General features: G+C 51.6%; 3 protein-coding genes across 3 annotated transcripts; all 3 read left to right on the top strand.

Moving 5' to 3' along the window:
• The first annotated feature begins 17,854 nt into the window (after positions 1 to 17,854).
• Positions 17,855 to 23,939, top strand: LOC124295148. Its single transcript, XM_046744033.1, has 3 exons — positions 17,855 to 18,134; positions 18,438 to 20,798; positions 21,118 to 23,939. The coding sequence occupies exons 1-3, from the start codon at positions 17,855 to 17,857 to the stop codon at positions 23,937 to 23,939; spliced, it is 5,463 nt and encodes a 1,820-aa protein (XP_046599989.1).
• Positions 23,940 to 31,677: 7,738 nt separating this feature from the next.
• Positions 31,678 to 37,919, top strand: LOC124295147. Its single transcript, XM_046744031.1, has 4 exons — positions 31,678 to 31,830; positions 32,234 to 33,775; positions 33,832 to 37,530; positions 37,746 to 37,919. The coding sequence occupies exons 1-4, from the start codon at positions 31,678 to 31,680 to the stop codon at positions 37,917 to 37,919; spliced, it is 5,568 nt and encodes a 1,855-aa protein (XP_046599987.1).
• A 15,136-nt stretch (positions 37,920 to 53,055) lies between these two features.
• LOC107226434 lies at positions 53,056 to 54,796 on the top strand. Its single transcript, XM_015667249.2, has 3 exons — positions 53,056 to 53,560; positions 53,609 to 53,822; positions 53,899 to 54,796. The coding sequence occupies exons 1-3, from the start codon at positions 53,056 to 53,058 to the stop codon at positions 54,794 to 54,796; spliced, it is 1,617 nt and encodes a 538-aa protein (XP_015522735.2).
• Positions 54,797 to 71,350: the final 16,554 nt, after the last annotated feature.

The following is a 71,350-nucleotide window of genomic DNA, read 5'->3' as shown; positions in this document are numbered from 1 at the left end:
GACGTGGGGTCATCCTGGCTGGAGACCTGAACTCCAAATCACGGGTATGGACTGACAGGACCGACCGGCGAGGCAGGAGGATCGAAGAGCTAATAGATGCGCTGGACATGGTGTGTCTGAACGTGAACGGAGAGCATACCTTCGAGCGAAGGGGATGGTCCGCAGTGTTAGACGTCACTATAGCAACTCCGGACATAGCAAGCCGAATATCAGGTTGGACAGTCCTAGAGGTAGAAACCCTTAGCGATCACGGGGCAATACGCTTCAGACTTCAGGGCAAGGAGGAAGTGACAGGGCAAAGGCCAGCAACACGGGAGGATGGCACCCGTAAATGGATCCTCAGAAAACTCAAGGAGGCCAAGCTGAAGCGGTGTGCGAACGAGGTGAAAACGCCACGCAAGGGAGACCCCGAGGACATGGCGGAGGAGCTTACAAGGTCCATACAAGGATTATGTGACAGGGTCATGCCAAGGCGGCGTCACGGTGGCGGAAGGAAGACCGTCTATTGGTGGAACGAGGAGATCGCGGCAGGCAGGCAAAGATGTATAAGAACAAGAAGGTCCCTGCAAAGGGAACGAAAGAGAAGGGCACGTATGGGGGAACAGGTCCCCGAAGATCAGGAGGACAAGCTCAGGGAGGAGAGACGGGCACTCCGCAAGCTCATAAGAGCGAGCAAAGGCAGAGCTTGGGATGACCTCATACGAACCATCGACGACGACGTATGGGGGAAGCCCTACAAAATCGTTACGGGAAAATTGAGCAACGCCAACGCGGGACCTTCGAGTATGGAGGAAGCGATGGAGGTATACGCCACGCTGTTTCCAGCGGGACCGACTCTGGCGCCGAGCGGCGAGGACGAAGGACGATACGAAGGCCAGCGAGAACCAGACACAGCCGACGGTGGACCTCTGGGGTATGCCGAAATAGACAGGGCAGTAAGAAGAACCAAGACGGGTAAGGCGCCGGGACCCGATGGCATCTACCCCGAAGTGGTAAAAAAGATTTACAGGGTGAACCCGGCTCCCCTGGGTGAAACGATAAACAGGTGTCTCGAGCGAAGATACTTTCCGAGGATCTGGAAAGAAGCAGAGCTGATCCTTATACCGAAGGGTACGAGCAAAACCGACGGCGAAGGAGGAGAAAAGAAAAAGCAGGGATACAGGCCGATCAGCCTCCTGAGTGTCCTGGGCAAAACGCTGGAGAGAGTGGTGGACGACAAAATAAAAGACCACCTGAAAAATAGAGGCTTCCTCAGCAGGAATCAATACGGCTTCCGCGAAGGCCTCTCGACGATCGACGCAGTGGACCGGGTGACGACGGCCATCAAACAAAAAACTGAGAGGAAAGGCTGGGTAGCTGGGGTATGCATAGACATTGAAAATGCGTTTGGGTCCATCCCCTGGCCGGAGATAATGGAGGCAGCGGCAACGGCTGAGCTCCCGAATGACGTAACAGGGATCCTCAGATCGTACTTACATGATAGACACATCCAGATTAGGGCTGGGGGGAAGAGCGTCAAGGCGCAATTGACAAGAGGCATCCCCCAAGGCTCGATACTGGGGCCAACCCTCTGGAACTTGGCATACAATAAAGTGCTATCAAAAACATATAAAACAGAAATGGAGATCACCTGTTATGCGGACGACACCTTGATCCTGGTAGAGGGACGGACAGGAAAGGAGACCGCAGAGAGGGCTTCCCGCGCAGCAGCCGAGGTCATTGAACAGATCGAAACGCTAGGACTTCAGATCGCGGTTGAAAAAACGGAGGTGGTCTTCTTCACGAAGAAAAGAGCTCCACCACCAGAAACAGTACAAATCAGAGGAAAGGAGATCCATGCTGCTAAGAGCATGAAATACCTAGGTATCATCCTAGACCGGAAACTAAATTACTCGGAGCACCTGGACATGGCGTCGGCCAAGGCCATAAGAATGATGAACAGTATCGGGAGGCTTATGCCCAATATCGGGGGACCGAAACAGGCGAGACGAAAGCTACTCGCACGTGTCGGCGAGTCCATTATAATGTACGGGGCTCAAATCTGGGGCGACGAGGCCAGAAAGGAGACGCGAGCCAGGAAGCTCAGGGTAGTCCAAAGGGCATGTGCACTGAGGGTTGCGTCGGCGTACCGAACGGCACCCAATGAGGCTCTTACCGTCATCGCAGGTATACAACCTCTGGAGATAACGGCGCAGAAATGAAGGCGGCAGTGGACCAAGGGAGGAGTAAGACGGGAGATAGAAACCAACCAAACCCCGAAGCAGTGAAAAGAGGCGAGGAGAAGAGAGGCGGAGGAGGCCTCGTCCTGGGCGAGACAGGAGTGGTGCACCAGGTGGAGGGACCACCGCAACACTAGTAACTGGGCCAGGAGACTTATCAAAGACCCGAATAAATGGTTGGACAGGACGCATGGGGAAATAAACTACCATCTAACGCAGATGCTCACCGGACATGGGACGTTTAACGAATACCTGCACAGATTCCGGAAACGGACAGCGGCAGGATGCGGCTACTGTACTGCGACCTCAGACAGCGTCGAGCACACGATATTTAGGTGCCAAAAATGGAACCCAGTGAGAGGTCAATCCTGGAAGAGGAGGACTGGGGAACCACTAAGCCCGGACAACATCGTCGAGGAGTTGCTCTCCAGCGAGAAAAGGTGGAAGGAGATTGCGGCAATAGTCTATGAAATCATTTCAACGAAAGATAAGGACGACAGAAACAACGGCTTCTGACAAAAGAAGACCATCCTGTAAGTCTTAAGATTCATACTCACTTATATCAGGCATCGTAGTTATTGACGCGTGTTATCATCGTCACTTACTTCCATCCCTATTTTAAACCGAACACTGATTTGTACACCAATACACCTTTCCCACCTATTTCACATACTGACTATTTATCTATCTATTTACTCTATTTATTTATTCTATTTATTCTATCTATCTATTCTGACTATACACTCTTAATTCATGTATTATTTTAAACTATATACTAATTTATCTATTTTACTTTTTACACACTGACTATTCGTCTACTCTATTTATCTATTTATTTATCTACATCTACACCTTGTCTACTGACAAGTTTTAAACATCGTAACGTCCTTCCATGTCTATTTTAAACTATATACTAATTTACCTATTTTACTTTTTACACACTGACTATCCTTTTACTCTATTTATCTATTTACTTATCTACATTTACACCTTGTCTATTGACAAGTTTTAAACATCGTAACGTCCTTCCATGTCTATTTTAAACTATATACTAATTTACCTACTTTACTTTTTACACACTGACTATCCTTCTACTCTATTTATCTATTTATTTATCTACATCTACACCTTGTCTATTGACAAGTTCTAAACATCGTAACGTCCTTCCATGTCTATTTCAAACTATATACTAATTTACCTATTTTTACTTTTTACACACTGACTATCCTTTTACTCTATTTATCTATTTATTTATCTACATTTACACCTTGTCTATTGACAAGTGTTAAACATCGTAACGTTCTTCCATGTCTATTTCAAACTATGTACTAATTTACCTATTTTACTTTTCACATACTGACTATCGATAATACTCTATTTATTTATTCTATTCATTCTATCTAATCTACTTCTTCCATTTATTCTATTTATTTATCCTGGTACATGGAAGTAAGACGGTTTCCTATCTCAAAACCGTGGAGAGTTGAGATAAGAGGGTGCTCAAATAGTGGGACCTTCGCCCACACAGAAGTCAAATAAGAATCATGAGAGCCTAACATCCCTTGGAAGGGGGCTACCCCGCGTCCCCACGGGGAGGGGCTCGCGACCAGGGGAGACTGCCATAGCCGGTCCGAAGCCCGGTTGAGAAAAGTAGACGGGCCTAACTGAGCCTAACTTTGTCCCCAGCTGGCTACCCCCGGTGGGCGAGATGAGGGCACCCGGGCTGGCCTTCTCAGGGGGGCACGCTACGGTGCCACACCGCGCCGACTGGATCGGGTGTAAGATGCAATGCCGAAAGGCGGTTCCTTGCCCCCGAGCTGAGGAACTCCAACTCGGCGGTAGATCTTCGGCACAAAAAAAAAAAAAAAAAAAAGGTTAGGTTAGGTTAGGTTAGGTTAGGTTAGGTTAGGTTAGGTTAGGTTAGGTTAGGTTCCCCCACGTCGGTTGTCACCTTGTCGTGGTGTGGGGGCTTGGCGGTCGCAATGAATCTAGAGGACCTAATGACCAGGGCCCCAAAGTCCCTGGGCAAAGGCGAGACTAGATGAGCGACTACCACCAAGCACAACCGGCCCAGCCTCTCAAGGTTGGGTGTGGGAATGGCGAGGAATGAATGGGAAGCGAATAAATGGGATGTGGTCGAGACCTCTGAGGATATTCCTCCGAGACTAGCCAAGGCCGGACTAGTAATCCGCCGACCAGGGCTGCAAAATATGTCTGTACCTTTCCTGCGGGCTTCTAGGAATCCGCAGGTTTGAAGTGGGAAAACCGCTATTTGCAGCTGGCTGGAGCCAATCGGAGGGTTGAATCTTGGGTTTCGGGCGCATGTATGGAGGATTACCTGGTCAGTATTTCCTCATACCCGAAGCTGGTAGGGTATTTCCGGCAAGGTCTTACCCGAATGGGGGCCTACCCTGTCTCGGATTGACTGACAGGGGAATCCCCCGGACGGAAGACCCTAAAGAGGTAAGGGGGGAGGGGGGATCGCATGGATAGGGCTGACCACCCGATAAGCTGAAAGCAGCTTCCGTGCGAGTATGGGGCTAGGGTTCTTTCCGGCGGGGATAGATGCTGCACCGCGGTGCAGCTGCCATGATGGCCGAACCGTCGTAAGACTAAATCAAAACTAATATGGATAACGCAAAAACAAACAAACAGGGAAAACAAAACGAAACGGAGTGCGAGGTATTCGAGGTGGACCCCTTCGCAAGAAGGACTAGTATCCACCGGACACCACCGCCCAAGCGGGTCACCAGCATGGTGGTCGAGATGAGGAAGCCGGCGCCGGTTCAGACGCCACTTGTCCTCATCGACGTGGAGGCGAGGAAGGGAGACATACAGGTGGACAAGACCGCGTCCAATGGCGCAATCCCGAGAGCCGCGAAGGGGGCGGCAAGGACGATGAGCTGCCCCGACGCGATGCGAAACCTGCAAGAGGCTAGCGGAAGGGAGCAATTGAAGACCCTGGTTGCCCTCATTGAGGGCATGAAGGCCTTCACCGCGGCACATAAGAACACCCATGTCGCCCTCAAAGAGGATGTGGCGAAGGCGGCCATCGTTGCAAGACAAGTGGAGCGAGCCTGGGCCAAAATGGAGGGGGAGTTGGCCGGGGACAAGGGAACACGGACGTCCGTGAACAAGGCTACCCAGACCGTGCGGGGCCAACTGCAACACGAGAAGACCGAGGCATCAATGCCGAAGCCGGCGGGAGCGGAGGGGAAGACCTTCAAAAGAAAAGAGATCTCTCCCTCTGCGGGAGCAGCGGAGAAACGGCTGTGCCCAGAGGAAAAGGGGCAGCAAGAGGGCTGGAACTTGGTGGTGAGGCGGGGCCGCCCCAAAGTGGCTGCCGCCACGGCACCACCAACAGCGCCAGCGAAGCTGGCAGCCGAGGCCCCCGCGAAAGAGGGGAAGCGGAGGCCCAGGAAGCCGGTCCGACCAGACGCGGTCCTCATCAAGACGGCGGGCGGGGCCAACTACGCGGAGGCCCTGAGGAGGGTCAGGAGCCAGGTGGACCCGGAAAAGATGGGGGTCCACATATCAGCCGTCAGGAGGACCAGGGAGGGCGACATGCTATTGGAGCTGAAGGGTCCCAATGGCGCGCAAGCCCTCAAGGCGGCGGTGATAGGGGTCCTAGGGGACCAGACCAAGGTGTCTACCCTGGAGCCATCCATGAGTATAGAAATCAGGGATCTGGACGAGGTCACGTCTGCGGAAGAGGTGAGACTGGCCCTCAGCACCGTCCTGAAGACGCCGCTGGAGGGCGTAATCAGGATGAGGGCCGGCTTCCGGGGCACGCAGGTAGCCCTCACAAAGGTTCCGGAGAGAACCGCCCGAAAGCTCCTGGCCCTGGGCAGGGTGAAGATAGGATGGACCGCCTGCCGGATCCGCGAGAGGATCGCGGTGGATAGGTGCCACAGATGCCAAGGGTACGGGCATCACGCGGCACAGTGCCTGGGAAAGGACAATTCCCAGGCCTGCAGGAAGTGTGGGGAGGCTGGTCACAAGGAGAAGGAGTGTCCGAAGACGGCCCCTAGGTGCATTTTATGCGCCAGTAATGGGGCAAGGGCGGACCACTTCTCCGGTAGTGGAAGATGCTCGGTCTTTAGGGACGAGCTGAATAAGGCCAAACTCCGGCATGGCAGGCGAAACATCGCGGGGGTCACCAACACCGCAGCAGCGAAGAGGGATAGTGTGGAGGCGGTGATGCTCTCCCCCACCACACTGGGAGTTTCGTTCGGGCGGAGGCTCGATTTTAGCGCCCCAACATGCCAGGAGTGAAGGGGAACACCAGCACGGGACCCGGGGGCAAGCCTGGGGTAGTGATACTCCAGGTAAACCTGAACCGGAGCCATGCGGCCCAGGACCTGCTGACCCAGACCGCCGCTGCACACGGTGCCGGGATACTGATAGTCTCGGAGCCCAGCGGCGCGGGAAAGCAGGGGAACTGGATGGTGGACCGGAGGGGGGACGCGGCGATACTAGCGACGAACAACCTCCATGGCACCCTCACGCTAGAGGGAAGAGGGGAGGGTTTCGTCTGGGCGAGAACGAGCGGCTTAAACATCTTCAGCTGCTATTTCTCGCCCAACGTCGCGCCCACCGACTTTGAGGCCCAGCTGCATAGCCTGGAGGCCAGCGTCCGGTCAGCGAGAGGCAAGATCATCGTGGCTGGGGACTTCAACGCGAAGTCCCCGAGCTGGGGGTCCTCGAAGCTGGACGCGAGGGGCCAAGCTGTCACCGAATTCCTGGCAAGGCTGGACCTCCTCCCGATCAACGTTGGCACTGAGCCAACCTGGTACCGGGAGAGCACGGGGTCAAGGTCAGTAATCGACATCACGACGGGGAGCCCGGAGGTATCAGCCGAAGTTAAGGGGTGGCGGGTCCTGGAGGACGAAACCCTCAGCGACCACCGCTACCTCTGTATGGACTGGGTACCAGGGAGGAGAGTCGAAAGAAAGGGGAAGTGGCCTGACGGGGGGTGGATGGCCAGGAAACTAAACAAAGAGGACATGGCAAGCTCCTTCCGCAAAAGCGACACGAGGGGGACTTCAGAGGACACCGACGCAGCCGGGTTGATGAGAAGGATCACCACAGCATGCAACGCGGCGATGCCCAAGACGAAACCACCCAGAGGCAGAACAGCGTTGCACTGGTGGTCCGAGGAGATTGCGCAATTGCGCAGGGACTGCCTCCGGAGCAGGAGGAAGGTACAGCGGGAGAGAGCAAGGGGTCAGGCAACGGATGCAAGCCTTGGGACCTACCAAGCAGCCAAAAAAAGGCTGCGAGCGGAGATCAAGGCAAGCAAGGAAAGGTGCTGGGAAGAACTGCTCCGCACGATAGAGGAGGACCCGTGGGGGCTTCCCTACAAATTGATCACGAAGAAGCTCGGAGGTACGAAGCAACCGGACGACCCCGAGGAGATCGAAAGAGTCCTGAACGAGCTTTTCCCTGTGCATAGGACCATCCCAGCACCAAGAGAAGCAGGAGAGACCGAGCCGCCGGCCCCCTTCACGGAGACGGAGCTCAAGGAAGCAGCTAAGAAACTAGCTGGTGGAAAGGCCCCAGGACCAGATGGAGTCCCAAACGAGGCCCTGGCAGTGGCGGTGGAAAGCGACCCAGAGGCGTTCCTGAAAGCCTTCAACGAATGCCTCCGGACGGGCCGCTTCCACGACGACTGGAAACGCCAGAGACTCGTCCTGCTGCCGAAGGGAGTCCCGGAGGAGGGAGGAACCCAAAAGTACAGGCCCATTAGCCTTATAGACACCACGGGGAAACTACTGGAGAGAATGGTGCACGCGAGACTGGCGGAAGCCGTAGAAGAAGCGGGCGGACTAGCCTGCCGACAGTACGGGTTCAGAAGGGGCAGGTCTACGATACAGGCCATACAAGACGTGGTGAGCATCGCCAGAGAGGCGAATGCGAGGAGAGGGCGACACGCTACCCCCTGCTTGCTGGCGCTTTTGGACGTCAAAAACGCCTTCAATGCGGTGGGGCATAGCGCAATACTTGAGGCAATGGAGAGGGAAACCAGCATGCCAAAGTACCTCCTGGGCATGGTCGCGAGCTACCTGGAAAACAGGCGGCTCATGTACCGCACCAGTGAGGGGGTGAAAACACGCCTGGTAACGGCGGGGGTCCCACAGGGATCGGTCCTTGGACCGCTCCTGTGGAACCTAGCCTATGACGACCTGCTCCGAATGGAGATGCCAGAGGGGGTGAGCACCATCGGGTTTGCGGATGACATCGCGCTCCTGGTGACGGCGAGGACGGCAGAGCTGCTTGAGGTAACGGCAGGCGAGGCCATCAACCGAGTGTGGGACTGGCTGCACGAGAAAGGGCTGGAGCTGGCCGAAAGAAAGACGGAAGTGGTGGTCCTGACTAGGAGGCATAAGCTCAGAGTCAACCCCATAATGGTCAAGGGGCACCAGGTGAGGCCCGCGAAGAGCGTGAAGTACTTGGGCGTGACAGTCGACGCGAAGTTGAACTTCGCGGAGCACGTGGCGACAGCCGCGGACAAGGCCATGAGGACGGCGACAGCTCTTGGCAGACTCATGCCAAACACCGGCGGCCCGGGCTACGCCAGGCGGAGGCTCTTGGCGGGAGTCGCGTACTCAGTAATGCTGTACGGGGCTCCTGTCTGGGCCGAAGCCTTGAAAGTGGCCAGAAATAGGAACAGAGTTGACGCGGTGGGAAGAGTCTGCGCACTGAGAGTGACCTCAGCGTACCGCACCGCATCTACAGCAGCGGTCATGGTGTTGGCAGGGCTGATCCCACTACACCTTATGGCGGAAGAGCGCAGGCGAATCGCCGCCGCAGAGACGGGAAGAGGCCTCCACAGCAAGGCAGCAAAGGCCAGGTTGCGACGTGAAGAGAGAGAGATGACCATCCGGAGATGGGACGAGGAGTGGACTAGCGGAGAGAAAGGGACTTGGACCAGGGAGGCCATACCATCCGTCGTGCCCTGGGTGGAGCGGAGGTTCGGCCAACTGAGCTTCCACCTCACCCAGGGGCTCACAGGGCACGGCTGTTTCGGTGAGTACCTTTGCCGAATAGGTAGGGAAGCGACGGCAAGGTGCCATCACTGTGATAGCCCCAAAGATGATGTGGACCACACCTGGTTCCGCTGCCCGGCATGGAGGGGTCGAAGGGACAGAATGAGGAGTGTTACCGGGGAGGTCGATGGCATCGCTGACCTCGTCAAGGTGATGCTGGAGGCCCCAAGAAAGTGGGAAGCAGCGGAACAATACATCAGTGGAGTTCTGCGCGACAAAGAAAAAGAGGAGAGGGAGAGACAGGGGCAGCAGCCACGAGAACTGCCCGACCGAACAACTCAAAGGCCCGCAATCAGGCCGGTAGGCAGGCTGAGGGGGGGAGCGACCGAGTGCGCGTGTGACATACCATACGCGCACTCGGTGTGTTTCCGTAGCGGCGGTTTGCTGCAGGACCAGAAGGCCCAGGACACCGGGCACCTAGCGGGAGGTGGCATCAACGCCACCTGGACAAGGGTGGAGGACCTAGCGGCCGAACACGCGGACAAATTGACCCGACGCGGGGAGCCCCGACCTCCAGCGAAGACGCTAGCAAGGGTGGGAGCGATGGTCCGGATGACCTACGGTGATGTAAATTACCTGGGTAACAACCGGGCCATCCTCTACCTCAAAAGGCGATATGGGGGGACCCAGCGGTTGGTCAACTCGACCAGCCCGCTGAAAATGCACCCCCCCTGGCGTGACGCGGTGGTGCTGGACGGAACAGTGTTCACCGCCAGCTGCCAGTGTGGCAGCCTGGCTGAACACAAGAGCATGTTCCCGCACTACCGCACCACCGTGGAGAACGGGGTAACCAAGTCGAACTGGAGGGTGGCGATGGAAGCTGCAAAAACCGACGTAGCTGTGAAAAGAGGACATCACATCCGCACCGCGCAAAACATGCTAGCGCGGTGCGGAAACAGTGAAGTGAAAGCTGACGGATGGAGGGGGTGTACAAGACAAGGTGCGCGAAGACACCCCCCCACGAACAGATGAGTTAGTGTAAGTGACTTAGATTGATAGGAATAAGCGAACAGCTGGTAAAGACAGCAGTGACCATAACTAGCTTAAGGACACCAGAAGGTGCGTTAGTGTAGTTTTCTAGGATAAGTGAAGAGTTGCCAACCAAACTATCAGGCAGTGACACGGGGAGCGACAGGCAGACCAAGAAGGCGATGCCGAGTCGCGAAAGAAAGGGAGGGGCCAGGAGAACAGGCCGGCCACAGGGACGAGGTGAAGTAATGCGAAAGCGGTTCCGCCTCGTCCTGGGTGATGAGCGGCGGAGGGGTTTTAGCCGGTAAAAATCCGGCACTATCCGACGACATCAATGAACAACCGGATGTCTTTCGAAGATTTCCCCTTCGCCGCTAAAAAAAAAAAAAAAAAAAAAAAAAAAAAAAAAAAAAAAAAAAAAAAGGTTAGGTTAGGTTAGGTTAGGTTATGTTAGGTTAGGTTAGGTTAGGTTCCCCTACGTCGGCTGTCACCTTGTCGTGGTGTAGGGGCTTGACGGCCGCGATGAATCTTGACGACCCGACGCCCTGGGGCTTCAAAACCCCGTGGCGGAAGTGATTCTAGACGAGCGTCCACTAAGAACAGTCGGCCCAGCCCCTCGGGGCTGGGTGTATGAATGATAGTGTGAATGGGTGATGTGTACATGGGATGCGGTCGGGGCCCCTGGGGCGATTTCTCAGAGACTAACCAAGGAAGGAGTAGTTGCCGACCGACCGGGGCTGCGGGTGAAGTCAGTACCTTTACCGGACCTCTGTGGCGTACTACGGGTAAACGTAAGGCCACGGAACCTCGGTTCCCTGGCGAAGGTCCCAGGAAACCACATGTCCAAAGTGGGAGAACCGCTCCTCGCAGCTGACTGGAGCCAATCTGGGAGTCAAACCTCGGATCCCGGGCGCATGTGTGGAGGATTACCCGGTCAGTATTTCCTCATACCCGACGTCCGGTAGGGCAAATCCGGCAACGTCTTACCGGGTCGGGGCCTACCCTGTTTCGGATTGACAGGGGAATCCCCGGCCTGGCGACGTTAAAGATGTAGGGACGGGGGGTTCGAGCGGATAGGGCAGACCACCCGACAAACCGACAGCGGCTTCCGTTCGAGGGGGTAGGATTTTTACCGGCGTGGATAGATGCCACACCGCGGTGTGGCTGCCATGATGGCCGAACCGTCGTTATATACTTATTTGTTACAGAATGGATATCTCAAATTTTGACCAACAAAACAAACCCAAGCAAGGAGGAGGAGGAGAGGACAGGGAGATACGGGGACGTCCCATCGTTAGGGGAATCAGTTGGCCCCCCCTTACAGCAAAGACGGGAGCGGACTCGGTGGTGGAGACACCTGCGGTCAAGGCCCCTGGGAAGGAGGGGAAAGGGGAGACCACGACAATGGCGCCCGCAGATAAGCAACCCCCGCAGCCGCCGTGCCAACAGGGGAGCAAGAGGAAGGGGAGCGAGCTCACCCCACCAGGAGTCGCGAGCTCCACGGACGACGAGGAGCTGACCATGCCGCGCAGGCCGGTAAGTACGCGGGGAGGCATACCGGGAGCCGTAGAAAGCGGGACCGGAGAGACGAAAGATGCGCCTTCGGCCAACGAGAGCGAAGAGGGCCAGCAACAACACCCAAAGAAGAGCACTGGTACACGTCCTAAGGACAAAAAGCGGCGCGTTGTCCTCAACAACAAGGGAGCCTACGCCGCAGGGGGCTCGGACACAGACGACTCGGCATCCGAGGAAGTTACACACAGTCAACGTCCGGGGATGGCAAAACCCCCCCCTACCGCCACGAAGGCCAGAGGAAAGGCCACCGGTACGGGGACGAGTTCCCCAGAAGACACGCCGATGGGCATAGGCCCCGCCGAATACAGACATATGACCGCGGCAGATCTGGGAGCCCAGATCAGAGACTGGATTGAGGAAATCGATGGCATCAGGGTAAGATGCAAATCTATGAACGGTAGGATGAGCGGGGAAATCAAAAGAAGAGTGGGCTGGGCGAAAAACGCCTTGCTCACCCTTACCGGCAAAGCGGAAATGGCAGCCGGTCCCGCAGAGCTCCTGGAGGAGAAGAGGAGGTTGGAAATCCAGGTCCGGGATGGAATGAGGGAGAGAGAGAAGCTACAGAGGAAGCTCGAGGAGTATCGGGTGACCCTAGGGAGAGCCCAGGCCGGGGCAAAAACCCCCGTCGTAGATACTTACGCGACGGTCACCAGGGGGACACCCCCAACAATGCTGTCGCTCGATATTCAGGCGGCAGCGGTAGGCACGGCAGTGGAAACCAGCGAGGGCCAGCCCACAGCGACGTCGACCGGCGCGTCGGATCTCGGACTCCGATTCACGGACTCCGAGCTATACCTGGTCCCGGATGAGGACAGGGCCAGGAGCGAAGAGCTGGCCAGGCAAGCAGCGGCCCTCAGACAAGTGCGAGAAGAGGTGAACCGGATCTCCCGCATGCTGAGCGGCACGAGAGACGGGGGAAGCCCAAACCTAAGCCTCACCGCGACTACCCCGGGTGTCGCAAGAGAAAGAGGTGCAGGCCTCGAGCCGCCCAGCAAAGCGTCCACGGTGCCTAACGCTGTCCGAGAAACCGCCAAGCCTGTGGAAGAAGCCCCAGGCGCGGCAGACTCCCCAATGGAGACAGGCGACGACACCTGGGTCGAGGTGCGACGGAAAGGCGCGACGGCGAAGGTAAGGAGGAAGAAGAAGGAGGAGCGTTTAACCGCAGGGACCCCCCCCGGAGGGGCAAACCATAGCGGGTCGGCAACGGAGGCCAGACTAAGGGTCCCACCGGCGACACAGGCGCAGACAGGGGCGAGCAAACCGCCCGGAGTCACTCGAAAGGCCCCGAGAACCGCGGCGGTTGCAATTAAGTGCAGAGGGGAGAGCTCCCGCTATGCAGAAATTCTGCAATTCGCCCGCAGCAAAATACAACTAGAGGAGTTGGACATAGGAGGGACCAGGGTTCGGCGAGCAGCCAACGGTGGGGTACTCATTGAGATACCCGGACCCGAAAATGCAAAGAAGGCGGACGCCCTGGCGGAGCGACTCTCCAACATAATCGGAGAGAAATATGGCGATGCGGTCCAGGTGACGCGACCGTCAACTAAGGGGGAGTTGAGAGTGCAAGGGCTGGACGATTCGGTTACAACAGAGGAGCTGGCCCGCACCCTAGCGGAGCAGGGAGGATGCGGCCCACAGGAGATACGTGTAGGCCCCCCTTGCAGAATGGCTGGCGGGCTCTTCAGCGCCTGGGTGCAGTGCCCCCTAAGAGCAGCCACAACCGTAGCGGCAAAGGGGAAATTTAAAATAGGCTGGACCATAGCCAGGGTCGAGCTACTGGAGGCGCGGCCCCGGCAATGTTATAGGTGCTGGGGCTTTGGCCACATAGGCACCTCGTGTCACGCACCGGCAGCGCGCGGGCGCGCGTGCTTCAGATGCGGCAGCGAGGGGCACCAGGCGAGGAGCTGCACATCCGCCCCGAAATGTGTAGTGTGCGATACCAAGGGGAGGAACAGCGCCCACAGGATGGGGTCGGGACGCTGCGCGTCGGTTAGCGAACGGGGTCGGGGGCCCGTAGCCAGGGACATAACAGATGGTCAGGTTCTTCTTACAGGGCAACCTGAATCATAGCCGGGGGGCTCAGGACCTACTGAGCCAATTCGCGCTGGAAGAGGGGGTGGATGTGTGTCTCATATCCGAGCCACACTCCATCCCGGGTGCAGACAGTTGGCTGGGCAGTGAGGACGGCCTTGCGGCCATATGTTGGAGGACGGAGGGCGATGCACCACGGTGCTCCCTACTGGAGAGGGGAAGGGGGTATGTAGCGGCTAGATGCGGAAATCTAGCAATTGTGTCTGTCTACATATCCCCCAACGTCCCCATGCAAGCCTTTGAGGCATTCATGGACGACCTGGACCGGGTGGTCCGGTCAGCAGGCGATGGCGGTAGGGGAGTACTGGTGGGCGGCGATTTTAACGCCCGCTCGCCGACATGGGACCCAACGGGGAGCAACCGCAGGGGGGAGCTTCTGGAGAGATGGGCGGCGTCGTGCGGAATAAGCCTGCACAATGATGGGTGCACGGCAACATGTGTCAGGGCACAGGGCTATTCGGTTGTCGACCTGACGTGGTCGACACCGAATCTGACGCCGATGGTACAGCAATGGCGGGTCCTTACGGAGACGGAGACGCTATCGGACCATCTCTACATAGTTTACGAGGTACGGGGCCCCCGGCGCATAAGATCTGTGGCCGGGGGGGGACACGCACGGTGGAACTGGCGTAAGTTTAAAATAGAATGCTTCCGGGAATCCCTAGAGACCTGTCTGGCATGGGGACCAACGGGAGAGGATCAGACCACATCGGCCGGCCTCGCTGCATGGGTGGAGAGAGCCATGACGCAGGCTTGCGACGCGGCTGCTCCCAGAGCCCGACCCAAGAGCTGCAGGAGGACCACGCACTGGTGGAACGAGGACCTGACTGAACAGCGCAGGCGCTGCGTGGCAGCAAGAAGACGTCTTACCAGAAACAGGAGAGCGGCCAGCGGCCCCCACCATGATGCAGAGGCCGAGTACCGCGCCAGCAAACGGAGGCTGCGGGATGGCATCAAGGCTGCGAAGGCCAAAGCCTGGGAAGACCTCGTGGGTTCCGTGGAAGCGGACCCATGGGGCCTACCATACAAACTAGTGCTGGGCAGGCTTCGCACCGCCACGAGGGGGCTGACGGAAACCCTCGACAGCCAAACCCTGGGGAGACTCCTTACGGCATTATTCCCAAGAGGAGAGGGCAGCGCACCGATAAGCCAGGAAGACCGGAGCTGGAACGAGGGCTGGGCGGTCACGATCGAAGAAGTTCAGTCCGCGTTTAAGAAGGGGAGCGGGCGAAGCACCGCCCCGGGACCAGACGGCGTCAGAGGAGCCGCGTGGGCGGGAGTCCCCGAGGGGATGACCACCCTGATTGCCAAGATGTTTACGGCGTGCCTACGGGAGGGGCACGTCCCGCGAACTTGGAAGAGGGCCCGCCTAGTGCTCATCCCCAAAGGAGGCACGTCCGGCGGACCTCTTCCTAAGGTCAGACCTATATGCCTTCTGGGCGAACTGGGGAAGGCGTTTGAAAGGGTACTGGTTTCTCGATTGGGGGACTGGATGGAGGAGAACCCCCGGGCCCGGCTGTCAGACGATCAGTACGGTTTCCGGAAAGGGCGGTCAACGATCGACGCGCTCATTAGGGTGCGGGAGTTTGTCGAGGGCGCCACAAGGATGGGAGGCTGCGCGGTGGCCGTATCTCTTGATATAGCCAACGCGTTCAACAGCCTCCCATGGCCAGTCATCACGAACGCGCTCGCGACAAAGGGAGTACCCGCGTATATACGGCATGTCATTAATAATTATCTTTGTCACAGGTACGTCGAGTACGTAACGGAGGGCGGGGGAGTGAGCAGCCTGGCGGTGACAGCCGGAGTTCCGCAGGGATCTGTTTTAGGTCCTCTGCTGTGGATTATGTCGTTCGACCAGGTCCTGCGGGTTGGAGCGGAGCCGGATACCGCGGTAGTATGTTACGCGGACGACACCCTGGTCCTGAGTGCCGCGGCGGATCCAGCTTCAGCGGTGGCGCTGGCCAACATAATGGTGGCGAGGGTGTGTCGAAGCATAACGGGCCTTGGGCTGAGAATATCTGCCGATAAGACGGAGGCGGTCCTCTTCGGCCGCGCTGGAAAGGGGATGGTGGGACACACCCCGGACGTAAGAGTGGGCTCGCAGAGGATCCCATTGGCGGGATCAATGAAGTACCTTGGGGTCTGGCTGGACTCCGGGCTTACGTTCCGGGTGCACTTCGCGGCCATGGAAGCAAAGGTCGGGGGCATCACGAGGGCCCTATCCCGACTAATGCCGAACCTGAGAGGGCCGTCGGAGGCGAAGCGGCGATTGTATGCAGGGACCCTGTTCGCGGTCATCTTGTACGGGGCCCCGGTATGGGGGGACGTGGCGGAAGGATCCAGGCCCATCCAACGAGCCATGGGGAAATTCCAGCGGAAAATCTGCACGAGAGTGGTCGCGGCATACCGGACGGCGTCCATGGTGTCCGTCACCCTGCTAGCCCGAACAACGCCGCTGCACTTGGTGGCTGGTGCCTACCGACGGGCATATGGCTGGATGCGGGAGGTGCGAGCGATTACGGGAGTTTACTCGGCTGAAGAAGCAAAGGTTGTAAGGGCGAGAGAGCTCCTCGCTGCCCGCGAATGTTGGAGGAGGTCCCTGGAGGGTCCCGACCTCCCCAGTGGAAGGTTAAGAGCGGCGATTGTAGGCAACTGGGATGAGTGGCACGGCAGGGGACACGGAAGGCTGACCTTTCGGCTGACCCAGGTGCTGACGGGCCACGGCTGTTTCGCCGACTTCCTGCACAGGATAGGAAGGGCGGAACGGCCGGACTGCCAGCACTGCGGGGGGGCCGCGGACACAGCGAGCCACACAGTGGAAACATGCCCAGCGTGGGCGGAGGATAGGGCGGCCCTGCGGGAGGCCGTTGGGGGGGACTTGACCCTGCCTGGATTAGTACGAGCGATGTCGAGCTCGAGAGAGGGATGGGCGGCAGTGGCCCGCTTCGCGGAGCGGGTGATCGCCGCGAAAGAGATGCAGGAGAGAGCGCGGCAGCAGCAGGCCTCGCAGCGCGGGGGAAATGAGACCCGTTAGAGTAGGATACGCGGGCCGAACGGTAGAACGGTAGCTCGGACAGGTGGGGACCCGAACGGGTTAGCGGGGTGGGGTGCCGGCCGAGCTCCGCTCCGTCCCTCAGGGCGGGCCGGGGGAGGCGCAGAGAGGCATAGGTGGTGACAGGTTCGCGGTGTAGGTCGCAGTAGGCCCTCGATTAGGGTTAGGGCTAGGGCCTCTCTGCCGAACGCCTTCTCTTCATCTTCGGCCCCAACCCCCTGGGACGGCGACTGGAGCGCGACGCCGTGCAGTCTTGCCCCGACCCCCGCGAGGGCAGTCTTGGCCCCTTAAGGGCGCAGAGAGTGGGAATCACCCTCGGCATTGGGCGGCTTCGACTCTCGAAGCGCCAGCCACAGAGCAGACAGGGGGAGGATCCCCACGAGGAAGTTAGTCGTCACTATAGCTAGCGCGAGGGGAGGGAAGGGGAAGCGCAAGCCCCGATAGGCTGGACACGCAGCCGCGTATAAGTGCCGGGGGGCTCCCTGAAGATATGCCTCGTGCGGTTCCGGGGAGTCCCCTACCCGCACCAGGGTGGCCGCTGGTTTTTTAGTGGGTGCGAGTCCCACACTACCCCGAGGATCCTTGCGCGGATCCTCGGGGTGTGCATAAGGCATTTTTCCAGCGATAACAAAAAAAAAAAAAAAAAAAAAAAAAAAAAAAAAAAAAAAAAAAAAAAATAAAAAAAAAGGTTAGGTTAGGTTAGGTTCCCCCCACACCCCTACGTCGGCTGTCACCTTGTCGTGGTGTAGGGGCTTGATGGCCGCGATGAATCTTGGCGACCCGACGCCCCGGGGCTTCAAAACCCCGTGGCGGAAGTGATTCTAGACGAGCGTCCACTAAGAACAGTCGGCCCAGCCCCTTGGGGCTGGGTGTATGAATGATTGTGTGAATGGGCGATGTGTACATGGGATGCGGTTGGGGCCTCTGGGGCGATTTCTCAGAGACTAGCCAATGAAGGAGTAGGTCCCGACCGACCGGGGCTGCGGGTGAAGTCAGTACCTTTACCGGGCCTCTGTGGCGTACTACGGGTAAAAGTTAGTCCACGGAACTTCGGTTCCCTGGCGAAGGTCCCAGGAAACCACATGTCCAAAGTGGGAGAACCGCTCCTCGCAGCTGACTGGAGCCAATCTGGGAGTCAAACCTCGGATCCCGGGCGCATGTGTGGAGGATTACCTGGTCAGTATTTCCTCATACCCGACGTCCGGTAGGTCAAATCCGGCAACGTCTTACTGGGCCGAGGCCTACCCTGTTTCGGATTGACAGGGGAATCCCCGGCCTGGCGACGTTAAAGATGTAGGGATGGGGGGTTTCGCACGGATAGGGCAGACCACTCGACAAGTCGATAGCGGCTTCCGTGCGAGGGGGGGGTAGGTACTTTCTGGCGGGGATAGACGCCACACCGCGGTGTGGCTGCCATGATGGCCGAACCGTCGTAAGATCTTAACAATTTAAATATGGATTCTTCTTTTTTTCACCCAGCAAAATTAAACAAACAAAGGATAGGGGACGCAGGACAGGAGGGCGAGAGCGCGGGGGCACAAGACAACGCACCGAGAAGACCGATGAGCGGGGAGGGCCCGAGCACCCACCGCGGCAACGACACACCGGAACCAGGAGGTGGAGAGGAACCGCTCTTCACGGCATCGGATGCCACACCGCTTCCGCAAAGGAACAAGCGGAAGGGAGAGGAGCTGACACCACCGGACGGACGCCCGGGCTCTGAGGAAGAGCTGTTTCAACCAAGGCAGCTTGGTGAAAAGGCAGGGTGTGTACAGCGGGAGGGGCCTCCCCGGCAATCAGAACTCTCCACAACAGAGGATGACCCAGGCGAGGGGGCCTCCTCGGAACAGGAGGAAGAGGGAAGGATGCGGAGGGGCCTGCGCCCCAAGGGCAAAAAGAGGCGCAAGGCCACACCCAATGCAAAGCCCAGCGAGGGGCCCGGGGGGATGGCGAATGAGGGATCGGAGCGGGACGAACCAGGCCCGAGCACGAGGCCGGCGACGGGGCCCGCCCCGCCAGCACCGACAACGTCGCGGCAACCCAAACCGCAGAGGAGAACGGCCGCAAGTTCGCTGGAGGGCTCCCCAGAGGGAGTAGGCCCAGTGGAATACCGGGTCATGTCTGCGGCCGACCTAGGGGCCCAGATACGGGAATGGCTGGAGGAGACGGATGCCATCCGGGCCAAGTGTCGGTCCATCTCTGGAAGGCTGAGTGGCGACATAAAGAAGCGGCTAAGCTGGGCGAAGGAGGCACTGCTAACCCTCACAGGGAAGGCGGTATCGGCCTACGACCCTGCACCGCTGAGGGCGCGAAACACGGAGCTCTCAACCCAGCTCCGCAAGGCTGAAAGGGAGAAGGAGGAAGCGCAGCGGGAACTCGCGGAGGTAAAGCGGGAATTGGAGAGAGCCAAGGAGCAGGCGGTCGACCGTAGCGTGACGACCTACGCCCGCGTGACCAGAGACGGGGGAGCAGGAGGAGGGGCGAGGGCCACCTCACGAGCGGACAAAACGGGACAGGGCCGAGCGCTCACCCCGCTCGACGTGAGGGCTGCTAAAAGCAGGCACGAAGGCCTTGACCCAGCAGCGGAAACGCCGACGCCCGGTAGCGCCCCGGATTCGGGGCTACGACTAACGGAGGCCGAGCTTGGGCTACTCCCGGCCAGCCTCAGAGAAAGGGAGACAGCCCTTGAGCGGCAGCTGACCTCCATCGGTGAAGTCTGGAAGGAACTAAGGAAGATGTCGCGACAGATCCAGCTCCTGGGGGACATGGACAGAGGGAGGGTGTCGCAAACACCGGTTGAACCCGAACCCCCCGCAACAACAAGCGGGATAATCGAGACCCGCGGAGGTGCAACCGACACACCAAGGGAGGGCGGCGAAGACGGGTGGACAACCGTTGGTAACGGTAGGCGAAACCCAAGGAGGGATCAGGGTGAGGCCACCAGAGCAGAGCCGCCAGCAGGGGCTCCCGTTGCGGCCCGGCAAACCGCCGCCAGGCCTACCGGCGGACGGCAACGCGAAGGGAACGCTAACGCACAGGTGACCGTGGCTAAGAAGAACGCGAGTCGGAGGCCCCCGAGATCAGCCGCCGTGGCGATTAAGGGGACCGGGGACAATGTTAACTACGGGGACATATTGCGCAGGGCGAGAGAGAAGATCTCCCTCACGGAGCTGGAAATGCCAGCGACCAAGATCCGGCGCTCTGCCAACGGGGGAGTACTGATCGAGGTAGCCGGCCCAGATGGAGCGCAAAAAGCCGACGTACTGGCGGCACACCTCGGCGAGATGACGAGGGCCGAATACGGGGACGCGGTTCGAATCTCGCGCCCCACCACCAAGGGAGAAATCAGAGTCCTGGGCATGGACGACTCCGTAACGGCGGAAGAGCTTGCCGCAATAATCGCTGCAACAGGAGGGTGCGGAATCGAGGCGGTAAAGGTCGGACCCCTGCGGGAGATGACCAACGGCCTGCGGAGCGCGTGGGTCCAGTGCCCGCTGGGAGCGGCCACGAAAATAGCCGCAAAGGGGAAGATACCGGTAGGATGGACGACGGTGCGAGTCAACCTCCTCGAGGCCCGACCGCGGCAATGCTTTCGGTGCTGGGAATTCGGTCACATTGGGGTGACCTGCAAGGCACCCAAAGCACGCGGGGCGGCGTGCTACAGATGCGGCGGCGAAGGGCACCAGGCGCGAACGTGCACGGCGGCTCCCAGATGCGCCATCTGCGCAGAGAGGGGCGGCAACAGCGCGCATAGAATGGGCTCCGGACAATGTCCGGCAGTAGAGGAGCGGGGTCGGAGGCCCGCAGCGGTGACGAACCGAAATGGCCAGGCTGCCCCAAGTACTGCGAGTGTTGCAATGCAACCTCAACCGTAGTTGGCGGGCCCGGGACCTGCTGGCACAACACACGGCAGAGACAGGGACGGACGTGTGTATCATCTCGGAGCCACCCACCGCCTCGGACTCGCCGCGCTGGATCAGCAGCAGGGAGGGACGGGCAGCAGTAACCTGGGGGTCAGGGGACTCTCGGCAAGGTTGCCGGCTAGGTAGCAGAGGAGAGGGATACGTTTCCGTTATCTGCCGTCAGATAACGGTCATCTCTGTATATATCTCCCCAAACACCACCTTGGAGGATTTCACCGCACGCCTCGATGACCTAGGGGAGGCCGTCCGATCAGCAGACCGCAACCAGGGGGTAATAGTGGGCGGGGACTTCAATGCCCGCTCACCAGCGTGGGACCCCACTGGCGCGAACCGTAGAGGAGAGATCCTGGAGAGCTGGGCAGCATCCCTCGGGCTCTGCCTACTAAATACCGGCGCAACGGCGACCTGCGTCAGACCCCAGGGGTGTTCAGTCGTGGACACCACCTGGGCCACGCCGGGCCTAGCCGTAAGGGTAAGGGGATGGCGGGTTCTCGCGGGGATCGAGAACCTCTCGGACCACCGGTACATCGCCTTCGAGGTGGGAGACCGTCCTCAGACCGGTGAACCCCCGCCGAACAGAGGAACGACTGGCCACCGCTGGAACCTAAACAAGTTCAAGGAGGAGAGGTTCCACGAGTCCCTAGCGCTACAGCTGGCGTGGGGACCGACCGGACCGGACCGGATGACTGCAAATGGGCTTGCCAGGTGGATCGGGCAGGCGATGATAGAAGCCTGCGACGCGGCCGCGCCCAGGTCCCGCCCACCTCCGCACAGGAAATCCGTGCACTGGTGGACCGACGAAGTAGCCGAGCTGCGCAGGGCCTGCATCCGAACTAGGAGACGGATGACAAGGCGTGACCACACCCTGCGGGCGGGCTCGCTGTGGGAGGCGGAATATAAGGAAGCTAAACGCAAACTGCGAGAAGGGATCAAGGCAGCCAAGGCTCGGGCCTGGCAGGACCTGATCAGTGCAGTGGAGACGGACCCCTGGGGACTGCTGTACAGGATGGTGTTTAACAGGCTGCGGGGGTCCTCACCAGGACTGACGGAGACCTTGGACCCGGCCATCACCGAACGGCTGCTGTCCTCTCTATTCCCGCATCGGGCTTCGCGCGGCGAAGACCAACGGGAGGAAGAGGCAGAGGCACGCGGAGAAGAGGGATGGCGAGACGAATGGGCAGTGAGCCCGGAAGAGGTCCGCACGGCCCTCAAAAAGGGGGGGCAAAGGAATACGGCACCGGGACTGGACGGGGTGAAGGGGAAGATCTGGGCTATCGTCCCAGACGACATGGTGGCCCTCCTAGCCCAGTGCTACTCCAAGTGCCTGCAAGAGGGGGAGGTTCCCCGGGATTGGAAGACGGCACGACTGGTGCTTATCCCCAAAGGGGGGAGCATGGCGGGGGACCCGCTGCCAAAGGTCAGGCCCATATGTCTGCTGAGCGAGATCAGCAAGGGCTTCGAGCGAGTGGTAGTCGAGCGGCTGAAAGGGTGGATGGCGGAAAACCCTGCGGCGGATCTCGCAGAGGGTCAATACGGCTTCCGGGAGGGCAGGGCAACGTGCGACGCGCTGCTGAGGGTGCGCGGATTTGTGGAGGGCGCGTGGTCAAGAGAGGGAGGGGTGGCCATCGCGGTCTCCCTAGACGTAGCCAATGTCTTTAATAGCGTACCGTGGGGGGCCATACTGGCGGCCCTAAAGGACAGAGAGGTGCCGAGGTACCTCCGAAGGGTGACCGGGTCGTACCTGAGCGATCGGGAGGTCATCTTCTCCGCACCGGGGGGAACAACGAGACGCTATCCCGTGCGCGCAGGGGTCCCGCAGGGGTCGGTATTGGGCCCACTCCTGTGGAACCTCTGCTTCGACGGGGTCCTTCGGGCACGCAGGGAAGAGGGGTGCGACGTTCTATGCTATGCGGACGATACGCTGGTTCTCAGCTCGGCGGGGGACATGGCGACCGCGATCGTCCTAGCTGAGGTCCAGGTGGCGACGGTCGTGCGGCGGATTAACCGCCTGGGGCTGACGGTGTCGGCCACCAAAACCCAGGTGGTTGCGTTTACCAAGGGCCGGGAATGGCGACACTGGGCAACGCAGAACCCATGCCTCAGGGTAGGGGGGGAGGAAGTCGCGATAAGTAGCTACATGCAGTATCTAGGAATTACGCTAGACGCCCAGCTCAACTTTCGTGAGCACTTCGCGCGAGTGGAGAGCAAGGTGGCAAAATCGACGCGTGCGTTATTCAGGCTGATGCCAAACCTGCGAGGACCCACAGAACAGAGGAGGAGGCTGTACGCGGAGGTGATATACGCGATCATCCTCTACGGAGCTCCAGCGTGGAGCGACGCGACGTCCGACCGCGCCGTTAAGCGACGGCTACAAAGAATGCAACGTACGGTGCAGATAAGGGTCGCATCGGCGTACCGCACCGTATCGTTGGTAGCAGCATCCATGCTGACGCGATCACCGCCGCTGGACCTGGTAGCGAGGGCGCGAGCCCGTACGTTCCAGAGCGTCCGGGAGCAACAACGCGCGGGAGGGACCAATGCAGCAGGCAAACGCGCCCTGGCGGCGTTGGAACGGGCAGCCGTAGCTAGGGAATGGAGGACGGACCTGAGCAGGCCCAACCTCCCCAGCGGGCGCCTCAGAGGGGCCATATTGGCGAATTGGGAGGAGTGGCTTAGCGCAGAGCACGGGGGGGTAACTTTTCACCTAACCCAAATCGCGACGGGTCATGGGTGCTTCGAGAGCTACCTACACAGGATAGGCAGAGCCGCGGACCCGGTATGTAAGCAATGCGGGGGGGCCGTGGATACAGCGGAGCACACGGTGGAGGCGTGCCCGGCCTGGGAGACGGAGCGTGAACGATTACGCGGAGCCACAGGGGCGGACCTGACGCTACCGGCGCTGGTTAAAGCCATGACGAGGAGCAGGGAAGGGTGGGCAGCGGTCTCGAGGTTCGCAAGCGCCATCATGAGGGAAAAGGAGCAAGCTGAGCGGATGCGCCAGCGGGGCCTAGCGCGCGCGGCGGAAAGAGTCTCCAGTGACACGGGCTCGGGGGGATAAAGGAGTTGCGCATCTCCGAAATGGGAAACAGGATGAGGGGTGGCGCAAGCATGTCCCGGTAACTACGGGTAGGGGCCCGGAAGGGCTGGCGGGGCCGGGTGCCGGCGGGCCTTCCCTCCGCCCTCTGCGGTAGGGCTGCGGTGTGTGCGGGGCGGGGATGCTGATCGCGGAGGTTGCGGGGGTGGAGGCGGGCGGGGGCGCTCGTGGCGTCGTTGACGATAGGATAGCGGGTGACAGGTTAGAGGTATCGTCACGAGCGCCCGTGCTCCGACTCCTTCCCCCTTTCCCCTCTGCTTCCGCTCTCCGTCTCCCCCCCGTGGTTCCTGCCAATATGGGGGCGGAGAAGGACGGCTTTGCTGGTGCTTCTGCTCCCCGGCGCCCGAGGGGTTGGGCGGCCAACGGAGGGGGGCAAAACCAAGCCGCTGGCGCACGGAGGCAGCGTCCGCACGCTGAGCGGCTCCAGCGATGGAGCGTCAGTAAACAGCGAGAAACCGGAGCTGGTCCCGAGGTATGACGCGAGGCAAGCATCGTGAACCGGGCGGATTGGGAGGAAGGGGAGACGCAAATCCCAAGCTAGGAGGGAGCGCATAGGCGCTGAGGTGCCGGGAGACCCCCCGAAGTTATGCTTCGGTGGTTCCGGGGAGTCTCCCATCCCGTACCAGGGTGGCCGGTGGGTTTTTAGTGGGGGCGGGTCCCACACTACCCTGCGTTTCTTGCGTGAAACGCAGGGTGTGCATAAGGCATTTTCCCATCGTAAAAAAAAAAAAAAAAAAAAAAAAAAGGTTCCCCCCACAGGGTCGCCACCTTGTCGTGGTGTGGGGGACTTGAGGCTCCCCGTGATGAACTGTTGGAGCGATGCCGGCGGGGCCTTCGGGCCCCAGTAGGTTCTACCTTGCCGGTAAGGTCCACAGGGAGCGGAGAGTGACTAACGGTGACCTCAGGGAGGGACCCTGAAAAAAACCCGTCATGGAGGCACATTACGGAAAAAATCTTACGGAGCAGGGGTACGGAGCCCCAGCCACGGCGGCACGGGGTGAGGGAGTAGGCCACCGACCGTCGATATCCAGCAACTACAACCCGAATTCCTGGGTGGACCCCAAGGCTCAGGAACCGGAAAATGCACCTGGGAGGACCCACGAGGGACCCACTAAGAAGGACCCAAGACATACAGCTCACTACACCGCAGCTGGAATGGCCGGAAACTCGTCAGGCATCATAATCGATGAAGACGACCAAAGGAACCGGATGGAGCTAACACCTGCCGCCCGTAGGAGGATAAAGCTAGAAGATACGGTGGACAAACTGGCTACTCTGGGCAGGAGTATCATGAAAACTTACGGCAGCAGTAATAACCTGCGCAGGGAAATTCGCGAAAAAGCGGATGGGTGTGTTCGTAAGATCACAGAGGAGCTGTACGACGAACACCTGCCAACGGACGAGAGGGAAGAGCTCATAATCACATGGACAATGAAAATCAGTCAAATGCTGGTCACGATAACGCAGGAAAAAAGATTTAGTAACGCTCTGATAGCTTTACTCCATCAAAGAAGGGAGGACGGACAGAAGGTGATCGACGACTTCTGCAACGAACCTCAAATTGATCTAAGCAACGAAGAAGTCGACGAGGTGAGAGAGACATGGGTAAACACCGGCAGGCGTAGGAAAAGATCAGAAGGACGGAGGGACCGAAACAGTAGCGATGAAACGATAACTGAAAAGTCCCCGCAACAAAAAAGGCCCAAGCGCCCCACAGGAGGAGCTATACTTACATCCACGGCAACGAGCAGCCTAGAGGAAATGCCGACGACAGGCGACAATGAGGACGGAAACACCGCCAACACCCCTACCCAGGAATCGACCACCGCCAGGGAATCCACCCAGAACCCTGCGCTGCAGAACGCAGAAGAAGCGAACGGGGGAGTAACCACAGGCGCAACCACAAGGGCCGCCATGGTCATAATCAGGGCTGAGGGTAAGTCCTACCAGGAGCTGGTTAAATACCTTAAACAAAAGGTCAACACCAGCGACGTAGACGTCAGAATGGTGCGGAAGGCTGCAAGAACCGAGGACGCCCTAGTCGACACCGGCAGTGCGGAGGAAGCAAAGATCCTGACCAAAAGGGTTACAGAAGAGGGACTTACCGCAGTTATACCGGGCCCTCGAAGAACCAGGGTCATATTTACAGGTATAGAGCCCACCGTAACCCGGGAGGAACTCGCTATAGCTATTAGTCAGGGAGTAGGGGAACTACCACGGGTCATCTTCCTGGTACAGAAAGAAGGCTCAGGAGTCCAGACAGCCTGCGCCGAAGTGGACGCACAGGCGGCCAAAAAACTAATCAGAGAGGGCAGGCTGAGGATCGGTTGGTCGACAGCCAGAACGCGAGCTTGGAAGGACTCCGGCACCTGCTACCAATGCGGAGACCAAGGGCATATGGCCAGAATGTGCAAGGAACCCACAAAAGTCTGCTATAGGTGTAAAGACCCGGGGCACGTAGCGAGAAACTGCGAACGAGAGGACGACTCGAGCGAAACAAATTTTGATGAGGACCCTGAAACAAACGGCAGGAGGAACCCCCCGAAAGCCGCAACAGGGCCACCTCAGAGGAATAGGGTGACGATCAACAGACCCAGCCGGAATTCTACCAGTACGGTGAGCGATGCCATGAAAATTAGCAGGGGCAACAAGTACCTTAGGTCAATCGGCACCCAGACCGAGATAGTGGCGCCCTACGAGATAGCACCTGTGACGGAGGGGAGAAGAGGGGAAAGCCAGAAGACGTACGCCGCTGCCACTGCGACGACGGCCGAGGATCGCCCCCACGACGGCCACCACGGCCATGACGGACAGGGGACACGCCCCCCTGCGAAGGCCCCACCATCAACGGGGACATCAAGGAAAACTTCACCAAGGAAAAAGGGACATGCGGTGATGGTTGACATGCCGGGAAAACCGTATCAGGTCATGCTGCGGGAGGTCAAAGCCAAGATGACCAACTCAAGGGATGTCGAGAAGGTCAGGATGACACGCGGGGGGAAACTTCTACTCTGCGTCACAGAAGCGGCAAAGGCGGGTGACATTGCGGCCTGCCTTAGAGAAGCACTACCGCAGGACACAGTAGTCAGAACCCTGGGGGACGGAACTACAGCCAAGATACGGGGTATGGACATCCTAGTAGATGAAAATGACCTGATCAACGCCATTTGCTCAGAGATCCCCACATCGGCAGAGGAAAGGGAACAAACACATGTAATAAGAATGTTCACCTACCCGTGGCAGGAGAGGGCTGCGTGGGTCAAGCTACCAAAAAGAATTGCGAACCTTCTGAAGCAACTGGGTACCCTAAGAGTAGGCTGGACAAAGGCCAAGGTCACCGACACCAAAACTAGTCCTACCAAATGCGACAGATGTGGGAGGACGGATCACATCGCAAGACAATGCGGAAGGCTGAAAGCGGGAAATACGCCAAAGACACGCAGGAAGGACCAACGAGAGGGGAGGCCTTCGATTGAGCAAGGAAGTCCTGCTGCAACTGGGCCAGCTGGATCCCCAGTCGGGAGCAGCACTCGCAACGGAGACATGGGGGCAGAGACCCCCGGCAGACATAGGGACGTGGAAGACCTCATCAATGGCAGGTAACAATCGTCCTCCCACCATGACAATATGGCAGGCCAATTTGAACCGCTGCCATCAGGCGTTAGACCTAATACTTGCCGATGCGGCGAACAATAACGTCGACATTATAATTGCCTCTGAACTGCCGCCCCGAATAGGGACAGGAGTTCATGCCAGGATATGCCATGAAGCTAGTGCCGGTATAATCCTCACAAACAAAAGGACCCAGGCCAAGACAATCCGGACCGGGAAGGGATACGTTATTGTTAAAATAGGAAAAACCTTGGGCATCACGTCGATGTACTTTTCCCCAAATAAACGAATGGCAGAATTCGTAAGCTACTGGGACGAGGTAGTGATCGAAACCACTAAAGCTGCGAGCAAGGAGGGAATCAGCATCAAACTAGCTGGGGACCTGAATGCCTGGGCCCAAGCATGGGGAGGGACCAAGGAAAACCCCAGGGGGAGCGTGATCGTGGACACCATGAACACGCACGGCTGGTCGTGTCTTAACGCAGGAAATATACCCACCTTCCACAGAGGAGAGGCGACGTCTATAATAGACATTACCATCGCCATGCAGGCGGTCGCCAAGACAGTTACGGGATGGCGCGTGATCGAGAACATCGAGGCGATGAGTGATCATCGGAGAATCGAGTTCAGAATAATGCCAGTCAAGGTCGGTAACGGGAACACAGGATGCGATCGCCCGAGGGACATACCCGGCTGGAACATGAGGACGACATCCAAGGAAAAAATCCGGAACGCTATGGTCCAAATGAGGATAAACACCAAGTGGCAGGAGCTCCGAGCACCAGAGCTTCAACGGGAGATCATCCGGCTGATAGTGGACAGCCTGAACAGGGTAGCAAAAAGAAGGACCCGATGCTCGGGCAAGCCCCCCGTATATTGGTGGACCGGGGACATCGCGAAATCCCGCACGAACTGCACAAGAGCGCGGAGAATACTCCAAAGAGCGCGCAAGAGAAGGAAGTCGGAGGAGCTCCTTGAGAAGCTGACTACTGAATTAAGAGAAGCGCGTAAAAAGCTTAAAACGCTAATACGTCAGAGTAAAGAGAGGGCGTGGAATGAGCTCCTCGCTCTGCTGGAAGCAGACCCGTGGGGGAGATCATATAAAATCATCACGGGAAAATTAGCGGGACCCGGCCCTCTGGCACCGGCGTACAAGGAGGACGCCGTCAAGGCGGTGGAAGAGCTTTTCCCACCGGGAAAAACCCACCCAAAACTCACCCTGGAAGAAATAGACAGGGTCGTCGAGGAAACCGACGCCAAGACCCTGCGAGTATCAGTGCCTGAGGTGATCGAGGCGCTAAAAACGTGCAACCAGGGCAAGGCACCTGGGCCGGATGGAATTCCAATGGAGGCACTGAAGGGCCTGCAGGAGGCGTATCCAGACGCTCTGCCATCCCTGTATACCGAACTAATGAGGAAGCTGAACTTCCCCATCGAATGGAAAGCCGCACGACTAATACTTATCCCAAAGCCACGGAAAGATACGAACGAAGCAACCAAGTACAGACCTATCTGTCTCCTCAATACTATGGGCAAGCTGTACGAGAAAATTATAGCTAACAGGCTCACGATCCACCTGCGTAAGGTCAGGGGACTAAGTAGGCACCAGTACGGCTTCATGAAGGGCAAGTCGACCGCCGACGGACTTAGGGCTGTGACCGACGTCATCTCGGAGGCGCTACGGACAAAAGAGTCCGCAGGCGCGGTATGCTTGGATATTAAAAACGCGTTCAACACCGCAGGATGGATGAATATTATGGCGGCGATCTGCAGGGCCGACACACCCGCATACCTTATGGCGCTGGTCAGCGACTACCTACAGGAGCGGTGGATCAATATAGAAACCGATCATTATTCTATAGCGAGGACCGTTACCAGAGGAGTTCCCCAGGGATCTGTGCTGGGTCCGCTCCTCTGGAACGTAATGTACGACGGGGTAATGCGCCTGGACCTGCCAAAGCGCACTACCGTTACATGCTACGCCGACGATACCATGATTCTGGCGGTGGGAAAGACTCCACAAGCCGCGGCAGAGAGGGCAAGGCTGGCGACGGATATGGCCGTGAAGTAGATAGGAGAACAGGGCCTAGAGGTAGCTCCACACAAAACGGAGGCCGTGCTCTTCACCAAGAAGAAAAAGTACCAGGGAGTCACGAGGGTTAGAGTACTAGGACATCAGATTGAGTACGCCCAAACACTTAAATACCTGGGCGTAAGACTAGACAAGCGACTCACGTACGGTGAGCACATAAAAGGCGCCGTGTCAAAGGCGGTAAATACGGCAACAATATTGGGTCGACTAATGCCAAACATGGGCGGGCCGCGCCCCCCCCCCCCCCCCGAAGGAAGTTATACGCAGCTATAGGGCGGTCAGTCGCCCTCTATGGAGCACAAGTCTGGGCCACGGCTCTGAACACGCAGACACACCGCAGGGCGATACAAAAAATATCCAGAATGGGGGCGCTACGAATAATCAGTGGCTATAGAACGACCTCCACGGAGGCCGCAGAGGTGCTGGCAAGGCAACCGCCCCTGTATCTCATAGCGCAAGAACAGCGAGAGCTGTATAACTTACAACTCCTGAGGAAAGACTCTCAACTCACCGAGAGGATGAGAGAAAGCCTCAAGAGGAAGGAAAAGAAGGAGGCACGAGCCACGACTCTGAGGAAATGGCAGAGCGAATGGGAGAAGACAACCAAGGGAGCGTGGACCAGAAGATTGATTCCACACATCGATCCATGGTACCACCGAAACCACGGAGAGCTGAGTTATACGCTCACTCAAGTCCTGACAGGCCACGGGGCGTTTGGAGAATACCTCCACAAGTTTGGAAGAAGAAGGAGCCCCAAATGCGAGTATTGTAGGGAGACGGTGGTGGACAGCCCAATGCACACTATCTTCGAATGTCCGAACTGGAAGGATATCAGAAAGGATAACTGGGGGTACCAGGGACCGACTTTGACCCCAGACAACATGATAACCATCATGTTAGAAACAGAAGGTAACTGGAAAGCTATATCAGGGAAAATGATGGAGCTTATCTCCGCCAAAGAAGCAAGCGACCGGAACAAGGGGTACTAGCCACAAGAGACCACAAACACCTAGTTACCACATCTACATAAGATATTTTAGCCACTATCTAGTCCATTTTACCTACCTATTTATTATATTTTAGATATGTGTCTTCTTCTTCGTTCTTTCATACACCCCAGTGATTTTACATCACTTTTTATCTATTCGATGCCCACACATGATATTTCTTTTTTTTAACTACTGACAGGATTTTTCATCCCATTCGATTTTATTCAGTTACTTGACACATTTTACATTAGCCCCTACTCCAGTGATTTTACAGCACTTTTCAACTATTTATTTATTTATTTACTCAGCAAAAGCCAACCCACTAGGTGGTGGTAAATAGGCGTGATAGATACCCAGGAGCCAGTTTATCTACCATAGGACGTACATAGTCGAAGAGAAAGCGCGAAAAAGATAGGGCTCAGAGCCGATACCCACAGAGCAGACAGAACTCCCTGTCACCTAACATCCCTTGGAAGGGGGCTACCCCGCGTCCCCACGGGGAGGGGCTCGCGACCAGGGGCGACTGCCATAGCCGGTCCGAAGCCCGGTTGAGAAAAGTAGACGGGCCTAACTGAGCCTAACTTTGCCCCCAGCTGGCTACCCCCGGTGGGCGAGATGAGGGCACCCGGGCTGGTCTCCTCAGGGGGGCACGCTACGGTGCCACACCAAGCCGACTGGATCGGGTGTAAGATGTAATGCCGAAAGGCGGTTCCTTGCCCCCGAGCTGAGGAACTCCAACTCGGCGGTAGATCTTCGGCAAAAAAAAAAAAAAAAGGTTAGGTTAGGTTAGGTTAGGTTAGGTTAGGTTAGGTTAGGTTAGGTTAGGTTAGGTTAGGTTCCCCTACGTCCCCTACGTCGGTTGTCACCTTGTCGTGGTGTAGGGGCTTGGCGGTCGCAATGAATCCAGTGGACCCAATGACTAGGGTTCCAAAGACCCTAGGCAGAGGCGAGACTGGATGAGCGTCTAACACTAAGCACAACCGGCCCAGCCTCGAGGTTGGGTGAGGGAATGGTGAGGGATGAATGGGAAGTGAATGAATGGGATGTGGTCGGGACCCCGGAGGATATTCCTCCGAGACTAGTCAAGGCCGGACTAGTAATCCGCCGACCAGGGCTGCAAGATATGTCTGTACCTTTCCTGCGGTTTCCTAGGAATCCGCAGGTTTGAAGTGGGAAAACCGCTACTTGCAGCTGTCTGGAGCCAATCGGAGGGTTGAACCTTGGGCCTCGGGCGCATGTATGGAGGATTACCTGGTCAGTATTTCCTCATACCCGAAGCTGGTAGGGTATTTCCGGCAAGGTCTTACCCGAATGGGGGCCTACCCTGGCTCGGATTGACAGGGGAATCCCCCGGACGGAAGACCCTAAAGTGGCAAGGGGGGCGGGGGGGATCGCATGGATAGGGCTGACCACCCGACAAGCTGAAAGCAGCTTCCGTGCGAGTACGGGGTTAGGGTTCTTTCCGGCGGGGATAGATGCTGCACCGCGGTGCAGCTGCCATGATGGCCGAACCGTCGTAAGACTAAATCAAAATAAATATGGATAACTTAAAAACAAACAAACAGGGAAAACAAAACGAAACGGAGTGCGAGGTATTCGAGGTGGACCCCTTCGCGAGAAGGACCAGCATCCACCGGACACCACCGCCCAAGCGGGTCACCAGCATGGTGGTCGAGATGAGGAAGCCGGCGCCTGTTCAGACGCCACTTGTCCTCATCGACGTGGAGGCGAGGAAGGGGGACATGCAGGTGGACGAGACCGCGTCCAATGGCGCAATCCCGAGAGCCGTGAAGGGGGCGGCAAGGACGATGAGCTGCCCCGACGCGATGCGAAACCTGCAGGAGGCTAGCGGAAGGGAGCAATTGAAGACCCTGGTTGCCCTCATTGAGGGCATGAAGGCCTTCACTTCGGCACATAAAAACACTCATGTCGCCCTCAAAGAGGATGTGGCGAAGGCGGCCATCGTCGTAAGGCAGGTGGAGCGAGCCTGGGCCAAAATGGAGGGGGAGTTGGCCGGGGACAAGGGATCACGGACGTCCGTGAACAAGGCTACCCAGACCGTGCGGGGCCAACCGCAACACGAGAAGACCGAGACAACAATGCCGAAGCCGGCGGGAGCGGAGGGGAAGACCTCCAAAAGAAAGGAGATCTCTCCCTCTGCGGAAACAGCGGAGAAACGGCTGTGCCCAGAGGAAAAGGGGCAGCAAGAGGGCTGGAACCTGGTGGTGAGGCGGGGCCGCCCCAAAGTGGCTGCCGCCACAGCACCACCAGCAGCGCCAGCGAAGCTGGCAGCCGAGGCCCCCGCGAAAGAGGGAAAGCGGCGGCCCAGGAAGCCGGTCCGACCAGACGCGGTCCTTATCAAGACGGCGGGCGGGGCCAACTACGCGGAGGCCCTGAGGAGGGTCAAGAGCCAGGTGGACCCGGAAAAGATGGGGGTCCACATATCAGCCGTCAGGAGGACCAGGGAGGGCGACATGCTATTGGAGCTGAAGGGTCCCAATGGCGCGCAAGCCCTCAAGGCGGCGGTGATAGGGGTACTAGGGGACCAGACCAAGGTGTCTACCCTGGAACCATCCATGAGCATTGAAATCAGGGATCCGGACGAGGTCACGTATGCGGAAGAGGTGAGACTGGCCCTCAGCACCGTCCTGAAGACGCCGCTGGAGGGCGTAATCAGGATGAGGGCCGGCTTCCGGGGCACGCAGGTAGCCCTCACAAAGGTCCCGGAGAGAACCGCCCGAAAGCTCCTGGCCCTGGGCAGGGTAAAGATAGGATGGACCGCCTGCCGGATCCGCGAGAGGATCTCGGTGGATAGGTGCCACAGGTGCCAAGGGTACGGGCACCACGCGGCACAGTGCCTGGGAAAGGACAATTCCCAGGCTTGCAGAAAGTGCGGGGAGGCTGGCCACAAGGAGAAGGAGTGTCCGAAGACGGCCCCTAGGTGCATTTTATGCGCCAGTAGTGGGGCAAGGGCAGACCACTTCTCCGGTAGTGGAAGATGCTCGGTCTTTAGGGACGAGCTGAACAAGGCCAAACTTCGCCATGGCAGGCGAAGCATCGCGGGGGTCGCCAGCACCGTAGCAGCGAAGAGGGATAGTGTGGAGGCTGTGATGCTCTCCCCCACCACACTGGGAGTTCTGTTCGGGCGGAGGCTCGATTTTAGCGCTCCAACATGCCAGGAGTGAAGGGGAACACCAGCACGGGACCCGGGGACAAGCCTGGGGTAGTGATACTCCAGGTAAACCTGAACCGGAGCCATGCGGCCCAGGACCTGCTGACCCAGACCGCCGCTGCGCACGGTGCCGGGATACTGATAGTCTCGGAGCCCAGCGGCGCGGGAAAGCAGGGGAACTGGATGGTGGACCGGAGGGGGGACGCGGCGATACTAGCGACGAACAACCTCCATGGCACCCTCACGCTGGAGGGAAGAGGGGAGGGGTTCGTCTGGGCGAGAACGAGCGGCTTAACCATCTACAGCTGCTATTTCTCGCCCAACGTCGCGCCCACCGACTTTGAGGCCCAGCTGCATAGCCTGGAGGCCAGCATCCGGACAGCGAGAGGCAAGATCATCGTGGCTGGGGACTTCAACGCGAAGTCCCCGAGCTGGGGGTCCTCGAAGCTGGACGCGAGGGGCCAAGCCGTCACCGAATTCCTGGCAAGGCTGGACCTCCTCCCGATCAACGTTGGCACTGAGCCAACCTGGTACCGGGAGAGCACGGGGTCAAGGTCAGTAATCGACATCACGACGGGGAGCCCGGAGGTAGTAGCCGAAGTTAAGGGGTGGCGGGTCCTGGAGGACGAAACCCTCAGTGACCACCGCTACCTCTGTATGGACTGGGTACCAGGGAGGAGAGTCGAACGAAAGGGGAAGTGGCCTGACGGGGGGTGGATGGTCAGGAAACTAAACAAAGAGGCCATGGCAAGCTCCTTCCGCAAAAGCGGCACGAGGGGGACTCCAGAGGACACCGACGCAGCCGGGTTGATGAGAAGGATCACCACAGCATGCGACGCGGCGATGCCCAAGACGAAACCACCCAGAGGCAGAACAGCGTTGCACTGGTGGTCCGAGGAGATTGCGCAATTGCGCAGGGACTGCCTCCGGAGCAGGAGGAAGGTACAGCGGGAGAGAGCAAGGGGTCAGGGAACGGACGCAAGCCTTGGGATCTACCAAGCAGCCAAAAAAAGGCTGCGGGCGGAGATCAAGGCAAGCAAGGAAAGGTGCTGGGAAGAATTGCTCCGCACGATAGAGGAGGACCCGTGGGGGCTTCCCTACAAATTGATCACGAAGAAGCTCGGAGGTACGAAGCAACCGGACGACCCCGAGGTGATCGAAAGAGTCCTGAACGAGCTCTTCCCCGTGCATAGGACCATCCTAGCACCAAGAGAAGCAGGAGAGACCGAGCCGCCGGCCCCCTTCACGGAGGCGGAGCTCAAGGAAGCAGCTAAGAAACTAGCTGGTGGAAAGGCCCCAGGACCAGATGGAGTTCCAAACGAGGCTCTGGCAGTGGCGGTGGAAAGCGACCCGGAGGCGTTCCTGAAAGCCTTCAACGAATGCCTCCGGACGGGCCGCTTCCACGACGACTGGAAACGCCAGAGACTCGTCCTGCTGCCGAAGGGAGCCCCGGAGGAGGGAGGAACCCAGAAGTACAGGCCCATTAGCCTTATAGACACCACGGGGAAACTATTGGAGAGAATGGTGCACGCGAGACTGGCGGAACCCGTAGAAGAAGCGGGCGGACTAGCCTGCCGACAGTACGGGTTCAGAAGGGGCAGGTCTACGATACAGGCCATACAAGACGTGGTGAGCATCGCCAGAGAGGCGAATGCGAGGAGAGGGCGACACGCTACCCCCTGCTTGCTGGCGCTTTTGGACGTCAAAAACGCCTTCAATGCGGTGGGGCATAGCGCAATACTCGAGGCAATGGAGAGGAAAACCAGCATGCCGAAGTACCTCCTGGGCATGGTCGCGAGCTACCTGGAAAACAGGCGGCTCATGTACCGCACCAGTGAGGGGGTGAAAACACGCCTGGTAACGGCGGGGGTCCCACAGGGATCGGTCCTTGGACCGCTCCTGTGGAACCTAGCCTACGATGACCTGCTCCGAATGGAGATGCCAGAGGGGGTGAGCACCATCGGGTTTGCGGACGACATCGCGCTCCTGGTGACGGCGAGGACGGCGGAGCTGCTTGAGGTAACGGCAGGCGAGGCCATCAACCGAGTGTGGGACTGGCTGCACGAGAAAGGGCTGGAGCTGGCCGAAAAAAAGACAGAAGTGGTGGTCCTGACTAGGAGGCATAAGCTCAGAGTCAACCCCATAATGGTCAAGGGGCACCAGGTGAGGCCCGCGAAGAGCGTTAAGTATTTGGGCGTGACAGTCGACGCGAAGTTGAACTTCGCGGAGCACGTGGCGACAGCCGCGGACAAGGCCATGAGGACGGCGACAGCTCTTGGCAGACTCATGCCAAACACCGGCGGCCCGGGCTACGCCAGGCGGAGGCTCTTGGCGGGAGTCGCGTACTCAGTAATGCTGTACGGGGCTCCTGTCTGGGCCGAAGCCTTGAAAGTGGCCAGAAATAGGAACAGAGTTGACGCGGTGGGAAGAGTCTGCGCACTGAGAGTGACCTCAGCGTACCGCACCGCATCTACAGCAGCGGTCATGGTGTTGGCGGGGTTGATCCCACCACACCTCATGGCGGAAGAGCGCAGGCGAATCGCCACCGCAGAGACGGGGAGAGGCCTCCACAGCAAGGCAGCAAAGGCCAGGTTGCGACGAGAAGAGAGAGAGATGACCATCCGGAGATGGGACGAGGAGTGGACTAGCGGAGAGAAAGGGACTTGGACCAGGGAGGCCATACCATCCGTCGTGCCCTGGGTGGAGCGGAGGTTCGGCCAACTGAGCTTCCACCTCACCCAGGGGCTCACCGGGCACGGCTGTTTCGGTGAGTACCTTTACCGTATAGGTAGGGAGGCGACGGCAAGGTGCCATCACTGTGATAGCCCCAAAGATGACGTGGACCACACCTGGTTCCGCTGCCCGGCATGGAGGGGTCGAAGGGACAGAATGAGGAGTGTTACCGGGGAGGTCGATGGCATCGCCGACCTCGTCAAGGTGATGCTGGAGGCCCCAAGAAAGTGGGAAGCAGCGGAGCAATACATCAGCGGAGTTCTGCGCAACAAAGAAAAAGAGGAGAGGGAGAGACAGGGGCAGCAGCCACGAGAACTGCCCGACCGAACAACCCAAAGGCCTGCAATCAGGCCGGTAGGCAGGCTGAGGGGGGGAGCGACCGAGTGCGCGTGTGACATACCATACGCGCACTCGGTGTGTTTCCGTAGCGGCGGTTTGCTACAGGACCAGAGGGCCCAGGACACCGGGCACCTAGCGGGAGGCGGCATCAACGCCACCTGGACAAGGGTGGAGGACCTGGCGGCCGAACACGCGGACAAATTGACCCGACGCGGGGAGCCCCGACCTCCAGCGAAGACGCTAACAAGGGTGGGAGCGATGGTCCGGATGACCTACGGTGATGTAAATTACCTGGGTAACAACCGGGCCATCCTCTACCTCAAAAGGCGATATGGGGGGACCCAGCGGCTGGTCAACTCGACCAGCCCGCTGAAAATGCACCCCCCCTGGCGTGACGCGGTGGTGCTGGACGGAACAGTGTTCACCGCCAGCTGCCAGTGTGGCAGCCTGGCTGAACACAAGAGCATGTTCCCGCACTACCGCACCACCGTGGAGAATGGGGTCACCAAGTCAAACTGGAGGGTGACGGTGGAAGCTGCAAAAACCGACGTAGCCGTGAAAAGAGGACACCACATCCGCACCGCGCAAAGCATGCTAGTGCGGTGCGGAAACAGTGAGGTGAAAGCTGACGGATGGAGGGGGTGTACAAGACAAGGGGCGCGAAGACACCCCCCCACGAACAGATGAATTAGTGTTAGTGAATTAGATTGATAGGAATTAGCGACCTGACTGTTTAACAGCTGGTAAGACAGCAGTGATCATAACTAGCATAAGGACACCAGATGGTGCGTTAGTGTGTAGTTTTCTAGAATAAGTGAAAGGTTTGCCAACAGAAACTATCAGGCAGTGACACGTGGAGCGACAAGCAGACCAAGAAGGCGATGCCGAGTCGCGAAAGAAAGGGAGAGGCCAGGAGAACAGGCCGGCCACAGGGACGAGGTGAAGTAATGCGAAAGCGGTTCCGCCTCGTCCTGGGTGATGAGCGGCGGAGGGGTTTTAGCCGGTAAAAATTCGGCACTATCCGACGACATCCAAGAACAACCGGATGTCTTTCGAAGATTTCCCCTTCGCCGCTGAAAAAAAAAAAAAAAAAAAAAAGGTTCCCCTACGTCGGTTGTCACCTTGTCGTGGTGTGGGGGCTTGGCGGTCGCAATGAATCTAGAGGACCCAATGACCAGGGCCCCAAAGTCCCTGGGCAAAGGCGAGACTAGATGAGCGACTACCACCAAGCACAACCGGCCCAGCCTCTCGAGGTCGGGTGAGGGAATGGCGAGGAATGAATGGGAAGCGAATGAATGGGATGTGGTCGAGACCTCCGAGGATATTCCTCCGAGACTAGCCAAGGCCGGACTAGTAATCCGCCGACCAGGGCTGCAAAAAATGTCTGTACCTTTCCTGCGGGTTTCTAGGAATCCGCGGGTTTGAAGTGGGAAAACCGCTATTTGCAGCTGGCTGGAGCCAATCGGAGGGTTGAATCTTGGGTTTCGGGCGCATGTATGGAGGATTACCTGGTCAGTATTTCCTCATACCCGCAGCTGGTAGGGTATTTCCGGCAAGGTCTTACCCGAATGGGGGCCTACCCTGTCTCGGATTGACTGACAGGGGAATCCCCCGGACGGCAGACCCTAAAGAGGTAAGGGGGGAGGGGGGGATCGCATGGATAGGGCTGACCACCCGACAAGCTGAAAGCAGCTTCCGTGCGAGTATGGGGTTAGGGTTCTTTCCGGCGGGGATAGATGCTGCACCGCGGTGCAGCTGCCATGATGGCCGAACCGTCGTAAGACACAATCTTCACTAATATGGATAACTTCAACAAAACAAACACAAGGAAAACCAACGAAGAGATGGAGTTCGAGGTGTTCGAGGTTGACCCCTTCGCGAGAAGGACCAGCCTCCGTAGGTCATCACCACCGCCCAAGCGGACCAACTGGGTGGAGAATCAGGCGAGGGAGCCAGCGCCAATACAGACGCCGCTAGTCCTCGTCGACCTAGAGGCACCGAGGAAGGAGGCGAAGGCCGACGTGTCTGGACCGAAGGGAGCAATCCCCAAGGTCAAGTCCAAAGTTGGGGCAAGGACGATGAGTTGCCCCAGCGCCACCAGCGGCGCCGCTGAGGTGAGCGGGAGGGACTGCCTGAAGTCCCTGATTGTCCTCCTTGAGGGCATGAAGGACTTCGCCCTCGCGCATAAAAACACCAACGTGGCGCTGAAAGAAGACACTGCCAAGGCAGCTATCGTCGTCCGCCAGGTCGAAAGAGCCTGGAGGAAAATGGAGGAGGAGCTGGCGGCGGCCACGGCTCCACGCGTGGCAGAGGACAAGGCCACCCAGACCGAAAGAGATCCTCGGCAATTGTCGCAGCAACAACAGCGGGCGACTGCCCAGAACGCGACGTCAAAGAGAAAGGAGATTTCTCCATCCGCGGGGGCGGCGGAAAAACGGCCGCGCCCCGAGGAGAAAGTGGAGGGGAGCAAGGAAGCCTGGAGCGAGGTGGTGAGGAGAGGCCGCCCCAAGAGGCCGGCCAAACCCGCCACCACTGCCCCCCAGCTATCCCAGAAGACGCCAGCGGTGGCCCAGCCAAGTGGTCAACCGAAGGGTGAGGCTAAGAGGAAGCCGGTCCGCCCCGATGCGGTATTAGTCAAGGTAGCTAGCGGCACCAACTACGCCGACGTGCTGAAGAAAATCAAGGGGGGCGTGAACCCGGATGAGACCGGTGCCAACATCACGGCGGTTGAAAAGACTAGGGGGGGTGACGTCCTCCTAGAAGTGAAAGGCGGTAGTGGTGCCCGGGCCCTGAGCGTGGCGGTTAAGGGGGTTCTGGGGGGAGAGGCGAAGGTCTCGACCCTGGAGCCGTCCATGGTCGTCGAGGTCAGAGACCTGGACGAGGTAACCACGGAGGGGGAGGTAAGGGCGGCCCTGTCGGAAGCCCTGAAGGCCCCTTTGGTGGAATTGATAAGGCTGAGGCCGGGCTTCCGGGGAACACAGACCGCGCTGTGCAAAATGCCAGAGCGGACTGCCCGGAAACTGGTGGCCCTAGCCAAGATCAAGATAGGGTGGACCGTCTGCCGGATTCGCGAGAGGGTCGTGGTAGATCGGTGCCACCGGTGCCAGGGGTACGGGCACCACGCGGCGCAGTGCCTCGGGCCCGACAACTCCAAGGCCTGCAGGAAGTGCGGCACGGAGGGCCACAGGGAGAAGGAGTGCCAGGGGTCTAGCCCGAGGTGCCTGACCTGCCAGAACCGGGGCCTAAGAGGTGACCACTTCTCGGGGAGCGGCCGCTGCAGTTCGTTCAAGGAGGAACTGCAGAAAGCCAAACTCCGGCAGGGAGGGAGGGCCACTAGGAGGGTGAACAACAGCGCACCAGCCACGCGGGAGACGGGCACGGCGGGGGTTACGGCAGTAATGCTCTCCCCCACCACGCATGGTGTATCTTTCGGGAGGAGGCTCGAGTTCCTCACCGCAACATGCCAGGAGTGAGGGGGCATGCCACCACGGGACCCGGGGGCGAACCTGGAGTAGTGATACTCCAGGTAAACCTTAACCGGAGCCGTACGGCCCAGGACCTGCTGACCCAGACCGCTGCTGCTCATAGGGCCGGGATACTCATTGTCTCGGAACCCAGCGGCGCGGGAAAGCAGGGGAACTGGCTGGTGGATCGGCGGGGGGACGCGGCAATAGCGGCGACGAACGACCTCCCGGGCAACCTCACGCTGGAGGGCAGAGGGGAGGGGTTCGTCTGGGCGAGAACAAGTGGCTTAACCATCTTTAGCTGCTATTTCTCGCCCAACGTCGCGCCCATCGAGTTCGAGGCCCAGCTGGATAGCCTGGAGGCCAGCATCAGGACAGCGAGAGGTAGGATCATCGTGGCTGCGGACTTCAACGCGAAGTCCCCGAGCTGGGGGTCCTTGAAGCTGGACGCGAGGGGCCAGGCAGTAGTGGAACTCCTGGCAAGGCTTGATCTCCACCCCGTCAACGAAGGCGGCGCACCGACATGGCAGAGGGTGAGTACTGACTCCAGCTCAGTCATAGACATCACGGCAGGTAGCCCGGAGGTAGCAGCTGAGTTGCAGGGGTGGAGGGTCCTGGAGGACGAAACCCTCAGTGACCACCGCTGCATCGCTATGAGATGGCTGCCTGCCAAGCCTGGTAAACCACTAGGGAAGCGGCTCGACAACGGATGGACCGTCCATAGACTAGACAAGGAGGCCATGATGACCTGCCTCCGTAAGGAGAAGGAGGAGCAGGCAGACGACCCAGCTGACTCGGAAGTCGACAGGCTCATGAACACCTTGACCAAGGCGTGCGATGCGGGAATGCCGAGGAGAAGACCCCCTCGAGGCAGGACCGCCGCATATTGGTGGAACGCGAGGATCGCAGCGCTCAGGCGGGACTGCGTCAGGGCCAGGCGGCTGGCGCAGAGAGCCAGGGCTAGGGGTGGTGACACGCAAAACGACCAGGTAGCAGCGTACCGGCTAGCCAAGAAGGCCCTGAGGACTGAAATCAAGGCCGCCAAAGCTCGATACTGGGAGGAGCTACTTCAGACCGTCGATGGGGACCCGTGGGGGCTGCCGTATAAGCTCGTCGCAAAAAAACTTGGCGGCCTTAGGCAGCCGGACGACCCGGAAACCGTGGAGAGGGTGCTGGACGAGCTGTTCCCGGGATCCGCAAGGGCACCGTCCAGGACAGGCAAGGTGGGGGGGATGCCGAGGCCTGAATTGTTTACCGAGGCTGAGCTCCACGAGGCCGCAAGAAGACTGGGCCGGGGTAAGGCGCCCGGACCAGACGGCATCCCCAACGAAGCGCTGTCGGTGGCGGTGGAGGCGTATCCTGACGCGTTCCTGAGGGCTTACAACGAATGCCTCGTTGATGGGTCGTTCCACAGCAGGTGGGAGAGGCAAAGGCTGGTGCTGCTGCCGAAAGGGCAGCCAGTTGAGGGTGAGGCAAGGAAGTACCGGCCCATCAGCTTGATTGACACAACAGGCAAGCTGCTAGAGAGGCTAATCCACGCCAGGCTCGAGGCAGCTCTTGAGGCATCAGGAGGGTTAGCCGACAACCAGTTCGGCTTCCGCCGGGGCAGGTCAACACGGCGTGCGATCGACGAGGTTATTGGCGTGGCTAGAAGGGCTTGTGAGCGAAAAGGAAGATTCGCCACCCCCTGCTTGGTGGCGTTTTTGGACGTCAAAAACGCCTTCAACGCAGTTGGCCACAACGTCATCTTGGAGGCCATAGAAGGAAAACAGAACATTTCAACATACCTCCTGGGAATGGTCGGGAGCTACCTGGAGAACAGGCTGCTTCTGTACCGCACCAGAGAGGGTGAGGGAACGCGCCAACTGACAGCCGGAGTTCCACAGGGGTCGGTACTCGGCCCCCTGCTGTGGAACATCGCGTACGATGACCTGCTTCGCATGGAACTGCCGGACGGAGTCAAGACAGTGGGCTTTGCGGACGACGTGGCCCTGGTGGTAACGGCAAGAACGCCGGAACTACTAGAAGCCACAACAAATAAGGCAATAGCCAGAGCCTGGGAGTGGCTCTCTAGTAGAGGCCTGGACCTTGCGGAGAAGAAAACCGAGATTGTGGTCCTAACTCGGCGACATACGCTGAGGGTGAGCCCAATTACGGTGAAGGGTCACAAGGTTAAGCCAGCGGCCAGCGCGAGGTACCTGGGAGTCACGATAGACTCCAGGCTAAACTTCGCGAACCACATTCGTCTCGCAGCGGATAAGGCCATGAGGGTGACCACCGCCATCGGCAGGCTGATGCCAAACATCGGAGGACCAGCCTACAATCGGAGGAGACTACTGGCCAGTGTCGCCTACTCTGTGGCGCTGTACGGGGCTCCGGTGTGGGCTGACGCCATGGTTTTCGCCAGGAACAGGGCAAGGCTCGACGCTGTAGGCAGGTGCTGCGCGCTGCGCGTTGTATCCGGATACCGCACAGTTTCAACGGCGGCGGTGATGGTGCTGGCTAACCTGGTCCCGCTCCACCTATTGGCGGTCGAGCGAAAAAGGATAGCAGCAGCGGAGACAGAGGGGCACTTGGGCAAAGCTGCAAGGAACAGGCTGCGACAAGAAGAAAGGGAGAGGACCCTCGGGAAATGGCAGGAGGATTGGAGCACCGAACCCAAAGGGGAATGGACCAGAATCGCCATCCCCACGCTTGCGCCATGGGTGGATAGGAGGCACGGCCAAATGGGGTACCACCTGACCCAGGGGCTTACGGGGCATTGTTGCTTCGGGTCGTATCTGGAAAGAATAGGCAAGGAGGATGATGCACGGTGCCACCACTGCACGGCCGAGCGCGACGACCTGGAGCACACCTGGTTCCGATGCCCAGCCTGGGAGGCCCCCAGAAGTTGCATGATGGAAACGATTGGCCAGGTAGACGGTATCCAGCAGGTGGTTGATAGTATGTTGCAGGCCCGGGCCAAGTGGGACGCGGCTGCCCAGTATATCACCGAGGTCCTTCGGGAGAAGGAGGCAGCTGAGCGGGAGAGAAGGAAGACAGGACAGCAACCCGGTAGACCTGCTGCGGGACTGGAGGCTAGACCGGTGGACAGGCTGAGGGGGGGGGGGGGGGCGGCCGGGTGCGCGTGCGATTTACCTTACGCACACTCGGTATGCTTCCTCAGCAGCGGCTACCTGCACGAAGTGGGCAGTGAGATCTCCCCGGCGAACGGGGCCATCAGGACAGAATGGGCTAAGGTTGAGAGGCTGGCTCACGAACATGCCGCCAAGCAGGTCCGAAGTGGGCAGCCCCGGCCTCCGGCAACCAGGCCAACAGAGGAGGGAGCGATGGTCCGGATGACCTACGGTGACGTGAATTACCTAGGTAATAACCGGGCCATCCTCATCCTCAGGAGACGATATGGGGGGACCCAGCAGCTGGTCAACTCGACCAGCCCGCTGAAAATGCACCCCCCCTGGCGGGACGCGGTGGTGCTGGACGGAACTGTGTTCACCGCCAGCTGCCAGTGTGGCAGCCTGGCTGAACACAAGCGTATGTTCCCGCACTTCCGCACCACCGTGGAGAATGGGGCTACCAAGTCTGACTGGAGGGTGACGGTGGCGGCGGCAAAAACCGGCGTCACAGTGCAGAAGGGACACCACATCCGCACCGCGCAAAACATGCTAGTGCGGTGCGGAAATAGTGAACTGAAAAGTGACGCTCGGAGGGGGTGTACAAGACAAGGTACGCGAAGACACCCCCCACGAACAGGCGAACACTAATACTGTGTAATCAAAGTGTCAAAGTGATAAAGGTTACAGACTGAACACAGAGAGTAACCTAAGTGATAAGCGGTCACCGGACACCAGACAATTAACGGTGCGGTGAAACAGGACTAGGCCGCTGGAATTATAGCGCCAGCAAAATACCGGCGGCAGTGGGTCACGGCCTGAGCGGCGTCGACTGGCGACGAGTGTAAAGCTAAAAACAATCAAGCGCGGGCTGACGACCTTGCTGAGTCAGCAAACTCCGGTGAGCAGCAAGACTCGGCAGGCTGGCGCGAGTAGGTAGTAAGGACAATGTAAAAATTACATTTAATTACATTTAATTAGTAAATAATACTAACACTAGAATAGGTGTACACTGTAAATAGTAACTAACATTACTAGTAGGCCTGGGTAGTCATGCTAGTATAGCCCGACCAACACGGTTGACTTACGCGACAGGGCTATAACCACAGAGCAGGTGTACACGAGCCGGCGCGGAACTCTTGCGTCAGCAAATTCCGCGCCGGCAGTAGGTCGCGTACCGTGTGTACGCTAAGTAGTACGGGCAGACGCAACAGTGCAGGCAAGCCGGCGCGAAACCCTTGCGTCAGAAAATTCCGCGCCGGCAGTAGGTCGCGCACTGTGTGTACGTACTGTACGTACTGTAGAACGGGCAGAGCAATAATAAATAACAATAGCTCAACTGCTCTGTAGGATAACTAACACGCTAGGCATAAGTACAGGCGGGCCGGTGCGGAAAACTTGCGTCAGCAAATTCCGCGCCGTCAGTGGGTCACGCGCTGCAAGAGTAGCAAGCGGGTGACTGCTTACATAAGTAGTGAGTAAGTAATTACCGTAAAGTAGAGATAGTAATTATATATAATGGTAATTATTATTAATTATATATAAATGAAATATTATTAATTATTGTCAAGTATATTAATAGTAAATAATTATGAATAGCGAGTAGGTACGAGGAATGGAAGGGAGGCGCAGCTTTGACAGGCCGGCAAGGAGCATGCTCCGCGCCGGCTGGCGAGCTGGCCACGGAGAGAATAAGAGGCCAGGAAAACAGGCCGGCCACAGGGACGAGGTGAAGTAATGCGAAAGCGGTTCCGCCTCGTCCTGGGTGATGAGCGGCGGAGGGGTTTCAGCCGGTAAAAATCCGGCACTATCCGACGACATCCAAGAACAACCGGATGTCTTTTGAAGATTTCCCCTTCGCCGCTGAAAAAAAAAAAAAAAAAAAAAAAAAAAAAAAAAAAAAAAAAAAAAAAAAAAAGGTTAGGTTAGGTTAGGTTAGGTTAGGTTAGGTTAGGTTGCGTTTTTGAAACTTTTGCAACGCTTTCCTCTCCGTAACGGTTATGTGATTTTATTTCTATAACTGCGTTTGTTTGACTTGTTTCTGTGTATCTCCGTTTATGGATGCTGATGGTTTGGATTACTTCGATTATTTTGAGGTTACTCAAATGAATTTGATGTTTCTGATTTAAAGCAGTATTCTTAAATTTCTCATGTTCGACTTTGCTTTTTGTTTTATATTTTTATTTCATATTTGTTGTACTTGTGTCGAACTGATATTTCCGGATTGTCCAATATTGTCATGGACATTACTATTGAAGATTAGAGATTAATTTTGTTCGCCATTTCTCTACTGTTGGACCCATGCTCTTTTCGCTGCGTTTTCTGAGTTCCTGGGTGTTCAATAAGTCAGGAAAGTGTCATTCAAATCGAATGTGAGAACGAAAATTTTCGTCTGCAAAACTGAAGAAATAGTGAAGCTGACCCCGTCGCATTTTTAGCAAACAGTTTCGCGATTCTGACAAGTACTGTAATAGATACTTTCATGAACTATTCCGACGTGATTTTGAGAGTGAAATCAATTGGGCGCAGTTTCAATACGCTGCGATCAACGCATCACAAGTTGAGGCCGAAAAACGAAGAATTATGCTCGCCGTTTCTCTCCTGTTGATCCCACGCTCTTTTCGCTACGTCCTCTTAGTTTCTGGGGGTCCTATGAGTCAGCGAAGGATCATTTGAACCGTATCTGGGACCAAAAATTTTCGGCTCCAAAACTGAAGAAATAGTACGGTGTTACGTGAAGGTGAGAGTGTACTGAGCGGTAATAGTTGATGATTAATTGAATAATCAAAGATGCTCTCAGGTAACGACAATGAATAAAAATTAAAACCAACAAAGAGTTACCTCTTGATAAGCCGGTAATATGGGTACGTTGTTGCCTAATCCCATAGAGGTCTGTGAGTGTTGTTCAAATGGTTTAGGCTAATTTATAATAATGAAAATAAAAAAAAGTCGTCGTTCAAACAAAATGGTTTAAAATGATTTAACTGGTGAAAGATAAAATATATTCTGTACCAATGAATGACGATAATGACGTAAAAGCTGAAAGTAACAATTTATAAAGTGTTTGAGTTTATACATTAGTGCACACCGACGGACGAATTTATATTAAAATGCAGAGAAGCTGCAGAATCACTAAATTTGACCGTTTGCGTGTTTGAGCAAATCGTGTGTTATTCTATTCTAAATTATGGTATTATTTGATACCAAGAACATCTATCCTGAACGATATTTATAACTAGCTGGTCGTGATTATTCGATATTGTATCTCTTTTTTCAGATTATCTTGAAATGATTATGAAGTGGGGCCGAGCTGAAGACTGGAGAATAACTCTGAATTCCCAGGGAAATTTTCTATAGCTGGACTCCAATTCTTGTTGCTGTTATTTCGAACTGTGTTCAAATCTTGGAAACAATACGTTTGATCTAATTGGGGTAGCGAAGCTAGCCAGCAACTCTAGTCTTACTTTTGAATGGATATTTCAATAGTAAATTTTGAGTAGAAAGTTGAAAACAAGAATTCGTTCGCTGTTGGAGATTGGCACTCGGATTGACTAATCTTTGTATGTATTCTTGTAGTGACGAGGTTGAGAGCCGTCGGATCGTGTCGGTCTGCGTCAGTAGTACTCTGGAGCAGGGCCTCACCTCCAGTTCATAAGTATGGATGAATAATATTAGAAACGATGAACCTGGTCCCTCAATCTTGATTAATTTCGATAGGTCGATTATCAGAGTTACTTTTCACAACAAACGCCCAAATGTTTCACTCGCGGTTTGATATGTAATGATTTGTATTATTATTATTGAAATGATTATTTTACGGAAGTAATGAAGTTGTTGATTAATAAAGTAAATGCTTGATATTACCAGATCTGGATTGAATCTGAGCTGAAATTGTTTCATTTAAGGAAAATGGAATATCATAAAAATTCTCGAAGATACAAGAAATAGTAAAGAACAGGAAAGAATTTGAAAGGTAGGAGATAGTGAGTCTTTTGCAGCTAACAGAATAACTGAATGCTCGGTTTTGACGAGTTAGCGCGATACTTTAGGCCGGTCACAATAAGGATTTTCCAACGCTACTCTTGCTCGAGTGGGCTAATCCGGGTTGACGTCCACGCACTTCGCGACTTGACAGACGAAAGACGTTGCTGCTTGGGCCTGAGGGTAATAATAAGGGAATGGCATCTGCAGTTGCAATAAGTTGCAACGGTAATTAGCCAATGAAGTGCGAGGGCGACCTCCCGGTGCCCAAATCTACACGGTCAGCGTTAGTTGGCACTTTTCGATGGTGTTCCAACGATTCTCAATCTCGTCACTTACACGTATAAGATGTTAACTAAGGGTATCTTGAGATAATTTTCACGGATTCATTTACACATCTTTAAAGATAATCTACTTTGATTTAGTGGTTCCAAAGGTAGTGGTTTATCCTAATTATTGATGATAATTTTGACTTAAGAAGAGAGATATTCCCGGGCTGAGCGCCGCTGTTACTAGCTCAGCAATTCTACAGCGCAGTTCTTGGTGTCAGCAAATAAGATGCAATGTCAGCAGATGCGAGGACTGTAAGTGACCTTATCAGAATATGAGATTGTGATGAAATAATTGAAGAAATTAAAAAAATGAAATGAAATGGAGTTTTGAAAAAGGTACGCCAAGGCGGTACGTCGGAACGCAATATCCCTTCCCACGTAAAAACCATTAACGTCCCCGTTGATGAATAGTCAGAGACTAGTGTATATATGAAAATCGAGAGTAATCCTAATGAAAATTCCAAGGTACTATATGTATAAAAAAAAATTGCGGATTTCGGGTCTGCAGGAGAATAGCTCTGTATGATCAGTAAAATTGGTCAGCCGGCCTTCACATTAGGAACAATCATACCTCAGGTTAACAAAAGAGAGTACAATTTGTGACGTGGATTTGTCACGCTCCTCGGTCACTTGGAGAAAGTGATCGAGAACTTACCGCGTGCACAATAATATGGCGTCCACGATGTACCCTGAATCTAAAAACAATATCGCGAAGTTTTGTTGGGCGCCTAAGGTGATTAACACGCCTCGAAATCGTTAATGCGCTATACCTCGGCAATATGCTCGATAGCTCAGTACCGCGGAGAGAGGAGCTGTAATTTTTGAAGAGAAAGAGACACTCGAAACACACAGGCTACTCAACAGAAGACGTAGAATAAAATCTTATATTTCACAATAGTGGTGATACTAAAACAAATGAAAATAATCCAAAAGTCGCTCGTCGCGATTCTAAAATTAAACAGAAAACTAGACGTAACCTACTCTATTTCTTACTCTACTGAGATCGCGGCTCTCTAACTGAAATGTCACTCAACAATCACAAAATCTTTATACTTAATTCTGAATTTGCAAATTCACCATTTCTTGTCCATGGCGATTATTGCTCGACACCGAAACTGAAACTAATTACTCGACGGTGCGCTGTCCGGCTACCGAATAGATGGCGTCCTCAATGACACCCGAGATCTCACCCGACTCGAAACTTCGACGCTACTGCGAGCTGCCCTAAATCTAAACGTGACAACATAACTTAACCTAAAATTTATTTCCTAATTGACTCAACTAAACGAATCCGCAAACTTTACTATATTTCAAACGCAACCAAAACTCAATACTTAAACTTCTCGTCTCAACTGCTGCTCAACGCAACGGCAATCCAGCTATACATCACCTCAACTCGACTAAACACTATCTTAACTAAACGGCAACTTAACTAAGCGCAAGCACCACTAAATGTAACTTCAACTAAACACAAGCTCAAGGTGACACAACTCAATTTACATTATTCTAACTAACGGGTACGGAACTCAATGTAGGCGCAACTAAACGTAACCTAAACTGTGCACTATCGCAACGCATCCAAAATCAAACCTTCTCAAAATCTTCCAAAACATTATCCGCTAATCCGAGCACTCCAATTCGGCACTTCCTGACCTACTCGAGAGGTGATACTGAAAAACCCAATAACGCGGCTCGACCCGGTACAGCGGAATTCGGTTATACTTGATTTCAAAAACGAGAGAGACTCAACTAAAACCCGTGACTCTACTCAACTTTCTCAAGCACTCAAAATTTACTCTACTCTAACACGCGTACTCAGGCTACGGTCATCGAGCAGAAGAATCGGCAAAAAAATTTCGAGTACTGTTTTGCAACGCAAATCCAAAACGGCTATCCGTTACTCGGCTAGCCTTTTCGTAATTATGCTCGAAATTCAATCGCGGGCATAGAAGCAGCGCTTACCTTCTATGCCTTCTTTCCATTTCCCACGCGATTTTTGAGCGACTCCATTACTTCGCGAAACTCCCCAAAACGTGACTAATTATCACGACCGCCAGAACTAGAGTGGTTTCAAAACCCTACTACCTGCCGCAACACGGATCCCGATACGCCATCCCATACGTGACGTCATACCCACAAGAATACGCAATCATCGATCCGTCATCGATTTCGTCGATTGGGCAACTCGACGCGCACCCTGAATAGCATCGCTGCGCAGAACTTAACGCTAGATCGCCATCTCGTTCTCCGCGCAGCTTCATGACGTCTTGGTGGTGAGCGTGGTGCTCCCTCGTCGCTAGTCGGTCCGTCGTAAGTTCGTTAGTCAATTGTTGGTGGGGTGAAGGGGAAGAGGCTGCGGCGCGCCGGCCGCCAGCGGGAATCCCGTCCACCTTGGATTCCCGCGATGCGGGGATCTGCGTCGGCTCCCCCTCCGCAGCCTCGATATCCTTCCTTCGCAATTGTCGCTAGTCCGCCACTCCATAATTTCCTCGAATTCGGTGCTGATTTCTTGCCTGATGCCGGTGTAACTCAAAAAATAAAAAAAAAATAAAAAACCTGAAATATCTTACGCTATTCGCTAGGGTGTCCCCTCTTGTGGTTTCGGATGCGTGACTCTAGTCCTCGCGCTCTTTTGCAAAAACTTCGTGATTCAATTTCGGAAATTCCTAAATTTTGCTTCCGCCCAGGGTTCAAGGAGCATCTTGTAACGGGCATCAAAAATGCCACGTTACACATTATAACATCTTTGAGGAAAACTTGAGGATTACTTAAAAAAAAAAATCTTATGCATTTTACAGATCTAATAATTTTTTTTTTTTCTCAAGATGTTACTTCAGGATCTCACCGTATAACAATTGATATATTAGCATGATTCAGGTGTTTTGAGACGGAAGTGACTCAATGGAAAGGTATATGGCGCTGATTAAGATTATAACTAGGTATCATGGAATGGAATTACTCTTTATAGCAAAAATGACTCATGTGAAACGTTGGTGGAACGGCTGTATGTTCTGCATTGGTTGACATTTGGCTTCGGCACTGCTGGACATCAGATGTACCGTGTCCTCTGATTGGTGAACGAGATCTAGATGCTCGGCCAGCTGGAGAGCCTTACGCCTTGGTAGAGGCCGGATTCCGTGCATCCAGATCTTCGCGATGGGCCCAGTATTATGTGACCCACTGACAGTCGTAGTCCACTTTCGTATGTGTACCCTTGCAGCAGATACTCATTGATAGGTAGACGAACAGAAATCCTGGTAGTACTTTTAAGTGCTTGTTTCGGCATCTGCAACGACAGTGTCTTTCTTACTCGCTCGCAGGTCTCCGTCCTCTCAGGTGTTGTGCTGCTTCCCTGGGTTCCTTTGGAGTAGTGCATTTTGGATCCAAACAGCTTTTAGACTGCATTCAGCCACTCGTACTCACCTTTTCTCCTGTTAGGGTTTGTAAAACTTTTCACCAAATTGCCATTTGCTTTAAATAATTGCCGAAGTTCCAATGGTCATTTCTTTTTTCCTTACGTATTGTAGCATTTTCAACGTTAATTTGGAATGAAAGGAATTTGAAAGAAAGGAAGGGTTTCAAGGTTAACATCACGCTGAGTTGATCAATTCTGAAGCTTCTGAACAAACTCTAACGGTAAATCAAGTTCCTCGAAAATGAATGCTCATTACTCCCAATCTTTTATCTGTAGTCACGGTAGTCAGTCTACACCGTTTTCCATTAGTAAGTCAATTCAACTTTGTCTACATGTTTTACGAATCTTTCACCGTTATTACATTCTAATACTTCATTATTGTTTTCCAAGACTTTAACAATTTTATATGGACCCTGGTATCGCTTGCTAAATTTTCCCTTTCTAGCTTCTATTTGTACGCATACCATGTCTCCTGGTTTGCCTTTGAACGGATGTACTGTCCGATCGTAATACGTCTTTGATCTCTCCTTCGCCTGCACTAAATTGGTAGCAGCCAAGGCCAGCATTTTGCTCAATCTAATCATTAGGTCTTCGAAATACGAGTTACACGTTAAACGGTTTTCATCAATATCAAACGAAGTTGGACAGCACGCTATTCTTCCAAAAACCAGCTCATATGGTATGAAGTTTGTGGCTTCATGAACTGCCGTATTGTATGGAAACATAGTAAATTGAACCAGTTCATGCCAATCGTCAAACTCATCAATATAATGTGTTATGTACTCAGTTAGAACTATATGACTACGTTCTAAAGCGCCATTCGATTGTAGTCGATAACTGAAAGTGGTAATATGTTTAATTTTAAAAAGTTTAGCTAATTCTTGTAATAACTTATTTACGAAATTTGTTCCTCGATCTGTTAGCATAGTTTAAGGCGATTCAAATTGCAAAATCAAATATTCACCATTGCGTGAGCCACAGCTCTTATATCAGGAATAGGCACAGCAATACAAAATTTCGTCAAATTATCCTGCATAGTTAAAATATGTTTATCACCACTAGGAGTCTGCGGAAGTGGATTTTCTGATGGTGGTATCTCGATTATACCTGAACAGATAGTAATGTCGATGTCTTCATCCTCAAAAATATCTATTAATATATTTGAGATGTCTATTGATAGTTCATCAGTCATATCCCCTAATTTTGAAATTCTAGATGTTTTTATTTCCAAATCTAATAATGTCGTTTTCAAATTTTCCAAGGCTACCTTGACGTTATGTAATTCAATTTTGTCAAAGTGTTCTCGTTTAACTACGAGGCTAAATATGCTATATTTTCCCCTTTTTGTAATAATGACTCGGCCTTATTTTGGTTTTGCGTCACGATGATCGTCTGCATTTATTAATTCCAAATCGTTTAATTATCTGCTGACTGGTATTGTTCTCGAGTAGAGCGCCGCTCTTGGAGAAGAGTACGAAGCTTAGCGAAAAAGAAGAGAGAGCGAGTAGAAAGCAATATGGCGGCTATCAGCAAACAACTAAAAATAAAGACTCGTACATTTGTTTAATAAAAACAAGCATTTTCCTTCATCCTAAACATAAATTGGCGCCCAACGTGGGGCTAGCAGAGACAACGAAACCGAACCGAGAGTTCGCAGCAGTCAAGCAGAGACAACGAGGCCGAATCGAGGTTCGCAGCGGTCTAGCGGAGATTCATCAGTGCAATCGAGCCAAGATTGTTGGCAAGAGCAGAGCATCGCTGTGACAGTCAAACAGAGGGACATCAGGTGAGTGAGTTCCAGTCAATTCCTTTCCAATCCTATTCCGCTTTCAGTCAAAATGGCGGAGTTGAAAAATTTAACTCAGGCTCGAGCAAGCGTCAAGGGTCGTATGACTAGAATCAATAATGGTATAACCGCAAACACTAGACCGGCGGAAGCTAAAGTCAAAATTAAAATGATCGAGGAGATATTTAAATTGTTTGAAGACGTACAAGCTAAAATCGAAGTAATCAAAATCGGCAATAAAGATGATGAACGAGCTTCCAACGTGACACAGCGAGAAGCTGACGGGGAACGTGGGGTTTTCAAAAACATTCATTTCGAAGCGGCGACGAAAGCACAGACAACAATCGATTTAGAAAAAGCACAGGAAGACGCGAGAGAGCAAGCTGAAATACAAGCTCAAGCACAGAACAACGTGGAAGCAGCAGTAGGCGGTCCGCCCAGAAACGGAGGACGCATCGATGTAAAACTTCGGACTCTGAAATTGCCGGAGATTGAAGGAGATTACAACGATTCGCTTCTCAAGGATGCATATGTATCGATGATGCATACAAACAAAAGTATTTCGGCAATCCAGAAATTTTAGTATTTCTAAAGCTCACTCAAAGGAGAAGCTTTACAGGTTATCGGCGGATTGGAGACATCGGCAGAAATTTACGAGAGCGCTTGGGAGTTATTGGAAAATAATTATGAAGACACCAAGTTGCTTATAAATACTCACATCAGCAATTTGCTTGACTTTACGGCTGTAGCGAAAAACAAGCCCGCCACTATAAAGCAACTTGTCGTGCACGTGCCCACACATCTCAAGGCGTTGAAAACGTTTAAACTTCCCGTCGAGCATTGGGACGAGCTCCTAATACATATGACAAAAACCAAATTTGATTACGTGACTCAGAAAGACTGGAAAGGAGTGCAATCGAGACAAGGAGAAGCGAAAGACGTTCGAGGAATATCTAACGTTCTTAAATGAGAGATGTCGTACTCTGGAAATGATTGACAGAGGAAAAATCAAACACGAGGCTCCAAAGCCTGCAACATCGAAGAAACAGGGCAGTTCGGTATCGTTGGCGACCGTTTCACAACAGAACTGCGCAATTTGCAACAGTCCACATGCAGTTTTTAAGTGTTCACAATTTTTGCTAATGCCTGTGGTCAATCGAATCGAAGAGGCGAAAACAAAGAGGTGTTGTCTGAATTGTTTGGGTAAAGGACACTTTGCTCAAGTTTGCCGCGCATCCGCTTGTAAAAGATGCGGAAAGAAGCATAACACACTCTTGCACCTCGGGCAAAAAGAAAAGCCAGCGACGACAGAAGAGTCATCGAAGAAAACGATTATCGCACACTGTGTGAAAGGGCAAGAGAACTTCAAGGACATTACAGATATATCATCAGTAGTCAGCTTCGTACGAAAGCCAAGCACGCAAATCGTGTTTTCAACTGCTCGGGTAACCATTGAAGATGCAAACGGAATTCAACAAAGTTTCCGTGTCCTTCTAGAGCCCGGTTCGCAGTCAAATCTCATCACAGAGGAACTCGTCAGCAGATTGAAGCTTCCATGTAAAAGACGAAACGAGATGATAAGCGGCGTGAATCAGACTCAAACAACTATCGGACGAATAGTTGAGGTCAAAATAAAGTCGATGCGTACCGCGTACGAAGCGAAGATCGAATGTCTAGTGCTACCACGCATTACCAAAAAACTACCGCAAGTAAGGGTGGACACGAAGCTCATATTCTTGCCGGAAAATCTAAATCTCGCAGATCTGAATTTTCACAAGCCACGGGAGTCATAGATATAAATAGATCTTCTTATTGGAGCTGGATTGTTCTGGGAATTGCTGTGTGCGGAGTCCATCAAACAGGAAAAGGGGTTGCCAAGATTGCAAAATACGCTTCTAGCCTAGATCGTGGGAGGAGAGCTTGTGACGGATTTTGAGTCCGCACGAATAATATGGGTGGGGAAGACAATTAGAGACGGGGCGGATATGATCGGTAAAACTTAGTGTGTGTATTTTTTTTTTCTTTTGCACCAGGGCTCGACTTAAATTAAGATTTACAAAAGGGTTGTAGACGTAAGCGGTGGCTGATCACGCCTCAGCCCTTAGCGTTGCTTAATATTAACTTACAGATACGCGCGCAGGGGGGGGGGGGGAAGGAGAGTGGGAGGTGACGGGGAATGTGGGGTCGGAAGGGTTGATATGGCGAGGGGAGGGTGGTGTAGAGTGACGGGGAGTGTGTGGTAGACAGGGTTGGTATTGCGAGGGGAGGAGCAGATCGGCGATAGAAGGCAGGCTAACCTGGTTACGTCGACGTGTGTGTGTGGAGGTCTTGAGGTGCGGTGGAGGGTAGCTGGGTGTTCGGTGTGTGTGTGTGTGTCGGTGACTCTCTCTCTTTCTTTCTCTCTCTCTCTCTCGCTTTCGCTCTTGGGTTTCGTCTACGCCGGTGTGGCTGCTGCTACGGCCGTGCTCGTACTGAATGTGGCGCTCGGCTCTGCCGAGCGTCGGGGGGGCTTCGGTGATGTTCGGGTCTTTCCCGACGGGACAGGGCTCACCCGTTCGGCTCTTCCCCGCGGGTTTGGGGTTTGTTGTGACTTGCACTCTAGGTGCAACGTCACAAGCTAATCAATCCAACGAACAAAAGCTCTTCACGATTTTGCGGGCTGGTTACGAACGCAGCGTTGCAAACACAATTGGAGCGATTTTAGAATCAGGAGGAAACTCAGGAGACGCGACGTTAGACAAGAGAGGAAGCAGAATGTGAACGACAATTCTGTAAGACATTGAAAGGTGATGTAAACGGGAGGTTCATTGTAGCCTTACCCCAGAAATCAGAGGTAGTACTAGGAGAATCAGAGTCACAAGCAAAAAGACGACTGTTTGCACTCGAAAAACGACTTAAGGCAAATCCAAAGATCAAATAAAAATGCATCGAATTTATGAAAGAATACGAAGAGCAAGGACATATGTCTCTGGTGCCAGATGGTACTCATTCTCGACCGGAAGACACATATGTGCTACCGCATCAGCCGGTAATTCGTCCGGAGAGTATTACAACAAAGCTTCGGGTTGTGTTCGACGCCTCAGCAAAAACATCGCTCAGCACAGCCTTAAAGGTTCGGCTAATGATTGGGCCAAATCTTCAGAAGGATCTTTTCGATATTCCTCTGCGATTCAGAGCACATGAATTCGTTTTGACCGCCGACATTGCGGCCATGTTTCGACAGATCCTGGTGCGAGAGGAAGACCGTGAACTTCAAAGGATTCTTTGGAGATCGGATTCAACGCAACCGATTCAGTTGTACAGGCTTAATACGGTTATCTACGGGATAGCACCAGCGCCGTACTTGGCCATCCACTGTCTCCGTCAACTAGCAGCCGAGGATGCGGAATTTCTGCAGACAGCAGAAGTACTCAATCGAGATTTCTATATGGACGACGTGCTTACGGGTACGGACACAATTGAGAAAGCAATCGCATTGCAACAGCAACTGTCGCAGATTTTACAGCGAGGCCAGTTCAATCTAAGAAAATGGCGCTCGAACGACAATAAGATATTAGAAAGCTTATCGTAAAACAGAGAAGTGGACCCTCTTATGAGAATCGAACAAGAAGGAGCAAAAAAGACGTTAGGCCTTCTATGGGATGCTAAGTTCGACGTTATGATATATAAAGTACACATCGAGGAATCACCGAGAAGAACACAGAGAGTGGTGTTGTCTACAATAGCACAGATTTTCGACCCGCTAGGCCTCTTGTCACCAGTACTCGTCAATGCAAAGAGCATAATGCAGCGGATGTGACAGTTGCCAATAGGATAGGACGAAAGCCTACCACTGGATCTACAAGCAAGTTGGAAACAATACTACGAGTCGTTGCCAATAATTAACGACATGCACATTTCGAGAAACATAAATCCGAAAAATTCCGAGGTAAGATTCGACCTCATCGGGTTTGGTGACGCCTCCGAAAAGGCCTACGGTACGTACATTTATGCAGTCTCGAGAAACTCGCAGGGTGTAATGATTTCACACTTAATCAGCTCCAAGAGTCGGGTGGCACCGCTCAAAACTATATCGCTACCGAAGCTTGAGCTGAACGCGGCACTCTTACTTGCTAAACTGTGCAACGCAGCGAAAGCAGCTCTCAGCGACAAAATCCGGAACATAGCCCTCTGGAGCGACTCAACAATTGTATTGAGTTGGATCACAACCTCGCCGAACATGCGCAGAACTTATGTTGCAAATCGTGTAACGTAGATTAAAGAGTTAACCCGCGAAGCATCGTGGTTTCATGTCTCGTCGAAGGACAACCCCGCGGATCTGATATCCAGAGGAATCTCGGTGGAGGAATGGATGCAAAGCAAGCTATGATGGCACGGACCAACGTGGCTGACCACAGGGGTATGGCCTGAGCAAAAGGCGATCGACATGGACACATCGGAGATGAAAGTAGCAGCAGTACTCGCCGTCACGAGAGTGACATTCGATGCCCTGAAGGACTTCTCATCATTCGACAAAATGCAACGGGTCATTGCATATTGCATTAGATTACTCTGCCGAGTGAGAAACAAATTAAAATGGTTATAAAGGGATTACCTTCGAACATAACTACTGATGAAATAAAAAACGAAATGGTGAGTAAAGAACTCACCCCAATTAACGTTAGCCAACTCACAAAAGTAACTGGCGCAGAGACATATAAATATCCAATATACACAGCAACCTTCAACAATGCTCCTGAGATTAAAAATATTTACAAAATAAAAACATTATATTATTGCATGATTAAGTGGCAAAAATATAGGAATACCAGAAAAATCACGCAATGCTACAGATGTCAGGAATTTAGACATATGGCTAATAACTGTCACAAAAAAGCCTAGTGCGTCAAGTGCGCTGGGCCACACCTTACAAAAAATTAACCTGTCCAGGGACAAATTGTCCATCCAAAATGCGCAAACTGTAATGGGGAGCACACAGCCAGCTACCCTGAATGCGAAATATATAAAAGAGTTTACAACCATAGAAACAAATATCATCAAACAAAAACTACAGGTAACACCCAGAGAAACGAGAGAGCAACAATAAGCCAAATGACAGCAGGAGTCAACAACCTGACTAATCAAACATCTTACAGGGATGCCACAGCTAATAACAGACCAAGGACATCGAGCTCAACTGAAGACGAAAACGAAAACATCGGGATAGCAGATATGTTCAAGGAACTAATGAGTAATTTTGATCTACGTGAATTTTTTTTAATTATAAGAAACACTGCTATGAAACTTAAAAAAGCTAATGATGGGTTGGAAAAATCGGCTATAATCATTGATGGTATTATGGAATATTTCTCCAATGAATGACATGAGCACCATAAAATTTATAAGTTAGAATGCGAATTCCATCAAAAATAAACTCAATGAATTAATCTATTTTGTTGAAATAAATCAAATAGACATAATTGGGATTAATGAAACTAAGTTAGATAGTCAATATACGTTGAAAATATCAGGATATATAACATACAGGTCTGATCGGACGTCGAATGGAGGGGGAGTGGCGTTGATTGTAAGAGACAATATACAACACTATGAGAAACCGCTGTTTCTTGTCAATGTCGAATCAGTTTCAGTGTATATAAAAATACAGATAGGAGATATACGTGTGATATCCGCATATATCCCCCCGGACAAAGAGCTGAGTTTAGATGACCTATGTACGATTTCAAACTGTAGTGAGAAATATATACTAATGGGAGATTTAAACGCCAGCACACGTCTTGGAACTGTATTACCAGCAACAAAAAAAATTGAGATTTACTTGAATTTTGCCTTAAGAAAAATATAACGATTGCGGCTCCAAATGAAGCAACTCATTATCCCAAGAGGGGACTGCCTGGTATAATAGACTTGTTCCTGATTAAAAATATTGGAGATTTTAACAAGCCAGAAAGTATCTGCGGGCTTAGCTCAGACCACAACCCTATTAAAATTGATGTTATTCTAAGTGCACATGAGAAAGATGACACTGTGAGATATAATATGAAGAAAATTGATTGGCTTAAATTCCAAAATGTTTTGAATGACAGGATTGATCTCAAGTTTCAAATTACACATGAGCAGTAGGGTGGGCCAAAAAAAATGAGTATTTTTTTTTTTTACTTTATACTCTGAAAATCGGTTGCTAGATACCTCTAAAGAATTCTCACCAAATATGAGCTCTTAATTTTGATAACAAGGTCCTCCGCTTTACAATTTTGCATTTTTTCCTGAGTATTAGAAACAAAAATTCATATCTCTTTGACAACTGTTTGTTAAAAACTATCTCTCCTCATATTCTTGTAGGAAATCGAACGCTCTACAAAAAAGGTCTCTTACAATTTTTTCGTAAACCTTACCGTTTAAAAGATATCAAAGCTTAAAGTTTACTCATTTTAAGAGAAATTTCTGTTTTGCTTATGAATTTTTTAACTCGCTTACAAAAAATTTTGATGAATTGCACAACTCATACTTTTATAGGAAATTAACTGCTCTACAAAAATGGTGTCTTATGATTTGTCGATTAAATTAAGCGTTTAAAAGATATTCATCGTCAAACTTCAATGCATACTAATTTTAACAGTTTTTGATGAATAATTCGAAAAATTTCAATTTAATTCATAAGTTTCATGAAAATTTATTCCAATGTGAGTTCCTAAGAAAAGAGAAATGTTTTAAACTATTTTTCTTTTATTTTTTTAGTTCTACATATTATATATTTTTTAATTTTTAATTTTTAATATATATTTTTATACTATTTTTCTTTTATTTTTTTAGTTCTATATATTATATATTTTTTAATTTTTAATTTTTAATATATATTTTTATACTATTTTTCTCTTTTCGTAGGAACTCACATTGGAATAAATTTTCATGAAACTTATGAATTAAATTGAAATTTTTCGAATTATTCATCAAAAACTGTTAAAATTAGTATGCATTGAAGTTTGACGATGAATATCTTTTAAACGCTTAACTTAATCGACAAATCATAAGACACCATTTTTGTAGAGCAGTTAATTTCCTACAAAACTATGAGTTGTGCAATTCATCAAAATTTTTTGTAAGCGAGTTAAAAAATTCATAAGCAAAACAGAAATTTCTCTTAAAATAATCAAACTTTGAGCTTTGATATCTTTTAAACGGTAAGGTTTACGAAAAAATTGTAAGAGACCTTTTTTGTAGAGCGTTCGATTTCCTACAAGAATATGAGGAGAGATAGTTTTTAACAAACAGTTGTCAAAGAGATATGAATTTTTGTTTCTAATACTCAGGAAAAAATGCAAAATTGTAAAGCGAAGGACCTTGTTATCAAAATTAAGAGCTCATATTTGGTGAGAATTCTTTAGAGGTATCTAGCAACCGATTTTCAGAGTATAAAGTAAAAAAAAAAATACTCATTTTTTTTGGCCCACCCTAATGAGCAGGGTATTGACCAACATTTAAAAAACTTAATGAAAGTAATCAGTACGTCTATTTCAATTGCAGCGCCACGAACCAAGAAAAAAAGAACAGACCATGAAATACCCCTGGAAATTAGGATTATAATTAACAGGAAAAATGCATGCCAAAAAAGTTCCATAAGACCCGTGATATAGTTTATAACAGAATGCTTGATGGCATGAATGAATCAGTGAGAACTAAATTAAGTGAATGGAGGAACAGACTCTGGCCAGAGAAATTTGAGAATGCACATCCTGGTGATAAAAGTTTATGGGCGTTGTTGAAACAGCGAAAGACCAAAAATTCCCAAATTCCACCAATTTTCAATAAGAGCGACTATGTTTTTGAGGATAAAAATAAAATAAACCTCATAGCCCACCAATTCGAAAGAGTACACAATATGAACGTCAGTTTTGAAACCTTAAACCACCAAAAAAGAATTGCCAAAGACGTGCGGAAGTATTTTAAAGAACAGAAAATTGATCCAAAAGTTGTCAAGCTAAACACCCCTAAAGAAATTGCTAAAATTGTAAAATCGTTTAGTAACAATAAAGCACCTGGAGTTGATGAAGTTACATATATGGTGCTTAAAAGGCTTACTAGTAAAGAGCTCATTTATCTAACAAAGATAGCAAATAGTATCTTGATGCTCGGATACTATCCGAATGAATCGAAAGTAGCGGAAATAATAGCATTACCGAAACCAAATAAGAATCCAAGTCTCCCCGAGAGCTATCTTAATATATATAAATCTCGTGTCACGATGTTTGTCCTCAATGGACTCCTAAACCACTTAACCGATCATAATAAAATACGCACACCATGTGCAGTTCGATCCAACTTGAGAGATAGGATAGTTTAAATCTCAAATTATAGTCGCAATTTTAATTTATTGCTAATTATTTGACTGTTATTATTTGACAGTCACAATTATCTGTTAACTCCAAATGATTCTAACAGATGTCGATACCTTTCGACTGGGTTGAGTAAGTAATCAATAGATGGCGCTGCTATGGTAAATCTACGAACGTGTCATATAAGCTACATTTTAACGGCATAATTACCACGTGTTGTTGACGCTATAAAATTAATTAAATTTATTTTGGAGTGAACGAAATACCGTACAATTCAATTATTTCCACTTTTTAAATTTTTGGTGTTAGCATAGCCGGCCACGTGTTACTTAGACTAAAGTGTAAATTGCATTCATATTATAATGAAGATAATACAGTGAAATTAATCCTGTTTTTTACTTATTTGTGCTTCATTGATCAAAACTTTATAATTTAACTAGCAGCCCATCCCGGCTTCGCACGGGCATATAATAATATAATAAAAGAAAATACACAATGTTTACAGTGAGTTTCTAGAAAAATAATACATTTATATTATTACATAATATTATTATATGCCCGTGCGAAGCCGGGATGGGCTGCTAGTAGGCCTATAAGTTTGCTTCCTCATATTAGCAAGGTCATCGAAAAAATTATTGAACAAAGACTGACAAGCGAAATGAAAAAAAACAAATAGATTGATAAACGAACAATTTGGCTTCAGAAATAAACACAACACAGAGATGCAACTTGCAAGAGTCATCAATAATGTTACACAAAACTACAACTGCAACAAACACACAGGTGCAGTGCTACTGGATATCGAAAAAGCCTTCGATTTTGTCTGGCACTCTGGGCTATTATATAAACTCATGAATTATAACCTACCAAAATATGTAATATTCGCACTGAAGTCCTATTTGAAGAACAGAACTATGTTTATCGAGTACAATGGGATAACTTCAAACGTGAAAAATGTTGTAGCTGGGGTACCCCAGGGATCTGTCCTTGGCCCGAAATTGTATAATATCTACATTGTTTAGAGAGAAGGCAAAAAGATATGAATCATCGACGTGGGATACGCGAATTAGTGATGAGAACGAGTGTGAATGAAACGAAAGTGATGTTGAGATGGAGAGAGATGATGAATACCGATGAACGAGACTTTCATTGGTTTCGATGAGGCGATACAAACCGTATCGCAAGAGAACGTTACAGAGAGTGATGATTTTACAGAGCGAGAGAACACATAGATTACACACATACATGATTTCGAGACAGTAGACAATACATGAGATACAGCTGATAGGTTTTGAGTCGCGACACGGGCAAGCGGCGAGATTTGACGCAGAGACGGCAAGTAAACATTGCACGCGAGTGTGCGTACATGTGCGAGGACGATTTTGAGTGTCGCGAGACCCACATTTAACTATTCGATACTTTGCCCAAACATACATTAATGATATTCCTAAGGTTAAAAATGTAAATATAGGTTTATTTGCAGATGATACAATACTTTACACTAGCTCCTATCGCACTGATACTATTACGAACAGACTTGAGTCTTCAGTAAATAAAATTAACAAGTATTTCAATAAATGGAAAATCAGAATGAATAAGGGCAAAACTGAAGCTATTATATTTACTAAAAGATTTCCAGAAGTTGGAAGAAAAATGAAAATAGAGAACGCTGAAATAGAATGATCGGAGAGTGTCAAATATTTGAGGGTGACGCTCGATAAGAAACTAAATTTCACGAAACATATCACTCAGGTAGTAAACAAAAGCATAGGTTTATTAAGAATGCTGTATCCACTAATAAACAAGAAATCACGAATGTCAACAAAGAATAAGCTTCTACTGTATAGAACGGTTGTACGGCCAGTAATAACGTATGCAAGTTCTGTCTGGAGCAACACAGGTACAACAAAGTACAAAAATCTTGAAATAGTCCAAAATAAATTTTTAAGATTAATAAGAAACTTTCCAATGTATACCTATATAACATTTATGCAGAACAAATTAAATATTAAACCGATCAAGAAACACATACAAATTAAACGCCAGAAATTTTATCTGAAATTAGAAAAATCTGAAAATGTACTTATGAATGAACTCCAATATATAAATAAGAAATATAAGCATAGGAGAATCAAGCATGTTTTGTATAACTAAAGTAGAAACACTATCAATCGAGTTGAGTTTTTTAGAATCCAAGTAAAATTTTTCTCAACAATGTCAAAAGCAAAATGTAAGAGGTATATATGTATATGTATATACTTTACAGAGGTCGTAGCAATAGAATGTATAATTAATAAAAACTGAAAGTAATTAAGTAAGATTGGGAATATTGGATAAGTCAATAATAAACCATCGATGTATGAAATTATTATCAATAGTTATTGTAAATATGTACAATTAACTTGAATAAAATAATAATAATAATAATAAATAATATTCCGGAAACAAAGAAGCACCCGGTCATCCTGCCGGACAGACACCACGTGACAAAGATTTTATTAACAAGGGAGCATCAACGTTTGCTTCATTGCAGATCCGAGCAATTGTTGCATACGATTAGACAACGGTATTGGATTCTCAACGGCCGTCAAGAATCTCCGAAAGTGACAAGAAGTTGTGTCGAATGTTATCGTCGCAATCCAAACTCGCCAGAAGTATAAATGGTGATTTGCCACAAGAGCTCGTTCAAGGTTCACTAAAGCTCTTTACGAATACTAGACTGGACTATGTAGAGCCTCTACAAGTACGCGAGAGTCGCAGACGTGGAAGAGTGCATAGTTCGAAGGCTTGGATCGCGGTGTTCGTATGCTTTGCGACAAAAGCAACGCATCTAGAGCTCGTCACGGAGTTGTCCACAGAAGCCTTTCTTTTTGCACTGCGAAGATTTGTGTCAATGAAAGGAATCAGTTCAGAGATAGTTTCTGACAATGGTACCAACTTGATTGGCGCAGCACGCGAATTGAGAGAAGTTTATAATTTTTTGCAAAGGGAGCAACGAACGATCTCCGATCATTTGGCTAAGCAGCAAATTCAGTGGAAGCTTATACCACCAAGAGCGCCACACTTCGGTGGCCTTCGGAAGGCGGCGGTCAAGTCTACAAAGCGCCATCTCAATACAGTGACCAAAGGTTTTGTATCGACATTTAAGGAGTATTACACACTCTTGACTGAAATCGAATCGGTCCTAAATTCCCGACCTCTCACTCCGATATCAACCGATCCCAATAGCATCGACGCGTTAACCCCAGCCCACTTCCTGATTGGGGACTCACTCGTATTGCCAGCGGAACACGATTACCTGGCAATTCCGGACAATAGACTTTCCACGTGGTAACACCTGCAAAAGGTACGGCAGCACTTTTGGTAAAGATGGTCAAACGAATATCCGCAAGAGCTGCAAAAACGTCACAAGTGGTTCATTAAAGGTGAAAACTTGAAAATCGGTACATTGTTACTTTTGAAAGAAGATAACAACGCACCGCTTCATTGAATCATGGGGCGCGTAGTTGCAGTGCATCCAGGAGATGATAACGTCGTAAGAATGGCTACTGTGCGCACCTCAGGCGGGCTCTTTAAGAGAGCTGTGAGAAAGCTCTGTCCATTGCCAAAAGAAGAAGACGAAAATCGCGAAAAAACCGGCCTCTGGCTTGATTAGTTTATTTGTTACCTACGTTCATTATAACTTATCTATATTTTTTTTATATTCTTATTCATTTATTAGAATTTACGTCAGAAATTAGTAGATAGGATATGACAGTTCTAAATCAAAACGAACATTACGTAACCAGGTGACGTAACCATGTAACGTAACCGGTTGACGTGACCACGGCGGTCATTTTGATGGCGGCAATTTTTGATTTTTTGATGGCGGCCATTTTGACGGCGGTCATTTTTGATTTTTTGATGACGGCCATTTTGATTTTTGCTTAGTCAGACGAGCGGCCATTCAGACAGCGGCCATTTTGATTTTTGCTTAGCCGGATGAGCAGCCATTTTGATTTTTGCCTGGACGGATGAGCGGCCATTTTGATTTTTCATAGACCGACAGTTTGATAATATGATTTTCGCTATGACGTCACCAGTATAATCGACCGATTTTGCCGTCTGACGAGCAGCCATTCAGACAGCGGCCATTTTGATTTTTGCCTAGCCGGATGAGCAGCCATTTTGATTTTTGCTTAGCCGGATGAGCAGCCATTTTGATTTTTCATCGTCCGACAGTTTGATGATGTGATTTTCGCTATGACGTCACCAGTATAATCGACCGACTTTACCGTCTGACGGCGGCCATTTTGATTTTTGCTCAGTCGAATGGGCAGCCATTTTGATTTTTATCGTCAGACAGTTTGATAATGTGATTTATTTCTCGGTCGGATGAATAGCCATTTTGATTTTTCGCCGTTACCCGTAAATTTGTAACGGTCTTTTCGTTTTCGCGGTTTGCTTCGACCAGGATTAACTCCAACTGCGGAGCCTCTCGCTATTAACGAAAATCATCCACTATCAATTTACTTTTTGATTGTTTTTTATTGTTTTTTATTTAAAACGGAATGTCGGATGTTGGTATGACCGAATGACATGCATCGATACATGGAAACCGAATAAAAGAAAAGTATAAATATAAGCGAAAATAATAAATAAATTGTATAAATAAAATGGGCACGGCGGACATCTAGGACAACAACAATTCCATAAACGGCATACTCGTAAAATTACAGATAAAATAGTACAGGTCAGAATATATAAAAACTTATCATAAGCGTGTCATTGGAGATATTCTTCATATCCCAGTTCCCATTTCTTCAGTTGTGCTCGCTAATTCCGTGCCCGGCCAATTTGAATCCCCTCGTCCGTCATATCTCGGTGGTTTTTCCTTGATCGGGAATCCGTAAAAGATGGGTCGCTGCTACGAGTTGTAACGAACAATGTTGATCGCGAGGATCAACATCGAGTGTCCCGCATCGATTTCTCGAAGTAAGTTCTTCGAATCGATATTTCGACACGCCAATCCCCACCCTCCAAATTATTAGCGAGATCGACAGGTGAGACCGGAGCTCTGCCTCTTTCGTTCCGTGGTCGTCAACTGAGCAGGACCTAATCAACAGCGTGTTCGGGGGTCATCCGGAAAGTCCCAACTCGTCCTGGCCAGGCAAATTCAGAGACTCGAACCTCCTCCTTGTTCAAGGGCAAGGAACGTGACGAAATCGCCCAACCCGCCGATCAGCAGACCTCGGAATAAGGGAAAGAGCCAACGTGGGAAAGGCCGCCGATATCAGATAAGCGATCCTCATTATTGGCCTGTATGAACGCAACTTTCCCTGAGTGTTTGACTGTGAACGGGAAGGTTCACTTATATCCTGTATAAAAATCTTCGATGTGTGAAGGGGTGTGTGTGACGTGAGGGAATGCATGCGTGAATGGTTTATGTGTAAAAAAGATCTATGTTACTCATTCCAAAATAAATATGAAAAACTTATAGAGTCCTTCGTTCTCGCAATAGAATTCGTATGCGTTTTACTTCATTTTCGTCGGTTGTATTTCTTTGTTCGTTATAATTCCTTTATTTTAGAGCGCACTCTGATGACGATCGACCGCTCATCCGTCGTCTCCCGCTTATACTTCTCGATCGATTGCTAACCCGTCGTCTCTCGCTTACACTTCTCGATCGATTGCTCCATCTGTCATATCACCGCTTAGGTGAAAGCCCCGCTCCCTACGGACCTACCTATTCTGAGTCCCGTAGTCACTGCTTTGGCGGCTAAATTCAACTGTTACAAATTTTCGCGCTAATAGTTTGCCCCAGGCGAAAAATAATATTTTCCACGTACTTCGAATACATTCTTTTGCGTTAATCGACCGGATGGTGACATCGCAATCAGATCGGCTGGGGATGTTGTTGACGATCACTGAACTTTCACGCTAACAGTTTGCCCCCAGGGCGAAAATAATATTTTCGATATACCATTTCCATTTTTCACCGTTACCCGTAAACTTCCACGCTAACAGTTTACCCCCTTGATTTTTCGCCGTTACCCGTAAACTTTCGCGCTAATAGTTTGCCCCGGGCGAAAAATAATATCTTCCACGTACTCCGAATACATTCTTGTGTGTTAATCGACCGGTTGGCGATATCGCAATTAGATAGGCCGGGAATGTTCACCACAATTAGATAGGTCGGGGAATGTTGATGACAATCCGTAAACTGTCACTCACGCTAATAGTTTGCTTTCACTATCACTCTCTCAAATTCTTACCTTACCCAAGTGCAACACGATCGTCACATGCGCGCAAAGAATTGCTACATTTGCGAAAAGCCGTTCACCTCTGAGGAGAAAAAGTGCCACGACCACTGTCACTTCACGGGTAAATATCGTGGTCCTGCTCATAATCGGTGTAATTTGAATTTCGGAGAGACGCGCATAATTCCAATAGTTTTCCACAATTTGTCCGGTTACGATTCTCACTTTTTAATAAAATCCGTAGTGTCAACTTTTCTCGGTGAAATTACCCTGCTACCAATAAATGAGGAAAAATATATATCCTTCACGAAACGCGTTGATGGGACGATGATGCACTTGAGATTCATCGATTCGTTTCGATTTATGGCTAGCAGCATTGATAAACTTTCCAAATATTTGAATGATGCAGACAAGCCCATAACACGTAAATTTTCTAATAATCCGACTCAGTTCAGTTTGATGACCCACAAAGGCGTTTTTCCATATGAATACGTCGATTGTTGGGGAAAACTCGATGAACCGCGATTACCTGCAAAGAAACATTTCTACTCGCACCTCTGCGATGCAAATATTTCAGACGTCGATATAACCACATACAGCTCGCACAACAAGGGATACAAATACCTACTAACAATCGTCTATATATTTTCCAAGTACGCGTGGGCTGTGCCGATAAAGTCCAAGAGTGGGAAAGATGTTACTGCTGCCATGAAATCTGTACTGACCCAGAGCCGTATACCTCACATCTACACGTTGACCGAGGCAAAAATTTTACAACAGCGAATTCAAAGCCCTTGTGAAGGATCACAATATCAACATGTATTCGACATTTAGCAACTTAAAGGCGTCGATATGCGAACGTTTTAATCGAACATTGAAAAATAAAACGTGGAAGCGGTTCACTCTCCAAGGAACGTACGAGTGGATTAATGTTTTGGCTGATTTAATGAAGTCCTACAACAACACCAGACATCGCACGATTCGAATGAAACCGGTGGATGTTAGCACGGAGAATGAAAAACAGCTGTATCGTAGGGTGTACAAGCCTCGGCAAATCAAACGAAGTGATCGGGCGCGGAAATTCAGTGTGGGCGATCGAGTTCGAATCAGCAAGTACAAGAATGTATTCGAAAAAGGCTATACGCCCAATTGGACGACTGAAATATTTACCTTGAGTGAGGTGAAAAATACCAATCCACCGACATACAAACTTGCCGATTATCAAGATCATCCCATCGAGGGGGGCTTCTACGAGGAGAAGCTAGGCAAAGTAAAATACCCCGACGGCTATCTTGCGGAGAAAGTATTACGCAAACGGGGGAATCGGGTCTATGTAAAGTGGTTGGGTTTTGATAGTTCGCACAATAGCTGGATAAATAAAACAGACATGTAACATAATTTGTATGTATTTTCCGAATTACAATAAAAGATTTGAATATACAGATATTTCCACACTTATCTCCTTTGCATGCACATGTGCCATACTCGATACCATAAAAATAATAATGATAATAATCTGCAATTTTCCATACGAATATTACACATTTTATTTTTTGGAAAACTTTTTTTCATTTTCTGAAAACTTTTTTTCGTTTTCTGAAAACTTTTCTCGCGGTAAACGAATAAAAATGAATAATTTCTCAATATATTGATACTAAATAAATAAATGAATGAGTAAATAAATAAATAAATGAATGTTAAGTATATGAATTCACATTTTTAAATCCAGTCTAAATCGTTTCCGCATGATGGCGGATCGCCCGAGGCGTCAAACGTAAATATTCACAATAATTCTACGTCTACAGTTTTATCCTATAGCTATTGGGGGGCAGGGACAAACCCCCAAGGTAGGGTGTCGGTCTGTCCGGGTATCAATTGCCGCTTGTCATCCTGCCAACTGAGAGCCAATTTTTTTTGTACGATCGTGCTTACTTCATGTTTCTTACTTCGTATCAAACACTGGGGGAGGGTCAACTCTTGGTAAGCCATCAGACAGCGCTTATAATCATCAAACATGATGCTATTTATCGAAGAATGTTTTACACCCTTGGTGCGCTTACTCACTTTTTCCCCATCCCCGCCCATCGCAGTAAATGTATACAGCTTTGCTCGCAGTCCCACAAACTCTGTCATAATTTTACCATCACTTTCATCCTTCATTAGCCCTATCCGTTTCTTGTTTTTAAGCGGAATGCCATACACATTGTCGGGCGGATAGTCAGAGGTATCAAACATTGTATCCACATCACGTTTGATGATATCGTAGATGTTCGATACGTTAAATTGATAAATAAGGCTGTCTGTGTCAGTATACAACAATTTGACCTCGCTGTTCGAAAAGTTGGATTTCACATAATTATAGTGGAAATCGTAAAGAATGATTTTTGACAGATCTAGAATCGATGCACCAACGTGAATAGGTTTAGCGAAGTGAACTTTGACGCTATTCATTTCAATGATGACCATATCAGCGGCAAATACGGTGCAGCTGTGAAAGTTTGCCCTGGCAATAAGCGCTCTCGCACCACCTCGTCCCTCCCATTTTGTGACCAATTTTACATCTTTATGATTTCGCACGTTCTCCATAGGGCCGTATTCACAGTCGAGTCTTGAGAAAGATCTTAAGCTTGACTTGGATAAGACTTGCTTATTCATATAAGCTGATCTGAAGACTGCATGAATTCACAGTCAGAGAATAAGATTTGCTTCATTAAGTAAATGGGTCCAGAATTTGCCTAACAATGACTTATTCGAGCAATTGCTTGAGAAGTTCTCAAGTGCCATTCCGCTACTTCCGTGATTTTTCCGCTGTATTGGCCAATCAGAATATCTGTGGAAATCACTTGTCACGCCAGTGGCACAAACAAGAATTAACTTTTCGCGGGATTTTTTCCCTCGAAGTCACGTGGGCTAAGTTATTTTTATAGTTTCATACAAGAGTCAATAAATTAAGCCAAAAATTGTCATCCAAGAAAAACGTTTTTCTATATACCCAACATTTGTCAACTGTAAGTATTCAATTATGGGTAAATTATAATTTTTTCTATCATGATGAAAGCAATGTGATGATTCAAATATATAATAATTTTCTAACGTGATTATTTAATAATAAAATTTCGAGATAAAAGCATTTTATGGTTAAAATGTTTCTTCGTAGGGGTATAAACATGTCCGGAAAAAAACACTATACGGAAACTGAGAAGCGTCTGTTCCTCAACATTTTGAAAAAATTTTCGCACATAATAGAGAACAGAAAAAGCGATACATCAACGCTTAAAGATAAAGAAGAGGCGTGGAGACAAATCGCAGAGGAATATAATTCGTCTCTCATTATATCAGCAAAGGTACTTTGAAAGTCAAGTTTCTTATAACTCTATAATAACAAAATTAATTATTTATTGTTACAGCGAAACGTTCAACAATTGAAAAAAATGTGGAGTCACATGAAAACGACTCAAAGAAATGCCTTAACAAAAGAGAAGCAGTCACATCTTACCACAGGAGGAGGCCCTAAAGAACCGTCAGCAGACGTGGAACCCGATATTGCCAGCATCGTCCCGCATATAATGACGACAGCCCCAATCGTCTTTTCATCCAACATTCCGGTTGAAATATTACAAGGTAAAATTTAATTGTGTTTTTTTCAATTTAATATATTATGCAGCACGGAGATATAATGAATAACGATCAATCTTATATTTTTAGAGCACCGTGAAGCTGTTTTCAACGACGAGCTGAACGTTCTTGTGTCGGAGATGCAAAAAGACAATGAAGG

The sequence above is a fragment of the Neodiprion lecontei genome, chromosome 6, assembly GCF_021901455.1.
Source record: "Neodiprion lecontei isolate iyNeoLeco1 chromosome 6, iyNeoLeco1.1, whole genome shotgun sequence".
NCBI classification, from domain to species: domain Eukaryota; kingdom Metazoa; phylum Arthropoda; class Insecta; order Hymenoptera; family Diprionidae; genus Neodiprion; species Neodiprion lecontei.
Note: the sequence above shows the minus strand (reverse complement) of the source record. Positions and strands in the feature narration are given on the sequence as shown.

Bases quoted from the DNA above. Each gene is read 5' to 3' on its own strand.
- LOC107226434 (XM_015667249.2), top strand. From the start codon at position 53,056: ATGGCGGAGTTGAAAAATTTAACTCAGGCTCGAGCAAGCGTCAAGGGT. The intron at 53,561-53,608 runs GTATTTCGGCAA...GCTCACTCAAAG, and splicing joins GATGATGCATACAAACAAAA to GAGAAGCTTTACAGGTTATC. The intron at 53,823-53,898 runs GTTTAAACTTCC...TACGTGACTCAG, and splicing joins CATCTCAAGGCGTTGAAAAC to AAAGACTGGAAAGGAGTGCA.
- LOC124295148 (XM_046744033.1), top strand. From the start codon at position 17,855: ATGTGTACATGGGATGCGGTTGGGGCCTCTGGGGCGATTTCTCAGAGA. The intron at 18,135-18,437 runs GTCAGTATTTCC...TTTTTCACCCAG, and splicing joins CATGTGTGGAGGATTACCTG to CAAAATTAAACAAACAAAGG. The intron at 20,799-21,117 runs GTACTGCGAGTG...TCGATGACCTAG, and splicing joins AAATGGCCAGGCTGCCCCAA to GGGAGGCCGTCCGATCAGCA.
- LOC124295147 (XM_046744031.1), top strand. From the start codon at position 31,678: ATGGTGAGGGATGAATGGGAAGTGAATGAATGGGATGTGGTCGGGACC. The intron at 31,831-32,233 runs GTTTGAAGTGGG...ACAAACAAACAG, and splicing joins GGTTTCCTAGGAATCCGCAG to GGAAAACAAAACGAAACGGA. The intron at 37,531-37,745 runs GTGAAAGCTGAC...GTTTGCCAACAG, and splicing joins TGCGGTGCGGAAACAGTGAG to AAACTATCAGGCAGTGACAC.